Below are 72,089 nucleotides of genomic sequence, written 5' to 3'. Positions count from 1 at the left end.
TAAACATGAAACAGATAAAAAGACTCACTCTCACCTCTTTTTAATTTTTTTTTTTTGGTCAAATTTCAGCATGAAGCAGATCAAAGTATAGGGGATAAATCCCAATAGTGTAGGGGAAAAATAATGCCCTTTCTGCACATGCAATAAATGAGATTCTGAACACAATTACTTTGTAAGGTAAACCATGTAATAAACAGAAGTTAGTAGCAGGCTAATGCCCAACAACGTAACAGGGCAATTTAACATGCCTTGTGATACCCTCAGTGTACAGCAAAGAATATTTCCTTTCTCCAGCTATTTTCATCTCAACTCAAAAAGTGCAGAGTTAATGGAATGGAAAATTCAGGCAACCTCACCCTCCTGATTTATGCATGACAAGAGAAACACTTCCCATACATTTCTATGATAAAACACTCTCTTTTTATTACAATCAAGTTCTCTGCAGTCTGTTTGCTTTTCGTGGGCACGGATGTTACCCGTCACAAGTTAGACAGGACACAAGTACTTTTGAGATACACCAGAGTTCTGCTGGCATTGGCATGTAGGTCATGGTGGCTAATCCCCTAACATAAATGCAGTTTTACTAGCCTAATTTCACTCTTTTCTTTGGTCACAGTACCTAATCCCCTAACATAGATTCAATTTTACTAGCCCAATTTTGTGGGGTTTTAACCTCTAAATTCTGTGGAAAGCAATCCCGTGTTTGTATGGTGGGCATTCACAGCTGTAGGACTGTACTGGTACGTCACACCACTCTCCCTATTTTGGTAGCAATTTCCTAGTATAGTCATGACAAAAATATCCACCCTAGCACTGCCAGTGCAAGTGCAAGCAGCTCGAGTATAAGTCAGGCGTTGTGTGGAACTATTTGTACATGCAAACCCTGACCCACAGTGTTATTTGCAGCCCTCCACCAGATATCTACATTTGACCCTTCAATGTCAACAGAAGTGTCTGACTACCAGAACCTGGTTGCCATCTCCTTTCATTATCACAGGATTTTCTTGGGCCTTTTTTCTGTTCTTCATATTCACAATGCTAAGCTTCCATATTAATTAAATGTCAACATTCACTAGTCTGAGACTATGTTATCCAATAAATACCTGCCTGAAGCCAACTACAGGAAGGGTGGAACTCGCACAATTTTTAATACGAATTATTTGTTCACAATGTTTGATCAAATTAATCAGTAGCAGAACAAATGGGAGTCGCAACCATGTCTGAAAAGGATGTCAAAAAAAGTATTAATGCTGCTGTTGTAGCTCATCTCTCCACTTTGCCTCCAATGGCCCTCATTTGGGGGATCTTCACCTTCCTCCGCACCAGAGCTCTGTTGTTGTCTGAATACACAAGAGAATAGTTAAAGATCGTAGGAAGGCTTACACAAACAGTCTTATTTAGATTCCATGGGGTTCTTTTTCTTTTCCAGGTGTCTCATTTTCAATTCACATAGGTTTTTTTTTTACCAATAAAAGGGGAGGGGGTGGTGAATCTTGGTGGGAAACCTAACAAGGCACGGCCCTTTTCTCTCACTTGGTTTGACAATTTTAGCCACTGGCTGTAAGTGATGAAGCTCCCACGGGCAGATATTATTATCCAGATTCCCGAGGTGAGGAAGCTGAGCCAGGGGAGGGGAGGGGCTGCCTGGCCGCCCGAGCCCCGCGGAGAGGCTGCAGGGGAGCCCCGCGCTCGGGCTGCCCTTAATCTGCAGAGATAAGCAGCGCTTTTGGGCAGGTCAGAAATAGCGTGTGGTGACACAGACCTGCCGGGAGGCCCAGGCCCGCTCTCCGCAGCACCTTCTTCCAGGCAAAGCGTTGGACTCTGCCCCATGCCGGATCACTCTCCCGCAGCTGGGAATTAATGGCTTCCGCGCAGGAGGAATGATACTTTCCTCATCAGTGCTGCAGATGGAGCTCCAAGCAACAGCCAAGGCAGGGGACTTCCACCTCCTCCTAACCGGAGGCAGATCGAAGCCGCTGCCCCTACACGCAGAGGGCTCGGCAGCGATTTCCCAGCCTCTGTGCCAGCTAGCCGCGCGGCCAGCTCCCGGCAATCTTCGCAGCCATCCAGGTGGAGAGAGGAATGGTGAGCTCAGGGTGTGCTGCAGGGCTGGAGGTCTTACCCCCGTGTCAGGCTCTTTGGGATTTCCCGCCCTCCACATGCTGTGTGCCTTCCTTTGGATGGGGTTTGCTGGGATTCCTGGGAGAAGCAGCCTCAACAACCGCCTGCTGCCCCTGCAGCCCCCCAAAGCACGAGGTGAGCGGCTTCTGCCACGTTGGGACCTTGCAGCCCTGAGCCTCCGCCGCATCCCAGCTGGGAGAAACTCATGTGATTGTTTGTTGCTACCTTTTCTTCAGGGAAAGACAAGGCAGCTCCGAGGCAGAGTCGGGAATGAGCTCAGTGCCGTCCGTGAGTCCGGCTGACACCTCCCTTGTCCCCCGCACCGTCCCCAGCCTGCCTCACCGCTGCCGTGCCCCAGCTGTGGCAGAGCTGAAAGCAGGGGCTGGTAGCGCCTCATACACCGCGCTCCAAAAACCCTCGGAAACGACCTGGGATTTCAAAACAAAATGCTATCACTGCCAGCACCGCAGCATTCTCATTACAATTCCACAATATCTGTATCACAAAACCTGGCAATTTTAATGACAAAGTACCGCGATGCCACCAAGTATTTTTAGAACTAATAAAACCTCTGCAGAATATTTCCATGGAATGTATTAGGATCCAATTTCTGCATTCATTAGTAATATCAACTAGAATGTGGTGGATGGTTATTTGGAAAAAATGCATTCAATGTAAATTGATTTTGTATTATCAGGAATAATGTGGAGAGAGGTTTCTCCAGCCTCTTGAAGCTTCAGCCATTCCACTGCCTGCTGCAGTTTATGCCCTAATCTTGCGAGATTTACAAAGCATTTTAATTTTCAGTCTTGCCTGAATTTGCCAGCTGAGGGATTCTTATTATACTTTAAATTAATTCCAAATTCACACCACAACAATAGCAAAAAAATTGAGTACTGGCAAAGCAAGAGGCCAAACATGACTCAATTAAAATAATATGTATCACTATTAATCACCTCTGCCTGTCCGTCTACATTCCCGTGGTGGTGCCTCCCTCTGCAGCAGCAGCAGCAGCATCTGTGGGTAAAGCCAGCTCAGCTCTCATCCATCCCTCTCTCTGCTCCTCCCTCCTCTCGCCGCCTTCCTGAGGGATGACGAGGAGCCCGGGAGTGTGGGAAGGAGCACAAGGGGCAGTGCTGGGAGAAGCCCGGGCTGAAGAGGATCCAGGCCAGTGCTGAGCCCTGTGCCGCCAAGTGCTGGGCTGTCCCCCTCGCCTTCCCTGCTGCCTTGCCAGGACGTCGGGAAGCGCCCGGTGCTGTCGGTCGCCAAACCGAGCGCTCCGTGGGTCCGGCGGCCCGCCGTGGCGGCGAGCAGCCTTGTGCCAGCGGCCGTGTTGTCCTCGGATTTGTGCAGAGCTCAGCTGGTTGCCAAAGCTTAACGCTTCACATTATTATTAACAGTTAATGCATATAAAAATAAGGCAGGACTGATGACAAAGAACAAAAGCAGAGCAGTAATAACCACGCTCCGCAAAACAAACCCCCCTGGCTAAGCGAGCCAAAGAGGGCAGGGCTCCCTCCCGCACAATTTGCCACCAGACAGCCATCAAGTTAATCTGAGAGCAGGCAGGGGATGCCAGTGACAAAGGGGACATTGGAGGCTTCGGCAGGAGGGCTGGCCTTGGCTGTCACTTCCTCAGTCCCTGCTATGGTCCACGGTACAGCAAGTCAGCTGAGGTCCAGAAACAGGGTGAGCTCTGGGGATGGGGGCCCACAGGGCAGCTGCTGGCAGCTGGAAAACAGGGTGATGAGCTAGGGGCTGTTTCCCTTGGAAGCAGCCAAATGACTGATGAGCCCCAAATCTGCTCAGTGCAAAGCCCCGCCTGGCCCTGGTGGTCTTGGAGGCCAGGTTTAACAGAGACCACTTGGATCAGTCTCTCCACTTTTCTGTGCTTTATGCAATCACTGGCATATGCTCCAGATGGGAACATGAGACTGCTGGCTCCAGCCAACAGAGCCCTGTGCCTACACGGGCAGTGGGAGCCTTGCTGCAGGGAAAGGCCAAGCACAGCAATGGGGAGCAGGGCCAGCATGTCTCTACGTGACAGAAAAACAGAGCCCCACACACTGAAGACATGCACTAATGTGATTTTGAAAGCCATAATATGAGGCTAGTATTGCAATGCCCGTCCATGAAATTATGGGATTTTAGAAGAACAATCTTATTGCTCTCCTGCATCTGTCTAACCAACAGCAGGTTCTGTTGCCCCCAAAATCATTTAAATGTGACCCGGGAAGCTTCCCTTGGAAAGAGCTTCAGTGAGGTCTCAAACTTTGATAGAAATGGCCAGGCCTGTGTGTGCAGGAAGTGATGCTGTCTTGTTCTTCCCCCTCTTTTTCCAGATAAGTCCTCTATGTGTCAGCATTAGCCAGAGCCTCTAGCACAGAGACAGCAGTCACCAGAAACCACAGACAGCTTGGTTCAAAGGAGAGCAAGGAAAACCACGCACCAGTTTACAGCAAGCATACATGTTTGATCTGGCTGTGCTAGCTGCTCACAAAGCGCCCAGCCCAGTGCGTATGGGCTCCATTTCATTTGAATAAAAACACTTTGGGTAGCCATGGAGGAAAAGAAACAACTTGCAAGAAGCACTTGCTAGTTTCACAACAGTAATCACTCATCCGAAACTGGTAACAAAAAAATGGCCCTGTAGCCAGGCACATCAAACTTCAGCTTGACTAATTTGTGACTGGTTATCTCTTTGTGAACAGTATGTTGAATCTAATCTGGGGAAAAGTGGGTAATTAATGAATCAGTCAATGACATCAGCTCAGTTAGGGACAAAGCTCAGTATCTCTTCTAGCTTGGGACTGTCATTTGTTGCAAATGATCAAACACCTAAAGAAAGAACATATTTGCTGAAAAATGTACTGAGCCAGGCAGATCCAGAAGCATTTGCAACACAGCTGGGTTTGGCTGCTTCCCTGGGTTGCTGCTATACCACAGCTTTCCTCTACTGAAGCAGCAACACAAGATGACGCATCAGGCAGGTTTGTACTAAAAGAGATTATTTTTCTCTCCTTTCTCATTGCTGAAACTGCTGGAAGAGGCATTTCCGATTTCCTTCTGCAGTAGCAACTCTGGCCATCATGTAGTTTATCTGACCTTTGGCTAGCCACACCATGAAATCAGACACCGCTAGGAGGGGGGCCAGAACAAAGCCTGGAGAGATTAATAAGAGCATTATTTGCGATGTGGCACAGGGCCATGAGTCACCGTGCAGCCGGGCTGCTGCACCTTCTGGCTACAGGAACAGCCCCAGATCTGCATCAAGCTTTCTGCTTACAAAAAAAAAAAAAACCAAACCCAAAAAACCAAAATCAAAACAAAACCACACCAACAAAAATCTCACAAAAACAAACAAACAAACAAACAATCCCCCCACCAATTTCAGCTCCTTTACACAAAAATCTGATCAAATGAAAGAATGGGAAAAGAAAAAAAAAATAAAAACAATAACAAAAAACCCCCTCTGGTGTGGGAGAAAATATAAAACATAAAGTTAATGTGTGACTTTCATTCAAAAGAGTCTATTCTTTTTGTGATTGTTTGGGGCTTTGGGGTATTAACCAGCAAAGAAAAAAATTCTGCTTGTTCAGCCTGATGTTAATGTTGGTGCAGTACTTTCATTGGCACAAAGATTTGCTCACATGCCCCTCTAACAACTTCTACCTTCACAGCTGTAGCATTCTAGGGTGCAAATGCAGTTCTCTGTGGCAAACAGAACTTCATCTTCTGATGTCATCATGTGCAGGTGGCTTGACTTGGAGAACACTAAATTCTGTGAAGGTCAGGATCAAAGAGCTTGAGGATGAAGAAATACATGTAATTATTATTATTACAGTTCTATAGCAGGCCCAGATAATAAGAAAAGGAATTAGATTTCTTATCTTTGACTGTAAGGTTAGAGATCAGTGACATCTTGATTAAGAAACAAGAATGATATGAATCAAGAGATTCAAAATTAATCAAGAAGATGTGAATCCCATTGAATCAAACATGAACAGTGTGAGTTGTGTGTGCCCTGTGTTAAGGAGTTCCCTGACTGTACCAAGCTCCAGCAGGAAAGCTGAGATTGGAAGGAACCTCCGAGTGCAGAGCAGAGGGGACAGACCGGCTGGAAACAGGGCAGCCCCTCACATCATCTCACAGCATCTCTCTCTCAACGAGGAGGAGCCTGGGAACAGGGCTTCCTACAGAAAACTGGCAGAAGTGTCCTCCTAGTCTCTGATTCTTGCAGAGCATTTCAAACCAGGCATCTGCTGGAGGAGTAACATGGCAATGACCAGGGAATCCAGGCGCTCCTTATACGGCACAAGTGATAATTCCATCATGTGAATGCTGGAGGGGACAGCTAGGGATTACACTCGACTTCCAGTGGTGAACATGGTCACAGTATCAGCCTGGATTTATCTTCTGTCAGCATTATTAAATTCAGGATCCAGAACAAGGTTGGGAAGGTAAGCGACAGAATAATTACTCTCGATTTCAGAAGACGAAACTTCAGTTTGCTCACAGAGCTGCTAAATAAAATCCCTTGAGATGTAACCATGGGGTGGAAATGTGCCCAGAAGTTCCGAATTATTTTTAAAGACAACTTACTGAGTGGCTTAGCAAAAAAATTATCCTGTTGTGCAGGAAGAAGGAATTTCAGCAGAATATTTAATTGGCTACAGAAGCATCTTCTTGACGAAACGAGATGCAAAAAGGGAACATACAAGAGATGGGCATGAGGCACAGTACCCATTTCCTGAAAGAACTGGCCAGTGGGATTTTAACACTGTTGTCTGTGACAGGTGTCTAGACTGGGGAAGTCCCCAATGTCTGGAAAAAGTCTAACACCTCATCTGAAAGGCAAGAAAGGAAACTGGGAAACTATCTGCTGAACACCATCATCATCATCTGACCACCATAACCAGTCACTGGACCCTCTTGGGGTCCACTTCCAAGGCCACGAAAGACAAAAACTTACTTGGGAACAAGTAGTATGGACTTGCTGATGGCAAACCAAATTTGACTGATCAGCCTGCTTTCTAAGATGAAATTACTGTATGTGTGAAGATGAAAGAGCTGGCTCTAATGTGCCCTGTAAGGTTTTGACACCATTCCACCTAATACCATTTGGAAGCTTAGAAGAGCGTGGGCTAAAAAAAGTTGAAAGGGGGACTGAAAACCGTCTGGTCATGCCTGACAGGTCACCAGCAACCAGAGGTGCACGCAAGGGGTCAGCACCAAAATCCACACTATTCAGGATCTTCATCAGATACCTTGATGGTGACACAATCAGATTTGTTGGTGACTTAAGCTGTCTGCACTGACAAACAGCAAAGCTTCCATGCAGAGGCTTCTTTATATACTTGAGATCCGGGCCAACAGACACCTCACGATGTTCAACAAGGAAACATGATCTGTTCCAGGCTGGGAAGCACCTCGCTGAGGAGCCATCCTGGTTAAAAGGAGTTGGGGATTACAGAGGGCACAAGGCCAAATGTGTCAGTTTGGAAAGGGTCCAGTAATGGGCTGCTGAGATCATCAGAGGCCTGGAGCAACATGAGCCTGTTTAGTCTGATCAAGGGAAGGCTAAGGGCTGCTGGAACAGGGTGGCTACACAGAAGAGAGTCAGACTTGTCTTCTTAGTACTAAAGGGTGAAGGAGTGGACACGTGCTGAGGTCTGGACAGGACGTGTTCACTGGGAGGGCAGGGTAGCCCTCAAACAGGTTGCCCAGAGAGCCTGTGGAATTTCTGCTCCTGAAGGTGTTTCAAGATTTAGCTGTGGTGTGGCTGACCTCATCCACTATAGGTCACAGCCCCATTTCAAGCAGGATGTTGACCTAGATGAAATCCTTGACTCTAGGAGTAACTAAATAAAATGATAATGCCATGAAATGATAGAAAAATACTATTATAAATAAGATTAAGTAAATTCATTTCCAATTTGCAAGAAGGTAGCTGAACATGCACGATTTTGTATTTCTGCACTGCACAAAATATGTGACACAGTGATTCCTGAGTAATAATTTAAAAAACTCCAAAATCAGTGCAACAGCATGCAACAAGGAGGAAAGATTGTAACCCAAAGAGTCAACTTGATAATTTGCATGAGCACACTGAAACCATAAGCTTTCCAATGTGGCCAAAAGCAAGCTCAGACACATAGGAGGATGAAAGAGTCACAGCAGAAGAGAGCCCACGCTGGTGCGCAAAGGTTAGTGAAAAGACATGGATATAGGCCAAGTATGATGCAGGAAGTTGTGTCACCTCTGACATCGGCCTTCATGGGCTGTTCTGTTCAGGCCACCTCCTGAGTGGGACACAAATGAACAGGAGAGAGTCCTAGAGGCTTCAAAACATCTTACAGTGAGAGACGGAAACATTTCAGTATGGTGTCTTCGCAGAGGTGGAACACAGTGGAGATTGCTGCACTGGTCTGAAGAGACGATCCCACATTTCTCAACGACACGGGAAAAACTGAGTTTTGCTGCTTCTTAGTTGAAAAGAGCTTTTATGGGCACCTGGATGTGTTTTCCTCCACCTCCTACACAAAGCCAGAGCCCTGCAAGCCCATGTCAAAGCCACGAAGGCTGTGCCAAGCCCTGCAAGCCCCTGTTCCTTCTCTGCCCCAGCACTGGGTAGCAAACTCAGTGGGCTGTGGGCATGGGCAGCAGGGACAGGGTTTTATCTCTGCAGAACTCTTTCCCTGCTTCCAGGAATTTGCTTTCCTGGGGCATCTGCCTGTTCTATCCTCACCCAACACAGAGTTTGGCCTCCACACATTCAGACAAGGAACACAGACTCAGCATTTCTTAAAGCTTTTCCAGAGGCTGGAAGTTGAAACTAGATCAGCTGAAACAGGAAACAAGCCACGGTTATGTACGCAACATATATACAAAATAAATAACGGTAGTTAACTATTGAATCAGTGGCAATTGGTGAGTAAATACTATTAAATTTAGTGTATGTTTGTCCCAAAAGCTGGTGTTTTCTGCAGCTATTAGGCTTGAGACTTGATTTACCTCCGGGGTGGCTAGATAGGAGGTCAGCTGGATGAGCACTCTGCGTCTTTCCAGCCTCAAATTCGGTGGCTCTGTGGAAATTATGTGTCAGAGGGTTTTTCTCATCGTAGCCAGACTGAGAGCTTGAAATCCACATGGTTACTGACAACTCCCAACTGTCAGTAAAGCTGTTTTACAGAAAGTGTTACATGACTGATGTCTCTACAACTGCACTTTTCCAAACAGATGGGGGAAAAAAAAAGGCACCGGTCTCAAATCAAATTAGTCTTGATGGATTACGCAAAAAAAAACTTAACACATGCTCCACATTTTGAGAAACTTCTAAATATAACATCTCCATTGAAAACACAGTATATGACAGTGCTAAAAATACGCAAATACACATCTATAAAACTATTTTCACGTTACAGAATGAGGATCACTATAAGAGGCTAAAAAAATAACATTTTCTTGATGCAGGAACCCCATGTCAGGGTTGCCACACCTTGTTTAACCTCACAGATAAGCTCAGTTTTGAAAGCGTACTGTTTGACTTCTCAAGGTTTGTCTCTACGGGACACAGGGCAAAGATAAAAATGTTTCCATTGTAACTGATGTTGTAATTGCATTCAGAAATAATAAATCCATGACATTATGGAAAAAAATTAAAATAGCCCACAAGAGAAAATATGGTATTTAAGTTCTGTTGCAGCTGGAAATGCACTGTAATAAAGAATTAACAGGTGAGTCGGGTATTTTCATTATAATTAGACTGGGCATAATTTTATTTTACCAGAGTAGTTATATTGGTAAAACAATTACTGTACATGCAGTTTCACTCGCATAAAGGTACGATGCATCGCCATTTCAGGAAAGAGATACAGCAATGTAAGAATAACACACTAGTAGACCTCCTAGTACACACTAGTATGTACCTCCAAGTAATTGTACTGGTTTAAATGGAGACATGCGGTCAAGGGAACATGGTGTGTACTTTCAGATAGGTTCTTGGAAAGTTAGAGTTTGCAATTACTTGCAAATTAATGAAAAAGCAGTCTCAGAGACAGGATCAGGTGAATAAAAAATGCAGACTCTATACCTGCATAAACAAAAAAGACAGGGATTTCTTCTAAATACTTTCAAATTACACCGGTAAAACAGGCCCTGAAATGTATAGCAAAAAGGGCCCGTATAACAGAGGAATTATTTTCCCAGGAAAATTACATTTACAGCCATTTTGGTACCCCAAGTGATAAAAAGCAAGTCACATCTCTAGTTTCTTTACCTCATGTAGAACCTGCTTTGAAACAATGAACAAGAACAGCTTCCTAATTACTATTTTGAAAGCAATTTTTTAAATAAGAAAAGGAGTCTCCCATGCAATTATCAAAAAGAATTCATATTGTTTCAGAAACAACAGCAAAAAAGTTTGACTGTAGCTTCCTACCTGGTACAGGGCCAGGGAGCTTTCTTTGGTAAGACTGTGGCAGCCAGAAGAGGCATAAAAGCCATCGCAGCAGTAGATGTTAAGAACACTAGCACGAGGGACAATTTTGTTCCTCTTGTCAGTGAACACATGCCAGGCCATCTTACTTGGCTCAGTAAAGACCAATGCAGCCCTGTGAGAGTGACAGAAGAACGTCCATTTCTCCACTGGGAACACCCAGAGTTACCACTGCAGGGAAAGGCACCTGCAGTTCTTACAACAACATAATTGTAACTGAGGGCACTAAAACAACATTAGCTAGTGCCTGAGTAGTGGGGTTTTGGGGTTTTTTTGTCTTCAGTATGTTTTACACACATTAATTTGATTCAGCAGTGGCTCATGGCAGCTTGCAGCAGCAGCCAGATGGGGCTGGCTGCCCCACCAGGCACCTACAGGACTTTGCAGGGACGTTTGTAGGGTGGGAGGCGCTGCCTGGGAGAGGACCTTGTTCAGGTATGTGCTGAGTCAATGTATTTCTCTGGCAGCCTGTACTGGCAGAACAATTATAGTGACCAAAGAGTTATTTATAACCGTCCTCCCGCAACAGGATTCTTGAGGGAGGATGCTGGTATGAGCACTGCTATTCCCTGTGCACACACAGCTCCACACACCACAGCGGTGTCACTATTCTCTGCATGTGGAACACTCTTCTGACATAAGTCCTGGGGTTTATTTTCCAAGGAGGTCACTTGTACAGGGGGAAGAAAGAATGCAGCTCCAACCACAGCCAGCCCACACCTCATGCAAAAGCCTGGAGGACTACCCACAAATTGGCACAAATTCTTCATGAACTCATCAGGACTAACAGCATGGTTAAGCCTCTGACCATACAAACAAACCCTAATGCTAATGTGGCTTCACTCACTTTGGCTCGCTTTAGACTCACCTCCTCTCAGCCCTCATGCAGCTTCTGAGGACTGTATAGGAGTGGGGAGAAGGAAACTTATTCTTGAAAAACTCAGGGCTCAAACTCGTCACCCCGCAGGAAAGCCACCCCCACCGCATGCAGCCAAGCCTCGCTCCCTGCTGGCTGCAGCCCCTCCGCTTGCTCATGTGGAACAACCTACAAAACCAGACCAGTGCTCAACCAGTTTAACTAGTAATCTACCACAGGTTAACATTTACTTCCACAGTATTCTTACTTTCTTACACTCTAGAATATGGATGAACCAGGCAGAAAAATAATGGCAAATGCCCCGTCTGCAAAATGTGGTGGCGTGTATGGGGCCTCCTGCAACAGCATGCCTTCGTTACTGTCCCAGCTGGGAGCAGGTTGGCAGGAACAGAAATAGTCCTTAGGCACACCAGAACGTGTGCCTGTGAGTTTCTCTTCTTTGTTTTGCAGTTTCCAATGTGAACATGCAGCCTGCCTGTCTGCTGTGAGAAGGCTCTGCAGCGGAGGAGACGCTGCTTCTTGCACTGAGGTTTTGCACATTTTCTTTTCCTAGCATTTCCCTGTGTGGGGGGGAAAATGTGCATTTTGCTCTTCGTGCACAAAAAATACAAAGAAACGGGGAAAACACAATAGGGTTTTTTACTAACTCTCTCAACAAGCCAACATATTGGTAAAGAAAGACCAAAAGCAAAATCTCCATGAGAGAGAAAACAAAGCCTGTCTCTCTTCCGTCTTGAATCTCAGGGTCCTGCCAGGCAGGCATGATGCTTCACACATTTAAAGATGCAAAGCACATAATAGGAGCTATATCATAGGGGAAATAAATATGTCTGCATGCATTTCAAACAAGCTAGGCCAAGCACAAACCTTTCTCCACCGTTTTCCTTCGATACACAGATCTGGTTTTCTATGAACTACCACAATGGCAGAAGGAGGAGCTGCAAAAGGGAGACAGGTGACTGATTCAAAAATTGGGATTCAAAACCTCTTGCACACAGATCAGAGATGTAATCTTTGGTATTGATGGCACTGAATTCAGAAGGTTTCATTCATGGTGATTCTCTATTTATTTCAGCTACACAAATACTGCTTTGCTTTGGGGGGTTCAGAGAAGCTGGAAAGATTTCATAACTCCACTGTGTCAGAGTTTGATGGCTGGTTTTCATTCCAGACAACATAAGGGATGTACTGCAGCTACCAAGGTGCCAGTATCAAAGAACCAGCAGAGATGATGCCCTTCAAAATTATTTTTATTCTATATTTTGTGTGCTTTGTTATATTTCCTTTAAAAAAAAAAAAAGGAAAAAAAAAAAAAGGGGGGGGGGGGAATCCATATCCTTAGTGACACTAAAATTAGCAATGCCTAGAATAGATACCAAAATTGTCTTCTTCCCCATTTATTTAGCTCAGATGTGAATTCTGTCACTGCATCAAGCACAGAAAAGAAGCATATTAGTATCATTCTACTGGAAAAACAAGCACATTGCGTTGCTGAAATGTCGAGTTTCCACCATGCATTTGATAATAGACTGTGCCCTCAGTTTCTTGCATCCATTGTAGCAGCTCACTGAAGACATGCTCTGCCCCTGCCAGCAGCAGTTGCCCTTTGGACTGAACCACTTCAGCCAACCAGGGTTTTACCAGTCACCCTTTCAGGAGTGGCCTGGCCTGTTAGATGGCTGGGTATTTCAAAAAAAGTTAATACTTTTTTTAACAACAGATTTCTACACCTGACTGATCTTTTTTATTTTACTATCCCACCATTTTCCATCATGCACTCTTCCCACAAAGATCTTTGACTACTGTAGCAGGTGAAAGGTCACACCTGGACATCATCCATCACTGCAGCATTTTCTCTGCACTGAGATTGCATGGGTGGCTGTTTGTTCTGCAGACTGTGGTAAGCAGGTAGGAACAACTCCACTGACAAGGGCGGTACACTGCCAATGCAGGTCCCCAGATGACGTCCATCATAATTTTAAGGCTCTGCATGTCATGAAATGCCCTAACGTTAAGTTTCAGTCTGTTTCAAATTATACCAAATGCACATAAATCTCATTCAAATTGGTCCTCCTCAGACACAGGCTGTCACAAGCTCTGAGTGAGGAGAGCTACATAACTAGGAAGGATTATATCCTAGTTATATCCCAGTTATCATTTGGGGGAACAAAAAGAAGAAACACACCTAAAGCACCTTTCTTCAACTCCTTTACCAAAAACCAAGGCTGGAAAGTATCAGTGATCATACACATCTTCTCTGAAAACTCTGGAGAGGAACTGCCTTCTAGAAATACTTTCCCTTAAGCTGCAACCTTGTGAAACCTGCTTGTCTTCAAAATCTAACAGCAGTAGTTGAACTCTCAAGCTGTGCTGTCAGCTGCTTGGGTATAGATGCACTGCTGCTGCAGGCTAGAAAATAAACGTGAGGTCAGAACCCGAGGGATGAGTGTGTAAGAGGAGAGGAAGGAACCTGTATCTATGAGAAGTGATCCACTTAAAGAGCCCCAGTCACTGCCTGTTTCTCTTCTCCCACCTTGCCCCCTCCTCAAGCAGCATGGGATGCCACACTGTGCAGAAAAATCAGTGAAGGAGGAAGACTAACACACGTCCAGGCACTGGAAAGTAGTCAGCATCTCCAGGAACAGGAAGGGCTTAAAGCAGCAGTGAGCACAGAGATGTTACCAGCTTGAGGGAGGAAAGAAGCACTGTAAGAAAACAAGAAAGGAAAGTGGACAAATTAGCTGAATAAATTTTCTGGTGAAAACAGCTGGATGAGCATCTCTGGAGACTAAGAAAAACTAGAAACAGAATGGAGAGATCATCATCATCTGTCCATATTTATAATGATGACAGATATGACAACCCATCCAATGCAAGCATTCCCATCCTGCTGTGGCACTTTCTCTTTCCAGAACAAAGCTGCTAGGCAGTCACATCGAGGACAACAGAAAAACTGACATTTTACTTCTGCCTCCTATGTTTTTATTTACTGTTTGCTATTTCTTTTTTGCTTTAGTATTTTCATTTCTTCCTGTGTTGGTGATGATCAGTAAAGAGCATTACCTGCAAAACTGCATTGCTGCCTTACAGTCTCTTTCACAAGCTGAATCCTCTCAGAGGCTCCATAGCAGCATTTGTCCCTCATTAGGTGTCCTATAAGATACCTGCTTTAATACTTGAGCCAAAAAATTTTCACTGTGGTGTTTCTGCAGTCCAAAGGGTTTATATCTAGCTATGTTATTCAGTTTTGTGCTCATGCCTTCTGTTAATCCTGATCTGGATGATTTGAAAGTATAGTCTCTCCCTTCCCCCTTCACTCCAATACACTGCCAATACAGATATTTCCATCACACCGTAGGGAATATCCCACCGAGTACCAATTATATATCAACAGCAGGTAGGAGACCCATGACAGTTGTATTCCACCTAATCTCTACATATCTCTGTATTTTGCTGACCATTGTATGAGGAGCCATGTAAAATGCCTCGTCCCTCTGGAGGGAAGAGGGGGAATAATAACTGGTACCTAAGTACTCCCTTCAGAAGTTCAGCAAATGTGTTTTGAAGTTAAAATAAATTAGTTGCTGACACTTCTCTGGATGGTGGTTTCCACTCCCGAGTAGAGGCCCACTTTGTCCCTTTGTACCATTCATCCACACCCCTCAGTCTCAGGCTGCACGGGATGGGGAGGGGAGCCCGGGCTGTCAGTGGGCTGGCAACCTGCCATCGCAACTCACAGCCAATAAAAGGACTTCAGAAAGGGCCCTGGGAATTGCAGACCAGGAAGTTTGCCATCCATCCTTACTAATGGCAGTAGAGTCTGAAAAATTAAGTCACTGTGGACAAGGATAAACAGGGTCTCTTGGGAACGAGGCAGTGTGGCTTCTGCAGAGAGCAACCTTGACTCACCAACCCACTACAGCCCTCAGTGTGTACCAGAAAAAAGAGAGTGGGTGCAGCAGACACAGAACTGATCAATTCTGAAAAAATTTGTGATTAGATTCTATACCAAAGCTTAGCAGACAAACTTACGACATGATAAGAAGACTCTTTACAGATAGAAAATTGGAGGCAGGACATGAAGCAAAAGATAAGGCTTAAAAGCCAGTTTTCAGGGTGGGAAACAGGCATCAACAGCATCTCCACACTGTGGGATTGATGGTGGGACTGGCTTTACTCGACATTTTCAGTGAGTACCTGAACAGGGAGTGTACAGTAAAGTACATAAGTTTGTACGTCACAAAGTTCTTTCAGGCAAGTAACTCTAGAAGAGCTTCATAAAACTGAGTGAGTTGGCAATGGCTCTATGAGCAGTCACCAGAAGGCTTAGGCAGAGATGAGCCTCTAACACCAAAGCCAGAGATGAGCCTCAAACACCACTGGGGGTGCTGGGCGAGTGCCCAGAGGACAGGCTCTCCCGCTCTCTGGAGGCAGCACCGTCAGACTCAAGGCTGGATGGACCACTGATCTGATGCAGTCGTTGACGTCTTACATTCTTAAATGTGCTTCTGTACACCAGTCCCAGACACTTCCCAGTTTCTGTGCATGTTGTGATGGAGCAAATTCCCAGCCTGGCACTAAGACTGAGGAGTAAAAACCCATGCAGTCCAATTGCTGCAGTCCCCAAAGCCAGTACTGCCCGTTCCGTCCATGTCTTCCTAGCAGCTGCCCAGCTGGCAGACTGACCTGCCAGGCACACTAAATATAAACCCCTTCAAGGACCACAGAACAGTTAAAGAGAGAAGGAAACAGATCATGCAGATGTGCTTCTGCACACGTGCATTCTCTCACTTCCTCCTTCCCCATTATCAAACCTTGCAGAGTAAAGGTCTGTTCAAAACCGACAAACACTTGACTGGAGATCTCAGCTTTCACCTCCTCACAGTTCTCTGGATCTATCCGGGGTTTGATGAGCATACTTTTAAGGCCCAGGATCACTCCCACCCCATTTTTCTTCTTCAGCCTGCCGGGGCAGGAATGCCCGTCCCTGGGCCGGGGAAGGGCGGTGCTCTTCGTGGGCAGAGCTCTGCCCGCGCCTCCACAGCCCGGCCGCGGAGCTGGTAGGAGTGGGCGGCTCAACCAGTTCCATAGCCACACTTTTGGCAGCTAAACTCGGCCTGATTCAATTCCAAAGCCCAGTCTGCCTTCTACCACGCCGGTGGTCTCTGACCCCAGGCAGCAGGTGCCTGTCCGAAGCACCGAAACAAGGGAAGGAGCCGAGCCGCGGGGCAGCCGCGCTCCGGCTGCGCGCTGAGCTCCGCGCCCGGCGCGGAACCCGGGGCTGGGGAAGCGACATCAGGGGAGCAAGATGTAGCAGCTTGTGTACTCTGCCAGCCCTCCGCGCTGGGTGCCTCCTGCACGGATAGGTAAAGGGTGAATTCTCTGTCTCTCCCTGTTCCTCCTGCTTCTCCGGTTGTTTGGGCTGTACTCTGAAGCCTTCCCTACATTGCGTCCCCTTTTCCAATGCCCAGTTCCATGATCTCGGAGATTCTTGAGCTCACTTTACCGAGGGAGGACTGATGAGCCCAGCCCGAAGAGAGACCTCTGCTACCACTTAGAGGAGCTGCATCCCGGCTCCCCTCCCCCAGCCCCATCAACACCACCCACACAGCAATCCATCAGCATCACCCTTGGAGCATCTGGGGGCAACATGTAATTAGGAATGATGCTGTCTGCCATTTATAGACATACTACTGCAAGGAAAGGCTGGTGAAAGTAATACCCACCGACAGACATACCTTAGAGCGTGCACTGAACATTAATGGGGAAAAGCAATGGGAAGGTGGAGGAAAGATACAGAGAAGAGAGGAGAGAGAAGGATGAAAGCAGCAGTGTACTCCCCACAGCTTTAAACCAAAGCAGTCATTAAAATATCCTCTCAGTGTGACCGTGACGTAGTTGTCTGATAAAAGTTTATTTGAAGAAATAAATCAATTCTGTAAAATAGGAACATCCTGGGTAAGAAGAGCTGCATTTTCTCTGTGATCCCTTTACTCAGATACAATCCAGCAGAAACTGCAGGCATCCACATGCTGCATTGCCTATGCACAGAACATCATGGGGCCCACACTGGTTTTCTCTCAAAGTCTTTTACTGCAACAGATCTTATTTGAGATTTACCTGACAGCTGATACTGTGTGTCTCATCTCAAGCATGCTTGCTCCTCAGTTTGGGATTGTTTCTTTTCAATTATTTCCTATTTTGAACCTCCACCTTAATTTTTTTTTCACTGTTTAAAAACTAGGTTGTGCTTGTCACGACACTGTAAGTACTTAATATGCAGTCTGTGTGTTCGCTCTGGAGCATACATGGGCCTATTGTCACAGCAAAAAACAGCTGTTTGTGAGATGCTGTAACAATTCTGCCAACACTCAGTAACTCGCTTTGGATAAAGCAAAGTCAAACAAAAGGAGTGTGAACTATGACAAGCAATGTGTGGAGTGGTAATTCAGAAGGGCTGAAGGAGATGTGAAGAGTAATTAGCCAAATAAACAAAAACAGGGGACAAATTATTTAAGTGCATCATGACTTGGAATCAAGGAACAGAAGGAATACATGAGGACTGGGAGAACATTGGAGGGAGCTAAAGCTCAGGTTCCTGCATTTCTTCCACAGTAAAAGAAAAATCATGTAGGAGATACCTGCATCAGTGAATTTCAGTTAAAGAAACGAAAAGAAAAAAAAATAGAGACAGAGAAGAGGTGAAGGAAATCCAGAAGACAGTGACTGAACCACTATTTTGCTGAATAGGAGAAAGGGAAGGATACAAATGGACCAACTGCCCACTTAGGGCACAGCAACAGACAGCAAAGACCTGAGTTCTGTGCTTTTGGGGCTATGGCAAATGCTGTTCTAATGGAGAATTTTTCAATTGCAGTATGTAGCCAGATCAATTCCCTCCATTGCTTTGTTCTTGCACTTGGTTTGCTCATCTGCAGCAGTAGAACTGGTGGCAGTTAAACAGGATGGAATTTATATCAGGCTTAGAAATTGTCCTTGCTGCCTACGGTTTCCCTGCAGAACAGCTTCAAATTACACCCTACTTTGTGTGAAGTTGCAGAGTTTTGTCATCTACCCATCCCACCAGCCCAGAGCACATCATGGGAGCTGCACCATTGTCATCTGACTGCCATATGCCCCAGCCCGGAATATTCCCTCAGAGCAGTCACCCTCAGATCAACAAAAGCTTTTGCCCAGCTGAGGGTTTTCAGGACCAGCTCCCCAGACAAGTAGGATGGTCTGTCTGCACCATTAGCTAACTAACAACCATCTTTTATCTATTCTTCATGTGTCTATCACCACAGGATTCCAACACCACTAGCACCACATTTCATTCATCTGCTACAGATTGGAATGAACATTCAGCTGAAGTTTTATTAACTCACTTGTAGATTTTCATGAATTACCTTTTAGTTTTGTGGATTTTTGCAATTCCTTCAATAGCTGTTGCTTAAGGGTTTTCACACTATGATCCTGATAGGTGACTTAACTCTGTACAAAATATGTCTAGTTCTGTTCATTTGGACTGCTCACATTGAGGGGAAGGAAGAGGTATATCCTTCTTTCAAGATTCAAATAATATTCATTGAGATTATAGAAAATTACTTGTGGCCTCGGAGAAGAAGGAAAAAATCCAGATTTTAGATTGCTTTTATAGTTCAGTGTGCTTCCTCTAGGTGTGCAATGATGTAGCTCTGTCAATTTTCACACAGAAGGAATCCAGCTGAGAGGATGTTTTATTATAACTCCAGATGATGTTCAAGGGGATGAAAAACTCATTTTTCTCAGGTGGTCAGAGAACAATTCCCAGTAAACTGACATTCTTTCCTCTCTAATCTGAATTCTGCAGAGGAATTCAAGTTGTTTATAAGCCATTTGAAATATGTTTAAAAAAAAAAAAAAGGATGGTCCTGGACTTTCTTACATTTTCAATTACTTTTCAATCTCTTAAGAACAGTCATTTAGGTCAGAGTAGTTAAACTGCTATAAAACAGCTGCTAAAGCAGTCTTCTATTGTAAATTAAATGGCAATTTTACCAAACATTCACATTGCACGACTACATTAGAATAAACACAAATCTGGATTTTAAAAAACACTTAAGAGGGGAGGGGCTAGGCCTAAAGTAGTGATTCATGACCTTGTGATAGTTCGAGTTCATGGCAAAAAATTTAACAGATTTTGTTTCTAGTAGGTCATGTCTGAAATTAAAAAAAGTACAAAAATAAGGGGAGGTGGTCCAAACTGGAGCTCCACACTTCAGAGGGAAAGCCAAGTTTCTGCTCTTGCTGTCAGTCAGGGCGATACATCACAGGCATAGCTAGAGCTTCTGAAATGGCAGCTTCTTAAAACATTGTCATCAAAACAGTTCGTTTTCTTCAGTTTAACCAAGGGAATTACTGCAGCAAAATGAGTTATGGTCAGTCACACATTGATGGCACTAATGAACAGAAACAGCACATGGCACCTATAGCAGTTTTCAACTTCAAAGCATTGTGAACGTCACCCCTGGGAGATCCTGAGAAGGTGGAAGTCCTCACTGTGCCAGAACCAGCTAGGTAAGTTTGGTGCACTGATGCCAGATGGAAGTGGATGGAGGCAGGGAGAGGAATCTGTAATCTCTCAACCCTGTAGGCATATGCTCGGGGTGTGGATATTCTCTGTCCAAAGTAGGGTGGAGTCCTGATCATGCAATTAAGGACAGACCAATTTCAGTTCCACCCACTAGCTGTGACAGCATACAAGCAGCACCGCCACAAGGCCCACTCTCCTTGAACCGTCTTCAGCCTCCCACTGCCAAATTTCTCTGTCTCTTGTGAGCTCCAAGACCTTGTAGCCTTCATAGATATGCTGGTATAGGATTTGCTCTTGAGTGACTGAAAGCAAGAAAGTTTTGTATTGTTAAACTGCTTACGAATTGCTTATAAATTATCCTCATTTCCATAAAATAAAAATGTCTGTAGGAATCACAATCTAATGCTTGGCTGGTACGAGCAGCACTGCCATGGTGTCACTGATGCAGTCACCTGTCCCCAGAGCAGGAGGCAGAGCCCCATGACCAAACTCAGGGACAGCTACAGCAAGGAGGTGTTACCCATGACAGGAGACAAGAAATTTGAAGCTTCCTTAACATCCATTTCCCAAAGCAGGTAAGAGCTGCAACACCAGCATGTTACTGATTCTTCAAACCTCCCATTCTGTCTCATGCTCTGCATGGCTGCAGGTTATGTTTCCAAACACAGAGCATGAGTCATTCCCCAATTCTAGAAAGATTTTACTACCATTCCCTCATTTGAATCACTGTTGGAGAAGAAGGCAGGGAAGTAATTTTCTTCCTTCTGTTTTGCTTCCCGTAAAAAGCAGAGCTGTTCAGAGCACAGGTGATGCAGATCTAGTGCCCAATTCTCACTGCAATGGAAATCAGATGTTTGGTGCTGGCCTTGATGGAGATTAGTACCATAAAGCTGGCATTAGCAAGCAGAGGAGCTGCCCACAACCTGCTCTCCACCAGCCCCTATAGATGCTTTACAGAGGCAAGTCTTGTGAAAGCAGACAGATATAATTTTGATTACATTTAGGCTGACTATGCTTGTAAGTGTGTATGTATGTGTATACAGGGAGGAGTTATATAAAGACCAGGGCAGACTACAAATGGGAGCTGTTCTTTCCAAATTTTACACATTACTTGAGTCACAAAATATTAACTGCACCCAACCCAGTGAACTCCCTTCCCTCTTTGTTCATAGTCACTCTAGTATATCCATCATCTTTGATTCTCTGCTGATTTCCATTGTTGGGGCTTATTTTCTGTGACTTGAGAACCTGAAATTGCACTATATATCTTTGTAGTTCATTGAACTAACCAGCATTTATTTTAATTTAGTAAGGAAACATTTGGTTGGGTGTGACCAAATAAATACTGTGTCTAAACCAACACAAATATAGCTTGCACAAGGCTATAAACCTGTCTCAGAGCTCTAATGATATTGCAAGTCAATGAAGCTTCAGTGTTCTCATTAACATGATTCCATCAGACCTCTATGTTGCATATTATTAATTCTTAACAATAGATTGAAATATAATTTATAGCACTGTGGGGCAACAAAGGCTGGGTCCTGATAGTAATCCAACCTTTTAGGTTGATAATGGCTCTAACACTGACCTAATATTGAAAGGTGAATGTGTTCAGAGGGCATCAGACCTAATTATAGATAGGAGAACAGGGATAAAACACATCACCAGTCTGCATCAGTGAAGACAAAACTTTCCTTGAGAGCAAAGGGCACAGATCTTGTCCTAAGATTATAAAGAGTTTTGCTGCTAAATTTGAAACCAAAAAAAGTAATCAAGAGCTGTATTTTAAAGAAATACATTAACATACTTTTCTCACCTCTTGAAGTTTAATTTTTGTTACAAAAGGTATAAAATACAGAACAGCTGATGTTGATCTGGGTACCTATAATTTAACTCAATTTGGAAGTCAGAACAAGCATATATTTATGAACAAAAAGCAAGTCTTCAAAATCTCAGTGGAAATATGCTAAACAGATGACATTAGCAGCCTTGCATTGTTCTTCTCCATGGCTTGCTGATGCATGAGAGTGAACACAACCGGTCTGTGCTACGGGCAGCAGCTCCCAGGCCCTCAGCACCTCATGATCCAACTCCGGGCGGGAGGGACACAGCCAAGAAATGTGTTTAACCCAAGCAGGAGTCACTGCTCCTGAAAGGCAGCACAAAACTATCTCCCGGTTTAAAAGGCATTCTCATCATCAAAATATGCATTAGTATTGCTTATACAATTTCTATTTTGTAACTCGGTCTTTTGTGCCATATCTAGAAATACAGTACAGCGGTAATAACATAATTAGTATTTTCACTAGCTAAATTACAGAGCTGGCTGCAGAATAAAGCACAGTAGCATCAATATTATCAGTTAAGTATTATACAAAAATAACATCAATAATTTTAGTATAGTCACAAGATATTATAATTTCCTCTTTTTCTCTGATCCCTTTAAATTGTGCCAGATGAGGAAACACAAAATCCACTGACTCTTAGTTCAATTCTAAAAATCAGCATCTCCAAGACTTCCTAGGTAAATCTTTGTAGGTTCTTGAACAATATTTCTTTCTGAATATGGTATTAGTTATAAAGAACTTAAGTTCTGCTGCATCAATCTCTCATATGAATTTAATTTTCCCAGCACTTCTGTAAGTTAACAAAGAAGTAGAACAGATAGTTCACAGATGAAGATGATGAATCATAGGGATTTGTAATAATTATCCAAGACCATAAAAGCAATCCTATGTCAGTGTGAGAAGTGGAACCACTGGCTTTGCAGTCTAGTCCTACTCCACATTTCCTCCCCCCCCCCCCCCCGGTCACAAAAGGAGATCTAAAATTCCAACAACTAAGATACTGGAAACCAAGCAGACATTAAGGAAGAAAATGAGGCAAGCATGCTTTCACAGATTCCTCACATGGTGAGACAATTGTCTGCAACCCCTACATACCCAGAAATCAGAGGACTCCAATTTATAACCAAGTTGAAAGCATCCCATGGCATTTTCCATGCTTAAAACTCCCCTTCAGCCAGGCTAATTCACAACCCCTTAGACCCAATCAAGAACACTTGAAGATCTACTCACACTCCATCCACTTCCTAATTACAGTAACTTTAAGCTTTACTTCACAAAATGAAATTCATTTCCTCCACCAGTTCCATTCAACTGCTTCAACATTTTGTTCATTTGTTTGTTAAGATGCAGATCTCCAGCAGCTTGATCACTTCAGATGAGACAAAGCAATCCCTTGGTAAATCCCTCTGGACATGCAGAACATATTATATGCACAAGAGTTGAACTCCTTGAATTTCCCCTTTTCAGATCCTCTAGGTTTCCAGTCATTCAGATAAAGAAAGGAGCTTTTGTAGGCCAGTTAATCCATCTGCTGAATGAAATATGGTAAAAGTTCTGCACATCTACATGTTCTGTCAAGGCCCTGGTTTACATCTGTGGATGTAATAATAACTGTAGTAATGCAGACAAAAATCATGGCTCAGGCCCCCAGAGAAGATCTTTAGAGACTTCAGTTGAAAAGTCCCAATGCTGCAAAGGAACAGGCAAAATGATTTAAGGGCTTACATTTATTTCTGCCAAAGCACTGGCTTAATTTTCTTTGTGTGTCTTAATAAGCCACCTCTGTGAGAGAGACTCTTACTTGAAATGCCTGTATGTCCTAAGCTCCGAAGTAGGCACCATTGAGTGGTAAGCTGAGACAAACTTCCAAAGGCAGTGTAAGGGCCAAGCTGCAAAATGAGCCTGTTGTTCATCTTCTCTAGCACCACCGTCACCCACTCACATGAAAAGAGCATTTGAATGAATTAAAATGCAAATCTACATTTATTATATGAAATTGAGACAAATGACACACACTTGAAGCCTGCCAGAGTAGCTATCACAAACATTTATATAGTTTTAGATGACGACTTAAACCAAATGAGAGGATGGAATAGAAACACTGAAGAAACACCTTGTGAAACACTACAGGAAAAAAGCAACTCTTGCCATAGTTACATTAGTAAAATACAAATTAGGAATTAGCAAATTAGCAATTAATTCTGCTGTAAAGAGCTAGTCTTGTGTAGACATGTACCTCCAGGGAAGCCTCCAGCCACAAGGTGTTAGTGCAAGGCAGAGAAGCAGCCTGACTTCAAAGAACAACTGCAGGGGTCTCAAACTACGTGGGAGAGGACTTTGCACTGCCACAGCCTAATGGGATGTGGCATCGTCCAGGAATCCTGCAACAAGAGGCCAAACAGCCACTGGCCCAGGCCAGAGTTGCCCAGAGGATGTAAAGATGTATTTATGCTAGGTCTGATTTAGATTGTGCTCTACACAATCAGAACTCTTTGAAGGTTTGCCTTGTGCAATCATTTCCTTTGTCAGGAATCAGAAAAAGACTGTGAAAAGACTGTGAACAAATTGTTTAGGCATTGAAATTTAACCCTGTGGAATCCTTACAGTGTAGCACAGTGTGACACAGCAGGAGCACATTTGTCAGGGGACTGAAGCCTCTTTGCTCTCTCTGCACAAAACATATACATTAGCATTGTGTGGGGTGGGGGTGCTCCCGAGCGCACGAGGCAGCTATGGGGACACACAGCTCCATGCCTCTGCTGCCTCCCATCTGCACGCAGCCCCCTGCACCACTTCTGCGCTGTTAGGGAAAATAGAGCCTTCCGATCCTTCGAGACTGTCTTGAAGCCCTTCCATGGCATTTTGTTTCAGAGATTGTACAAGGTTTGATTTTTAAATATCCATAATGCAAATGAGAAAATTCTCGAGCATTACTCTTAACAGCAGTCTTGTTAAGAGTCTCAAAGTCTTTTCACCAGCATTAATAGTGCCAGAATATCCTAGCATTAATGTCAGAATATAAACACTAAAACCAAAAAGGCGTTTGGTAGAAGCTAGTCAGTTCCAAGGCTTTTCATGTAGCTGTGGGCTAAGGAAAGAACCCATCTGGTGTGGATTCTACACCAACATTCATGACACCAACAGTTTCTGTCTCACTCTCCATACAGTAAGGTACTGTGCATCCCCTGCTCCTCCTGAAAAGCAGAGTCTGAGAGCACCAAGTACCTCACAGCAGGAGCACAGCCCTCTGTAGAAATAAATTTTAACACAAGATAGCCCACCAATGTTCCTGTGAACTGTTGAAAAATATGCTGACAAGAATAAAAAATAATCATTTGGAATTTCACAAAGAAAAGCCACTCTAAATAATTTCCAACCGCAATCAGTCTTTGCTCCTGCTTTACAAGTTTTAGATGAGACTATCCTTCTTTTATAAACCCATTCAGTTATATGCTTAAGAAAGTAGGTAAATTTCTCTCCAGTGGAGGTATTCAAATATTATCTTTCCTTGTGGCTGCCAGTATTTTGATATCCCATTTCAGAACCTCTGTTTAGTAGTCTTTGGGGAAAAAATAAAAACAGAAACAAAACAAAACAAAAAAAACCAACCAAACAAAAAAACACCACCACAACAGAAAAAAAAAACAACCAACCCACCACCACCAAAAAACCACACCCCCCAAACTGCTGCAAATGAGAAAAAAAAACGGTTAGAAACAAAAAATGGTAAATGACAGTTAGTTATTTATTAGGGAAGACTAGACGGTTGTTTGCTATGTGATACACCAGAGGAGTAAGCAGAATGTAAAAGCCTTTTCACTCTCCAAAGGAAGGTAAAAATTGTTTCAGGATGTTCTACAGATGGGAAAGAGCTCATACCTCTACATCGATGTAATCTGCAGCTTCAAGACTTAAGTTCGAAATGTGTTTTAACTCAACTCTCCAGCTATTTCAGCTCTTGAAGGACAAATCCTAAACCACCTTAGTCCCATCAGTCCAAACAGTGCGACCTAAGTGTCCTCAGATTTCCTCTGAATGTGCTCAGAACTTCGCAAACGGTGTTCCTGCAGCCAAGCAAGTCTCCTCTCTTCAGCGCTACACAAATGTGCTGCTGACCCTTGCAGAACCAAAGCTCCCAGGGTCCTTCCCTTTGTGTCCATGGAAGTTCTGAGTTCACTCTGTCCTTCTCAAGAGGAAAACAATGCACAGGCCAAACAATGGAGGGCTCCTTTCCTCCACAGCGAATCCTGCCTTAATTAGGAGGACTTTTGCACAAGATGTATTATCTACTAGGCCAGGATCACCACACTATCATATCATGCAGAATTCAGCTCTTGTATTATCTTCAGATCTGATTATTTCTTTGTTTAGCTCCTACTAACATGTTTGGACATGCAAAATCACAACACTTTACTTCCTCAAAGGTAGCAGTAGGAGATATCTCAGTGCAGAAAGAATTCCATTATTAGAAAAAGCACAGGGGCCAGCTTTTTTCCTTTCATCAAGCTTGGGAAGCTTTAAACAATATGCAAAGGCAAAAGGGGAAAAATGGTAATAGTACTGAGAAGGCCAAAATTTGAATGAGATAACAAACTTTTCTTGTGGAAGGAAAAGGAAATGACTGATTCTAAAAAAGCTTCTGTGATAAATCATCACCCCTGCATGAAATTCCATTCATATATGTGGCAATATCTGGTAGTGATGTTAAAGAAAACCAAAAAGGAACAAAAACTTAGCAACAAACAAGTCTATAAAGAACAAAATATAGCTTGCTAGAATTGCTGAGCTTTTTCAGTAGTTCAAACAGTAGAAGGAGATTTGAGAATCAAACAAGGCTTTCAACAGCTGTATTTGTATTACAGTCATAAAGGCATAAATGTGAAATGCAGCTCTAGTAAAACACTGAAGTTTATAAAACTGGTTGGTAATTTTCCACTCTTTCCAGAAGTATCTCAGAATATCCAGGGGTATAATACCTGAAAGAGAAACATTTTGTTTGTCTGTTAGACTACAAGACATGCTGTGTGCAAAGCAATGGAACACTATGCATATTTCTACTGATCAGGAAGAAACCTCAGCATTAAACACTGGTCAAGGAATTCTACAGTTACTCCAAACAACTTTTTAACAACCTGCTTTTCAACTTACATTATCATTTATACTTGTAAGTCAGGTTTTTAAAAGTATATTTAGCTACTTTTAGAGCAAGTAGGTAAGCAGATACATTTTAGATAGGTTCAGCTTCAGCTGCCATAAGCATTGTCTTTACTAAGAAATGTAGGTGTTGGCTTCTTTTGAAATTGTGGCCTTTAATAAAAAAGTGTGAGTTTACACAGAACTGTCGGCTGCAAATAGTCTACCGCTGTTTGTCAGACATAAGCACACACCCCGAAACTCACACGAAGTCTACATCCATGAGAGGGGCACTGGTTCTGGAACAAAAAAAAAAATGTTGCAGTGACCTTCTCTCTCTAATGCTACTCAAGGATGGACATTATCCAGTAGGTTTTCTTTAGAGTAGGACTCTGTGGTGCTGTTATTGTCCTGCTGTCATTCAACTGGTTTTCCACAATGGACCAACTACATGGATTCAATATGCAAGCATCAAAGCTGCATTTAGTTCTTGTTTTCCAGGTTGAGACTATCTGAAATTTAATACTGTATTATTCTAAAACCATACATCTCAGTATATTTCTAGTTTTGCATGTGAATTGCCATCTCTGAGCCCTGAAAGCTTTAACTGTAAAGAGAGAGGAACACACCTCCACGTAATGTAGGCCTAAAATATACTCAAAAAAACCCTCCCCTTTTCTTTAAAGGAAAATCTGTTCACCCTGTTAATTTTCATTTTCTGGATAATTTCTGCATAATTTAATTCTTTTTAAACCTCATATTACTTCTGTGATTGTAAAGCCAACTTTCCAATACATTACTGTATTCAGTCTGCAAACACCCTAAAATAACAGGTCTCCAGGACAAACCCAGAGCTGGATTCTATCACAGCTGCTGTGCCTCAGGCAGCACAACCGACATCAGGCAGTAGCACAGACAGGCAAGCAGGAGATGCTGGAAGGGGCCTTTTTCTTTATTACATCCCAGGCTAGATGGGTAACCTTTTTTCATTTACAGGGAGAAAAAAATAGCTATAACAAAGAAACATTATTAATACCCAGAAGAGCATAAACAAATTCCTCTTTCCCTCTGAAGTACTAGCTGCAGAATAAAATTTCTTTATGACTTTGCTTTTACCCATTTGACAGCCACTGGCTTTTCTTTGTGGGGACAAACAGGGCTTCATTTTGTGAGACTTAGTTTCTAGCTACTATTAGCTGAAGAACTCCGCTGCTCTAATTAAAATTGATGATGCAGATTTTCAGAGCCTGTAGAGGGAGTACACGAGTACAACATCCTTCTGATGTGTTGATGGAGTGAAGGACTGGTAAATGGATATCTAGAATCTAGGAGGGCATTTCTCTCATTATTACAATTTAGGATGGTGACATTTTGACTGTAAGCTATTTAATAGTGTTTCTGTATTCATTAAGGGCAAAGTTCAACTTGGTGCAGACAGCTGGTGTATGGTCCTTTTATATAACACTTAAGCCTCATGATGAGGCTCAGGGAGGAAGGGCAGCTGTGGGCAGACCAACTGTGCAGGAGAGTCTCTGGACCCTCTGTACATCAGAGGAAGTTTCAAAGGAACCTCTGAATACACCAGTTCAGACACACTATTATGAAAGTCAAGGATGCAACCAAGATTCAGCAATACCTGTATTTTGGAGCCTAAGTAATCCACAAATAAGTTACCAAAATAAATTTCCCACAGACATTCATAAATATGAGTGGTTGTACTGAAGACTCAGAGTCCATCTGGGCAGTGCAGACTGACTTTTCGGCACACTTTCCTGCAAGAGCCTGATTATTTGGGCTTTGTTGACAGACAAAGAAATTTGATTCCAAAGACAAAAAGAGAAAGCGCTCTAATGTATGTTTCCAGAGGTTGTGTTACCGCTGGGGGAATTAACCAAATGTTAAGCTTTGGTTTTATTAAAACTAAAATTCACACAGGAGTTAAATTACTATTTTAAATCCTTCCTTTGTGTTGTTCCTGTGAAAAACATCTAACAATGTTACAATATGAATTCTTTAAATTTCATTTTCCTTACCTTACTATTTCCTCTGGATAGCAATTGTTAATAGAGTTGATATATTCCTGAAGAAGTGACCCAGGTTCTGCATTTATTTCTTGAACCTTTTTAAGTCCACCAGTTGTTACAAAGAGACGACGTGCTTTACTGTCATGTGGTAACACCTACACACAGAATAGTACATTAAAAAAATTATTTTGAATTAATCTGTATGCCACTAGGCTCAAATATTGCTTATTTGTTTTTAATTTAGAGAACAGATAAAATGGAAAATCAGAGAAACATCTGTAATGACTACTGTATTATAACACCCACTTGTATAGGGAAAAAACCCCATAAGCCCTTTATGATTACAACAAAATTCATCATGTACTTTAATACATAACATATATAAAATAATGAATTTAATATTTATCCTTAAATAAATAATATTTCTTGAATTACTCCTACAAAGAGAATAAGATTGTAGAGAATAAATAGATAATAAAAACAGAACACTAACATGGAATAACAACAGCATCTGTTCCACTCAAACCAAGTTATTCAGGTCTTTTATGTCAATTCCCACAGTTTAATTGTAGAGCTGAATTTTATATCATTATAATGATCTAGTATAGATTAGTGCATGAAAACAATACTGAGAATTGTTGCAAGTGAACAATACAGCCTTGAAGCATTACATGCTACTATTAAATTCCTAGATATTAAAATCCTTTAACACACTGTGTAGCCATGGAAGCCTTTTACAAACACACACACAAAGCAAAAACGTGAAGTTTCTGCAGCCAAAGGGGATGAGAAGCAGAAATGATCAGACAATAACATTCTGTGCTCCCTGAGTGATGCCAATACGCAGCTCTGTCCAGAGGACGGCAGGGAGGGAGGGAGGGAGGGAGGAATGAAGAGAGGGAGGTGGGGGCTGGGCCAGGCGAGGGAGAATGACAGCATGTAGTCCATAGGCCCATAGGGCTGCAATATTATTAAAAAAAAAAAAAAAAAAAAAAAAAGAGAGAGAGAAAAAGACAGAAAGATAATGCAAGATGTCAGCTGCATCTACAGCAAAACCAGATGCGTTTAAAACCAACTCTGAGAGTTAGAGATTACGAGGGCAAAAGCATTTTCCACACTGGTCAGACATTAAGCCATAAATTAGACTGTATTTCAGTGTAAAACAAGAGCCTCAAACGAGGAAGGGAATGCCCAAAAGGATGAAGAAAAAGAACAAGATTTCTTCCATGCATACAGGCAAACCACCTTCATTTCTGTGGTTCCTCTAGGCTGTACAAAATCAACAGACAGGTAAAGAAAAAGCAGGAGAGCACAGAGACTTCTCTCTATTATATGCTCCACAGAAGTGTCAGGAACAACTGTGATTTTTTCGTTGTGGGAACTGAACAGACGTCTGTTTTCACATATCTCCCACAACAAGAACTGCCAAGGAGCAACTAGCAAGGAGACAGGATATGGCCCTTTCCCTGCCTTCCTCCTCCACACTGTGACTTCCAGGATGGATAAGACAGCAGAAAACTCTCTTGGAAGGGGTCCTAAAGAGAGAGAGCACCTCTGAGACACAGTCCCTTCCCCCAGTCCAACCTGAGACAGCACAGAATTGCACAAACCCTGAAAATGCTAATGCTAAAATGCACAGTCCAGCACAAAAAACAAATAGCACCCCATTTTGAAGCACAGCTTGGAAATAAGGCTTTTACTGTGCCATGAATAAGCCCACAGAAGTAACAGACCACAGCTCTAAGAATAGGAAATTCCCAAGCTATGGTACAGGAGAGAAAAATGCTTTTACTACAGAGAACTTAATTTTAAGGGTATACCTCAGAAGAGCAAATGCCAGACAAGTATAGTTTAATAACATGTAGGCAAAGGAGAAAATCAAAACAAAACAAAGTATCAGCTGATATGAAGGGCACAAAACCATTTCAATAGCAAGCAACATTCAAATATACACTTGATAACCAGTTGCTATGCACTTGACTCATTAATAGCTCCAGTCAGAACAGAGAAGCAAAAGGGACTGGATTCTGTGCAAATCTCCAGTCTTTGAACAGCCTTAGCAAGAAGACAGGACAAATTAAACTGGGGCAACATAATCAGGAATCTGCACTACCAACAACAGTGCTTCCAGATCTGTCATAATTAGAACTGAGTATCAAGAGTGTTTTACTTGGCCATTTCCAGAAAGAACCAATAGAGTTTGATGTACCCTGCTAACAGGTTACATTGCAGAGTATTGCACAAAACATAGTCTATAGTTGAACAGGATTCCCAACACGAGCTAAACATGATAGACACTGCAAGTCTCCCAGTTGTTTAGCAATTACTTACAAATGTTAAATATTTTGAATAAATTGTATCACTTTTACTGCTGCATTCAAATCAACAATGTAATTAACAACTAACTTTCAAAATTTTGAGAAGGATGAGAAAAGATTTGGAATTTTTACAGTTATTTGAGACTGAAAATTAATCAGGATAAAAGGAATGAAGCCTTTACATTATGGTAAAATATCTGACTTAAGTCACTCCTGTACAGACAGCTTGTAGTTTATCTAAAACAGATGTGACTGGGATTTATGTGATACATTGGCTCAGCGAAAATATTTGCACGTGAGTTAATATTCCACTTAATCTCAAGAGGCAAGGAAGAAAAAAACACCTTGCTTATAAGAAACTGTTTTCCCAGTCTTAGGATGAATTATGGCAGATTCCAAATGAAACACTATCCAGCTGTATCAGACAAAAAAACAGGATCCAAACTGCTTTTGAAGGGAATGCTTGAGGATCCCGAGAAAACAATGAGACATTTAGAGTGACTTCTTCTTTGGAAAGATATCTTCCTTGCTAAATGGCAAACAATTAGCACTTAACATATTACTTACCAAGCAGAGCCTTTTCTTACCTTACTAAACTGACCAAGAATATGCTTTATAATACTGGGAGGGGCCTCATGAAGCAGTGGTTCAAGCGCTGGAAGATACGTGCATTTCTGAAGAATGTTCTTTAAGGCTTTCTTAGTCTATTGAAATGCAAAATAAACTTTCTCTAGTAAGATATCAGTGAAAACAACAAGAATTCATATATATCACTGAAGTCTGATAAAAAAATCAAATTGATCAGAATTTTCAATGAGCAATTTCTGAATAGAGACCATGATATCTATCAGGTCACTTAATGAAGAATCAATTCTCTACTTAGATTTATTAAACCTCAAAACCTACAGTGCATCATATTATTATTATTATGTTATCTATGTTCAAAGTAATGGCAATATTCCTTTGACTATAATGAAAGCTGGAGTAGACCCTTTAGGTAAATTGAAGTACTCTAATATAATAAGAAAGTTAAATCAAAACATGTTTTAAAAGATTGTATTTTAGAAGTGTCTTACTAGGAGAGGCTGCTGGTCTGTGATAGCAAAGTGCAGTACTGTCCAGGCAGGGGGAAAAAGAGAGAGTGAAACAATTGTGCATTGGTGCATATTTCTGAAAACAAACTCAGTGTTGACTGATACAAGCAGTAGTGACCTTCCTGAGCAGGATTACAGGTACAGCTAATTTGGCTTCAATATTTTTGGGACCACTGGAAATGACCATATCAAAGTTACTTTACAGATCTGGAATGTGGTATTTCAGTGGAATGAACGGAAGCATAGTGCAACATGGGAGATCATATCCTGACCTGTTACACTTTTCTGTTGGTTCACTTACTGTTGCTCAGAAATATACTTCACTAAACTGCAACTCTAGTAGCTCCCACACAAGGAAAGGCCCTAAACATGGGCAGTTGCATGTTTTAAGGAACAGAGCCTTGATTAGCTGTTACAGTTTTATTATAATAATAAAAATGTAAGCAAAATTATTACAAGGACAGTAATATTTTCTACAAGAGCTTATACTTGCAAAAAAAGAAGTGGATAATTAGAAGTGAGTCACAAAAAATTACAGCATTTATGGGTCTATGCAACTCTGATCTAAACTGGGAAAAAAAGAAGGGATTAGACTGTGGTGGCTGTAGCATATGATTTGGTATACACCATATGCACATGCATTAGGACCAGCCAGTCCCCTAATAAATGACACAGCCTTCAGACACTCTGCGCCCAGGAAAGCTGTGACTCAGTGAGCATCAATAAAAACACATATAATTTAGTCGTTTTTAAGCACTTAAACCTCTTAATTACAATTAATATACCATACTGCAAATACTACAAATCTACTTGCTTTCGTCTTAAGATCTTCTGAGCTCTGTGTGTCCACAAAGATATCGAGCAGTGTCGGCAGCGCGTTTGCTACTGCAACATGACGTGCATGCTCAGCAGTATGTCTCCCAATCTGTCCCAAGGCCCAAGCAGCTGCTGCCTTAATATGATCTTCATGTTCTTCTATCAAGCAGGCACATAGTGGTGGTATTCCCTATAGCATTAATCAAAAGCACAACCTTTACAAATGTAGACCAGGGAATGACAATGCGAAACAGATACAGATAGTTAGAAACTGTTTCTCTATTTACACTCTTCTTCTGAAAAAAGCTGTAAGAGAATGCATGCTAGTGGTGTCAATTTTTACAGTATCATGATTAGCAAGAATTTTTAATAAATCTTAATAAATATAGTTAAAAAGAAACAGATTGAATGTTCTAAGTCAGAAAGCAGTTTGAACAAACGTGCAAATGAAAAGAATACACAACATAATTCAGGCTGTACTGAGTAAAGGTGGCAGTTTTTCTTAGACTGAAAAAAAAAGAATTTGAGTGCTTATGATTCTGTGAAATCAGTTTAAGACCAGAAGGGCTCAATCACTGAGTCTTTCTATTTTACTATCCACAGCACTAAATTTCAACTTATCAACCTCTTCTTGAGTCCAGTAGTTCATCTTTGACTCACCCAATCACTTCTAGAAGGGTTTCAACTCTTGATTTGCAGACATCAAGAGATGGAGATCTCACATCCAGCTGTTACTGAAGTTGTTCTGGTTTGGGGTCTTTATACTTTCTCCACAACTACTTAGTAGCTGTTATTTTATGCCAAAACATTTCAACAGGAAACATTTCATGCTACTTTAGGTAAGGCAAGGCTACCAAACCTGTATCCCCAAAACCTTTTTCTCCATCCCATGAATCCTTCTTTGCTCTTTTCTGCAGAGTTTTCTGCTTTGTTGTTTTCGGTTTTTTCCCCAAGATATTTTTTCAAATACAGACAGTGGAACTATATATACTACAAATATATAAACAAAATAGATTAACTTTTCTTTTCCAATAATCCTTCATCTTCTACTTCTTCATACCACAAAGAACTAAATTGTGGGGGGTTTTGCCACTGCATTACAACAGAAGACCACAATGAAGTGTTTGTCCAGAATGATCCCAAAAATCATTGTTCAAAATTCATCCTCTCCAGGTTAGCGTACCATGGAATGGAACTATCACTTTACATCATAATATCATCTGTGTCTAACTGCATATGGTTATGCCACAGTGCATTTCTTTCAAATGGTTCCAGTTTACCAAGCCCCATCCTCAGCACTATGTACCACTCCACAAGCTTAATTTCCCCTGAAGCAGTTTTCTTTTTAAATGGGTTTTGGGTTTATTTGGGTTTATTATTATTTGTTTTGTGGGTCATTCATTAACGTATTTAATTTCATCAAAGTTTGCCCAGATCCCTACAACAGCTCTCACAGCAGATCCATTCAGTTATGATAGGAATCATAATTTTTCAAAAAATCTAACTTAGGGGCTTCCTCCAGAACTTAATCCTGGTTTCATCCCACTTAATGTCAAGCACTCAACAGCAGGAGCACATTTGCTCTAGGCATCCCTGAAAGTGGAAAGACAGACACATCCAGACACATCCAGAGAAGAAGGGCCCCCAGAGATGGCAAGAAAAAAAGCATCTATTTCTTTAGATTTAAAATACAGAAGAGCATTTTTTTTGATCACTCCTACTTTCCCTGCATACTATATTATGTTGCAGCAACTTCCATTTTTCAACTTGCATTTCTACTAGAAGAAATTTCTGTTCCTTTGTTTATATTGTTTTGGTGCTCCACTCATACATGTATTTTAAATGACTGACATAGTGTGAAAATGGATCAAAAATGTTAGAGAAATTGTTTCCTTCCTTCTGTCATTAGTTAGCATTATTCACATCAGACTACTAAGCCAGGCACTAATTTCACCTATTGCAAACATTGCAGATTCTCCCTCTTCTATATCATTGCCCAGCAGAATTTATTTAAACCTGAAAATGTTTAACTTTACTCATTTGAAATGTTACTTGCACAACTGAATCAAACCACACTGCATTAGAAACTGAGGTCTTTTCAAATCTCAAGACTGCTGTTGCAAGATACTCCAGCAGTATTAGCAGAGTCATGCTAGTACAATGAAGAACAGTCCATTAAAGATAGTTGTTTCAAAGAAGCTTTTGATGTAGCCACAAATATACATTTTAAGAGGAAGCAGACTACAGAAATTCAGTGACTTATTTTCTGTACCCATGCAATTGCAACACAGAAAAATCATACACTGTAATACCAACTAATCCAGGATGTTTTGTGAAAGGTTCAACACCATAAAGACACCCTTTAATCAGGTTACCATATAATTTCAGTCATAGAAAGCAGCAATACTAGGAGAAAGTGCATTCATCCAGGGCAAGTATATAATCCTGTCACAAAATACATTCTCTGCCTATGTTAATTTGTATCTGTACCAAAGAAAATACTGCTGAAGAACTACAGGAAGACAACAGAGATAGCTAACCTTGGAGACAATCACTGCCATTGACAGGTCCTCTGAATGAGCCGCCACATAACCGAGTGTCATGATGCCAGGCAGTCTGACAGTCCCTCTGCAGCTGCCAATACAATCAACCACGGCAGCAACTCCGCCTGAATTTACTATCAGCTGTGAAAGCTGAAAAGATAAACAGAAGAGATTAGATACTGTGAAGTATCAACAGGCATGAAGTATCCCATCAGAGAAGCCTTTTAACGTATTGCTCCTGTTTTACAAAATGAAGCTGGAATAAGAGTGATATATCACACAGACCCTTGGGAACTAAGTGCAGCATCAAGTTTTCAGGAATGAGGCTAATTTGCTACTGTGTTTTTGATTGACTTTACTACAAAGAAATCAGGGTTCTGAATCCTTGATGCTGTATAGCATGGAATGACATATTCTCAATTCCATCACACGCCAGAGAAATGTGCAAATGACAGCCTATCACGACTGATCTTGAAGATGCACATACTGAGCCAGATACTGTTTCATCCCAGTGCCCCCTCATTCACAATCTAACATCCTATGTTCTGTGCAGTGACAGAGGGAGAGGCCCATTCCTCCTCTCACCTGCATTCTATATTACCACTGTGGCATAAAATCCTTCGTGGATCCTCATGCTGAGGCGTGAAGCCAAGGACAACTGTTCTGGATGTGCAAAAACGACTTGGGCTGCACCATTCTGCCATGTTAACATGCTCTGAGGGAAGTGTCCAGGGAACACACTTGATGGGTAATGGAGTCTGCCCCAGAATGCCAAATTACATAGCCTAGCTTATAAATGATAATCAAGTTATGCAACATGGGTTTCTACCAGAAGCAAACTTCTCACATCACTTGGGGGACAAGAGTAGAATATGTATGATATCAATAATGCATAGAAATTAAAATTATTTTATATTATTATTTTCTTCCACGCTTTTAGGTATATCCCATTCTCCCTACAGATTCCAAAGCAAAAGGAACATGTTCTTAAAAGTCAAAATTAAATGAACAAAACTAAGGCACATGAATTCTCAATCCAATTGATTTCTATAAATATGAAATCCACCTTTGTCCTAGAGCCTTCAAAAAGGGACTGTTTTCTTCATGAAACAACCACATGAAATTTTCAGTCAGTACTTAGGAAAATCTGTTCACGTGATTGCGAATTACAGCCAGTGGCAACCAAGTCCTACATCTGGACACAGTCACATGCACCTGGATGTGCAGAGCTCCTGCTCTGTCCCTCAGCCCTCCCTCTAAGTCCCTCTGCTGCTGACCTTCACATGAATTTTACTGCATATGCAGAGAGTGAGCTGAGATTCAAAAGCCATGAGTCTCAAATGACACAGCCAAGTCCTCTAGAAATACCATTTGCCAGCCTGTCTCCACTGCAAGATGTGTTGCTTGGATAGAGTTCCCAGAGCTGGACAGTCATCTCTGTCACTCTGAAGTCAGACATGGATTGTGACTTCCCATTGGGAGTCACCAAGATACTTCCTACTGCTCCTTTGGAGAGCTGCTCGCATGACCAGTTCCTCTTGCATGGAGGATCTGGTGCCAGAAGCTCTTCTGACTTTACCTGCAATCCTGAGTTTGGTCTCTGGCTTCTGACCCCAGGGCCCCCTTTTGCTAATGATAATTTCTTTACTTTTTTGAGGAAATGAAGTTGCACTGCCCATGAGGTACAGAGAGAAAGCAGAAAATATGCCAAGACAGTAAATTTTTATCACCAGCCTAAAGACTGGCAGGCTGAAGAAACTGCACAACATTCATGTCTAAACACTTCTCAGTTGTTAAGTTAGTATAATGATTTTGAAATTACTGTGCTCAGCACTAGTGTGTTCCACAAATACATGGCTTATATTTCATTCCAAAGTCATATTTAGAGCCTTTTAATTATCTCTGTGGTCTGGCAGATTAACATAGTTATAATTATACGGTTTTCCTATTTATTTTGTATTGACTTTGCCAAATATCCTCACCTTCCTATGGGCAAAAACACTGTAAATGCTCAAACTCAAATTACAAACTCAAGTCACCATCAGGTTAATAATAAATAAGAGAATTTCTGACCTTCGCTGCCATTGGAAAAATAATTAAAATGTGATTCCAGCACCCCTGAAGATTTTTAAAAAGACACACAGCATCTATTATTGTTAAAGGATGATCTCGCAATTTATTAGCTGGTATCATGACTTCTGTGAGGCTTTTCTCATAATATTTTTAATATCTAGGACTGACAGTACTGTCAGCCAAGACCTCTCTCTCTGTGCTGATATCTCATAGAATGAAGTACCTAGGTATACATTTTATGATTCCCAGTTTCCTAACCCAATTCATATTCAATACACATCTCATAATATCAGCAAGCATTTCCATATTTTCCAATGAACATGCCAAACAGCCATTTGCCCTCCCTTTCAAAAAGCAAATGACAGAATAATCCTGTATTTTATTTAAAGTGTAAAATCTAATGATATGACCTTGTATTTGCATTTTCAAGGTTTTACCTCAGGCGTATGCTTTGCTATCTCTCTAATTAAAGTTGCACCATTTTTCTTGACATATTCATCTGAGTCCTTCAGGCATGTGAGCACAACTGGGAAAATTTCTGCTTCAACCACCAACTCTGCAAGATCCACTGAATGCTTTGCTATTTGGCTTAGAGCTGACAGCACCTGACGCTAGTAAATAAAAATTGTTATAAAATCAATAGTACACAAACATCCCACAACACACACACCCCCTGCACACAAAAATCTATTGCATCAAGGAAAACAAAGCGGGATAGGGAAAACAATTGCAGCTATTTTACAATTCACTGAGTCAATTCACGCACAAATATAATGGCACAGAACATTCGCTGGTGCCTGAATAAAAGTTTCTCTTTTGTTTTATCCCATTCAAGCTTGTATGCATTAAAAAAGAAAATATATACATGCACCATTTAAAACTGTAATTAAAAATTTTGTAAAATCTATAGAAAGTATTTTTATTTACATAAATTGGATCTGTCAGATCTTATATTAAGAAATTTTTGTGGAATTTTTATTTTGTCTTCCGTTTGGTAGAGTAAGACAGAAAATTCATAACAAGAAACAATTTTTTTTTGTCAATTAAACTCTAGTGATTAAGCCTTTGACAACAGATAGTTAAATTAAACATCCGACAACAGATCTGATGCTATTCACATCAGCTAGTATATTCCAAAGTACAATAAGTTCACAATTAACTGGTTTATCACATAATCTTTAGTACGCAAAACCTTTTTTGTAACTGAAATGTGCAAATTTTATCTATTAAAAGTATCTGTTGCATTCTTCATATATTGTATCTTTCCAAAAAAACCCCACACTACTCACTTGAAAGATTAGTTTAGCTGTTCCTCACAGAGCTGCAGTTTATATCCTGTAGCTAAATTTGTAAATATGTGGAGAACTCTTTGTCACTAACTACATAGTTACATTTTGTTAACACCCAAACCAAGAGCTTCTAAATAAATATGCACATCCGTGTCTTTGATTCAATCTCAAGTAATGACTGGTATAATGGAGATTTAAAAAAAAAAATTAAATGTACCTTCAGTTTAGCATCAGGGTTCGGGATCATCTGAGCTAAGTAAGCGATAGCTCCTGCATCCACTACTGTCTGTGCTAACTCTGGAGAATGCTTTGAAATATCACTGAGAGTTGAAGCAGCAATCCTTTTCACAGCAATTTCTGGCTCCTGGATACAGAGCACTAAAAGAGGAACAGCGCCTGCATCCACCACAGCTTGTGACAGTTCTGTAGGTCCAAGGAAAGTAATTAAGTGAGTATGGGTGACTGACCCTTGTGCAAGCCATTTTTCACCCTGACAGATACAGCAAAGGAAAAAGGGGAGGGTGTAGTTCACTGTCTCGACATCTGCATTTCAAATCAGCCCTCCTGGTTTCATAAACCGTGTGGACCAATCCACAACTGAAAAGAATGCAGGTCAATAGATGGACCTCCATTTACATGCACACATTTGAGGTAGATTAGGCTGAAATGGTTTGTTATTCTGTTTTCTTTTTCTTTTTTTAAAGTAAGCAGATGTCAGCTGTTTAAACCCTGGCTATTCTACACTGATCAATAGGAAAGCATTTTATGCATGGCTAACAACAACACAGAAAGCCAAAGTACCAAAATTTTATCAACCAGCTAATTAGAGAGCATTTTACCCTCTTTAAATGATAAGCAGATATTAGCATAGATCAAATGCCAAAAACAAAAATACAAAAAAAAGATATAAAAGATTTATCTTACATAAATAAAAGATTGCAAAAATGGAACTTGCTGATCAAAACTAGTCTTTGCTACCATACATGGGGTAAGACAGAATTTATACCTTAATGACAAGAAAATGTTATCATACACAATTAGACAAATGAGAAATATCATGAGTGATACTGTGTGTCTGAGATTAGCACAATATCCTTAACTAACTGCACCTTAAAAAAAAAAAATCTGAGCATGTGATTAGCTGACATGGACAAAAATTACACTATTAGAAATTCATTAGCTCTCTCTGTGTATGCAGCATTAATCACAGTCCTAAAATGAGAATTACTGGGTATCAGAAGCAAAATTTATATTATAACCAAGCTGTGCTATTTTAAAATAGTGTTGAAAAAGTGCTAAAAACCACAGGGGATTTAATAATCTATTAGGTTCTTCGTTCAGTTTTGCTACACCTTATTATGCATATCCATTATTATCTTTAACATTTATCTTGACTTACAGTACCATGGCAACATATGGCTGTTGTATTTCAAGACTCTAACTTAGCTTTTGATTTATAGTCCATCCATAAAGAGATTTTCATACTAAGAAAAATACAGCATACTTCATTAAATATACATAGCCTAATACAGTTTTTCATGAAATCTGTAAGTCATGTCATCATTACGTTAATATCCAAATAATGTTCCAGACCAGATTTGTTTTCAATTAGTGAGTTATAGCCACACACTGCAATACATGTGATAAGTCAAATATTTACTGTATGTTATTTTGTGATACAATTTTTTTTTCCAAATAAAAATTTTACATTAAAAAAATAAATCATGCAGTAATTTTTAAACTAATACAACACCCTAAAATTAGCTTAGTTGGCTAGAGCATAGTGCTGATTATGGCAAAGTTGTGGGTTCAACCCCTGTACAGGCCATTTACTTAAGAGTTGAACTTGATGATCCTTGTGAGTCCCTTCCAATTCAGAACATTCTGTGAATCTGTAAAATTAACTCTACAAAGTTAGTTTTTCAAAGAAATAGTTGACTGAAAATGTAGTGCATGCATCCTCAAAATATACAAATCATAAGATTTCACAAAACTCAAATGCTGTATCTTCAGTTTAAAAAATCTGAAGTGAAATGTACCTGAAATGTATGTAAAAACAAATCTGAAAAGGAGCTAATCAATATAAGTGGTATAAGCTACACTCAGCTTTTCACGGAAAAAGCCATGCTCAGTTTCTTCAGATTGTGTTTTGCTGCTGTACACTGACCAAGTGGATCCATGGTGATCTACTGACCAACAGTCCAGATTAGCCCCTCGGGCTGCGCCTCAGAACTTCAGACCAACCAGCTCCATTGCCCACAGTCTCCTGGGAAATGCTAATATCAAGAATTTGATGTCAAGAGGGACATGGTGCTAGAAGAATGGGTTTCTTTGATATCTTATGAGCTAAAATGATGAAGCTCAAGCAGGCAGAGAAAAAGCGGTAATTTCAGGTGACATCTATACTCAGGCATGCAAAAGTAACTGTAAAAGTTATTTCAAAAGAGCAAACTAAATCTGATTCAATTTAGATCAGCTCTTGCTGTTAGAAGTGTGATATCATTTAAATACTGATGGTTACTGTTGGTCATGGGTAATTAAATGGTTTTTCTTCCAGTGGTGTTTACAAGGTTCATGGCTAATAACTTACCACATGGAGGGCTGGACCATGTGTCAAGACAGACAAGTCATAAATGGACGGTCAGAAAAACAGAAAAGCTGAGGCAGGGAAGAAAGGAAATACAGTATTTCCCATCATGTTTCCAAATACAGCAAATTCATGTGGGCAAATTCAGCTCAAAATTACAATTCCAAGTATTAATGATTCTATCATAAATTGTAATTCTTTTTTTTTTCTTTTCATCAAGAAAAGGCTCAATTTATCTTCCTGCTTGTAAAACATCTTTAATGAGGATTATACACCAAAGGATTCATGAAACTCTGCCATCCAATTAGAAACACATACAGAGGTGGGAAAAAATTTAGACTGAGAAGGAGTTAGAGGTGAAAACAAACTTGGCAATAAGAAATTTTTAAAACCAAATATTCAGTCAGAAAAAATTAAACTGAAAAAAATTACAAAAATACTCTTCCAAATACTATGCCAAGGCTGTATTATAAGGGCAAAGACAAGACCCATAGCTGCAGAGGAGAAAGACAGCAGAGAAAAGTTAATGTATGAACCTCATTTAATTCCACAGAAGATTATGAAAACCACAGGCTTGGAATTCACATTGGGGTTCATCTTAAGGAACCTGTCTGTCGTAATGGAACACAAAAGAAAGATGCTGGACTCCAGTCAGAAGGAAGTAGAAATCAGAAGGCTTTATTTACAATTCATTCAGCCCTTTCATAATGTGCTGTGCTAAAAGGCACGTTACTGGTCCATAGGAACTGAGACCTCTCCCATTGGCTAAGTAACAGATATAGCAAACAACACCTGTTGTTATGGGAAAGGAATATTGTTTACACAAGGTTGTTTTGGGAAAAGAAAAACTGTTGAAAAGTTTCCCTTGAGGAGAGCTAGCTCTTCCCAAGCTCAGAAAAGATCGAGTCCACACTTGTCCAAGTATATGATGATGATAAAGTTGAACTCCCTATGTGAGGGGAAATAGGAAATTGAACTCCATATGTTCAGACACAAGAGAACTATGGCTCAAAAGTGACCATAAATTAATCACTTTCACCCAGATCTACATGAGGAAGATTTTAGCAAGTGGAGATACTGCAGACAAGATTCAAATGGATATAGAAGAAAGACCAATAAAGACAGATTTTGGAGTCTGAGATGTCACCAGTTCTAGTACAACTAGAAGTTGTACTAGAGTTGCACCAGTTTGTCTCAATACCAAAGTACTCATCAGGGATGAAGAAATTAATACAAAGTAAGTTGAAGACTCATCCTGAGTTTATGTGATCAAGAAGAGGGGAAAGCCAACAAAGCGGAGTCAAGATCCTACCTAGATACCCACTGAAAACAATGGGAAGTGTTACAGGATTATTCTGAACTAGTTTAAGGTGTTTAAAAAAAACCAAAAAAACCTACTAATATTACCACATTGGCAATAATAGCATGGATTAAAAAAAACACAGGAGGATAAAAAACATGAAGCTGAGAAAGTGAATGTCCAGGTTGTCCCCAGAGAAAGAAAACCAGCTGAATATTATACTGTCAATACACAATATTATATCCCCATAGTAGAGCACCAGCAAAACCCCTGGTTGGAAGGAAATGCAAGTTTCAGTTCAGACCAGGGTTCTCAAACAGACCCTGCTGTGGTAGCAGGTGCATCCACAGGAAACAACAGGTTTTGACCAAAACAACCACCAATACTGTATTTTTCTGAGGACTCTGTGATCACATTATGGCCACATAGAAAGACTCTAAATCCCACAGGTAGCCCAAAGGCTGCACTTCAAAATCAGAGGTTTATGCAGGCCACTACAACCACAGTGCTAAAGATTCCACTGGAACCAGTGGGAAAACCTTTCATCACGAGGATGGAGGTTAGACTCAAATCACTGAAGAGCTGAAGAACCAGTTCTTGTAGCTGACGCTGCTTGGAGCAGGAAGCTGGACTAGAGATCTCCCAAGATCCTTTCTAAGCTGAGCTATGATCCACTGTATGACAGAAAATGAGCAAAACTCTGCTCTTAGCAATACGCTTCAGTATAAACAGTGTTGTTTATTTTTGTCTTCCTACCAATTCACAATATACTGAAGCAGGTAAGAAACAATTAATAAATTACACCTTTAATGCAGACAAAAATGGAAAGCCAAAATATTTGCATACTTCAAAGAAATCAATTTTGCACTTTAACTGAATATGGTATACTTAAAATGTTACAAAATATTTTTCATGGACTTGATGGTATTTATGGTATTTGAAACACTTTCCATTCTTTTTAAACACAGATAGTAGAAATAACATCTGGCAAACTCACAGCACATTGATTTGTACACTTGAGAGTAAGATCAGTATCTGAAATTCAGCTCAAAGGGAAAGAAAGAGCAGAACTGCAAGAACAGTTTCTAAATTTTGGAATCTGACCGGACAAGATTTCTAGCATCTTGAAATCTCATGAGACAATTATCTTGACCTAAAATCTCACAGGCCTTCTGGAGACATCTGTTCACAGAAGAACTGCATTTTAAGAGATTTTTGTATGAAATCAGTATAGAATTTGCTAAGCAGAGAGTGTTTTCAACGGGGTGGGGGTGGGAAGGCTCAATTTCTCAAAATGGAAGTCTTTTCATGGGAACATACACTGCAGTCCTTAGTAGCTTTACTGGGTCATGGATGCAATTTCTGATTAAAAGCAGAGAGACCCTCACCATTGCAAACAGTTATCAGTGAATGCTGGGAGCCTTTGACTGCACTCATGAAGACAGAGGTTCACATCCTGCCTAAAACAGATCAGGACTTTAGTCCCAGAGATATGCCCTAATTATTGAACTTTTCTTGCTGGGGCAAACAAATCTCCCTACCCCCCAATCTTTCCAGAGGAGAGAAAAAGTCTTGTCTTAAAATTGTCCCAGTTCCGAACTGTAACAATTTTTGAAACTGAAAGACCTTTTGTGGCTGGGGGAAACCATTTCACACCCAGCTCTATTTTTAAACTTAAAGCTGCTTTATGTGTCCACAGAAAGTCAATAACAGTTGACAAGTTTTGTCAACAAGTTTTGTCAACAGGAGCATCCCAGTCTAATCCAGAGTTTCTTGAACAGTAACAGCTATTGATAAGAAAAAGTCCCAGTATCTCATTTTTCTGTCTCTGTATCCTATCTCCAACAATACCGTGTTGCAAAGGCATGCTTGTAGAAGTGTAAGAAACACATGATGCACAGAGCAATCTTTTTTCAGTATAACTCCTCTATTTTCAAAAATCACTTTAGAGACATCCTGTGATTGCGTTATAGAGGCAGGTAAATCCCCTAAATTGGCTATAGCTGGGCAATTTTTCCAGGGATCTTTTGGTGGGCTTTTGTGGGCATTTGGGGTTTTTTTTTACAGATTACATCTAGTGATCTGTCTATGTCCTGATGCTCGCAGCTTGGTGGCACTCAAAATTTCAACCTAATTCCTGAGGATGCTGTTCTTATTGTTGTTGTAAATTGACATAAGGTATGCATCCATTCACCATCAGCGAATACATTACTCATAACCATGGAATAAAAATTTGTACAAGGAATTTGTTGCCATCAATACCCCCACATCATCTCCATCTTTGCAGACAATGCTGTCACAGAGTGAACTGGATCACCCTAAAGCTCAGCCAGCATTCATGCAGCGAATAGCATGAAGGGCAATTGAAGTGAGTCAATATTGATTTAGTGACATAACAAAACTGCAGAAATGTTTATGTTGAGAGTAACACGGACACACACACACACACTACACACGTTTACACAAATGAACGCCTTTGATATTTGAATAAACATCTTTCAGATGGAAGGAACAATTATTTTCCACCAAGGGTGGAATTCAATCCTGATGACCAAACGATAAAAAATCATTACCAGAGAGGTGTCCCAAGAATTAATTTGTTCCCCAGAAAATGCAGTCTGTTAGAAAGGTGCTAACAACTTTGGAGACTGTCCCAGTAAGCTAACCCTCTAAGTGGGAAGGGGAATCCTTCTGCAGTCCAACATTCTGTATTGATTAAAAAACAAAGAAAATCACTTCCAAAATCAGCCAAATATAAAACCAGGAGTTAATGTTATGATGCTAAAATTAGTTTAACTTCAAACAATACGAACACTAACCATTTCTCCCACCCCTTCCAGCTAGCAGTTTCTTCTCTCGGTTCTTTCATTCACAGTCTAAACTTTTACTTGAACTATATAAATAGCTGGTAAAAGAACTATCAACCACGTGGATCAGCTTTTAAATAGGAACATGACACCACCAGTGAGTTATACAACTGCCTGTGAGACAGCAGTGAACTGCTCAATATTGGATTCCTAGGATCTATTCCTGACTCTCAGAGAGTAGTGTGGTCCACTGGCTAATGATAAAATAATGCAATAAATTTGGCCTATTTATCCTGCAAGCACTACTGTAAGCTGAATGAAACTTGCTTCTCCCTAGGCTTCTCCATTCAACTATGTATATAAAAGAAGAACTAATGTCAAGCGAAAGAAATCTGGTTCTGCAGTAACACCAACACAATATATAAAGATTCAGAAGTCTCTTCATGAAGAGGAATAAAGCACTGTCCTTTTCTGGTCACGGGCCAAACACATCTCTTAAAGCACCTCTCATAATTGGGCACTGCTGGTGTCAAGTATGCCAGTTTCCCACAAAAAGGTACAGCATTGTTGGAATGGTACAGTAACACTAGGGTTTTATCCCCAGTTTAAAATTTGTAACGGTGGAGAAGAAAAAGCATCTTGTTCTATTTACCAAAATAACACTATTTATTATTCTTATCACATGACATTAAGCTAAAAGATAACACAAATGAAACTTGTTACCTGGATTGTGTCGGGCAATATACCCCAATGCCCAAGATGCACCTTCTTTGACTCCAGGGTCAAAATCTTCCAAGCAAATCACCAGCATTTCCAGTCCACCACACTGAACTATTGCCTGAGCTAGTTGTGGAGAATGCTTAGAAATTGCTCTTAGCACAAATGCAGCTGTTTTCTTGTAGTAACGCTAGACAAATCAGAAACAAACAAACGTTCACTAACATTAGAAGTTCAAAGCATAATATAGTACAGACATGCCTAAATTAGACTTTTTTTTTTAATAGCAATTTTCCATACAGATCCCAATCAGGACCACTACAAATCACACAAACAATGAACCTACAGTTCTTTGGGACAGCTCATGACATAAAATCTACAGCAAGTGCATAAACAAACAAAAAAAATTAAAGAGAGCAAAGAGGATATGGGAAAGAAGACAGTAGTCTAGGCGGGTCTGTTTGTTTAAGGGAATAGGGAACAAGAAGCAAAAAACAATAACTCTTAACATATTTAATCAGATTACACAGGTTATGCAGGGCAAGCTCCTTAAATAATTCTACCCATCTGTAACACTTGCCAGGTTTTACACTTTCTAAAATAGATATCCTCACAACATCTCTATGAGAAAACACTACTTACATTTGCAAACAGGAAACTGAGACAGAGAGAATTAGATCCAATAAAAGAGTTTAGGATCTGAATCCCGAAATGCCTAAATACTGCCTAAAACCCACAGCGAGGATATTGAAAACCTATCCCACCAACACCCAATACTGAATAATCCTCAATTTTGACCAAGCAGCCTGCAATTTTACTCCAGAAAAAGCTCACTTTGAACAGGACTAAGCACTCTGACCATTTTGTCATAAGAACAAGCAAAGTCTAAGCTCTTGTCTCAATTCTGCCCACCTCCCTCAGTGCTGGACCAAATAATGTTTTCATTATGTATATATAATACATGACACTGCACACAGCATGGGGTTCCCATGTAAACTGCAGCAGTGATTTCTTCAAAAGGCAGAGTCTTCCCTCAAAAAGTCACATTTCAGTCTCCTCCTGCAGTTTTATAACTGCCATTAGGGTATAGAAGCTGAAGATTAAGTTTCTTCTACTGCCTTACATTTTCAAAATCCAGAGCCCAGTTAAAGTACTCTGGCCAGAGAAAACCACATTGTGAGAAAGAAAGTTCCCTTCTCTCATGAAGGGCAAGATTCATGGGAACACAAGTAACTTGCTGTTACGACTATGTGCCTGGAGGATGGCCTCCAGCCTGGGCATTGACAGATGATCCCTATGGACAAGCTCCAGAGGGCTCTCTCTCTGTATCCCAGCTGGCTTTGATCTCATCCCAAGATGCTCGATTCTCCCCTGCTCTGCACAGGGAGCCTGGGCACTACGCAGCGCTAGTCCTACTGTCAAGGTACTCACGATTTAAACAATGTGAAGCCCACATCCCTTCTGGATCAAGTCCAGAAAAACAAAGAACCACGTGAGTGCTTTTGTGCATCCTGTAAGGTACCCAAACACCTTCAAAAGCCTGATCTAAAGCACTAAGATATAGCAAGAAAACAGTATCTGCAATGGCTCCCCAGGAAATAAAATGTACCCAGGCCCACTCCCTGGCCCTAAAGGAAGGTGACACAGCATTACACATCCGTCCACCTAAACTCCTCTTTCCTCAAAGCACAATGGCCTCATCTATGCTACTGGAAATTGTTCCTGCCTTGTGCTATCCCTTAAACTATGTCCAAGTATTGTTGAGTAGTTTGATGGCTGGTATTACTAAAACCACATCAGAGAGCATGGTACTGATTAACGAGCACAGTTATCTTTCAGTGCTGCAACACATGCCCTTACCTTTCTTAGTTTACCAGTATTGATTTAATTCCTTTATGTCAAAAATCCGGTTTTCTAAGTTAAGGTCTGCAAGCAGGTACATTGAACATAATTTACACGCAAAGCATTAAACCTCATTTAGGGGAAACAGAAGCTAAGGGAAACAGTAGAGACAAATGGTCAGATTCATAGATAATGTAAGTTACTGAAAGTTTTGCTGAACTCAATGGAGCCGTATTTGTTTACATAAGCCTATGTCTGTACAAATATGGGTATGCTGTTTCTGTTAATTAATTATGCTCCTGGCAAAGAAAAACACTTCTTTGTTTTCATTATTCAAACCACATTCTTTACAAACAAACTGTACTCACAGGCCTAGCTGTAAAACTGAATTCTACTCCATTTAATTGATAAAACATTGATCTGGGATGTTACCCTGTAACTGTTCCCCATAAATCAGTAGAAACAGTATTCATTGTGTGCTCAAAGAATCTCATCCTTAAACACAGATGTTGATACGCTAAAAGTGAGTGGAACGGAAAAAGGGGTTTTGCCTGTGGGAAGTGACAAACTGTCTGCTTGCTAAACTCTGCATGAACAGGATGAGTTTCCTTCACTTGCCCACAGTCACCAAGGCATAGCAGGCTTTCCATGACCTCACACAAGTCTTGCTCTTCTTCCCCTAATTACTCTATCTCAGGGTACTTGTGCTAATTTAGTGAGGGTTTCAAGTTGTAGCAGGGGGTAGTTTCCAAACCAACAGTGGGTAGAGTTTTGTTCTGCATCTTCCCTTAAAAATAGAAATAAAATAACCAAAATGCTTATAACCTTGTCTAATTAAAATCTTTACGTTTTTTTCATACTATACCAGCATCTTGACATCAAAGTTTTTCTTTAGCATTTTCTTTTCCAGTGTTAATTGTATAGGCAATGATTCGATATGCACAAAAAAGTATGCAATGGGTACATTTACATCTTTGTTTTCCTCAAAAGATTGAAAATGAAAATACATGGTTTTCCAAAATATATTTCCATTGAAAACCTACTTTTCTTAAATCAAAGCTGCAACATAAGTAAGGTTGTGATATCAATGCACTTAACCCTTCAGCTGTCAGTTTCCAGTTCTTAGGAACCTTACTTGAAAATATTTCTTTTAATCTAGGTTAGCATCATTCAAAAAATCAAAGTTGAAAGAGACAGGAAGAAAATTGTGAGGAAGGGAGTGGAAGAGACCAACTGATTTATTTGTATTGCAATTATGACTGTACTTTTTTGGTTTTGAAAAATATGAAGATGAAAACCTTTCCATATATTTTCCTGTGTCAGAGGTTTGTTATTTCTCATTCTACAGATTTTCAAAGGCCTTTGTTTGGAGATACAAAGTATTTCATTATAGAAGTTCGGGGTTTTGTGTGTGTTTTACACATGTCTGGTATTACGGACAAAACCTAGTCAATTATCACCACAGCTTCCATACTGTCTCCTTTTTGAAGAGGGACCTTTTACAAAGCATCACTCAACATTTTAAAAACGTTACAGTGCAATGAATGTATTTCCTACAGTGCATTAAATGGTAACACAATATTTTAAAGTCAAGCTTATTTGAAGTCAGACTTAGGTATATAGTACACAGTGATCTCTCAGGGGTTCAAACATACATGCTGCTCTGACTTCAATACATTTAACGTCCTATTAGAATAACAGCAGATGCTGATACAGAAAGATTCCTCTTTCCCTGTATAATAGTTAAAGAAAATATTATTTAAGAGAACAATCATGCCTTACATTCTCCTCAGGCAATGAACATATGAGCTGTGGAAGAATGCCTGCCTTCACGACTGCCTCTGCCAGCTCCACATCATAATCAGAAAGTCTCCCAAGAGCCAAGGCAGTGGTCTGTCGAATACTTGGGACGACATCCAGCAGAAGAGGTCTCAGCAAACACACAACACCTGAGTTGCAGCAAGAAGACAAAAGCCAATTTGGTAAGCAGAAGTGTTTCTAAACATTTACCTTTACTCATAAAAACCTATTAAATTACTCTTCCAGGTAATAAGAACATGTAGGAAATCAAGGTGTTCCGATGAAATGAAGTTGGCACTTGGATAGCACTGCTGATGTATAGCAACATTTCTGCCCACTTTTCATAGGTACGAAACAATTCTGAAATATGAAAAAGTCACATGTAGAAATAAGGTGAATTTAAATATCTATAAAATACATATCAAAGTTTACACAAGAAAATTAGTTATATTCAAACATATATAAAATGCATGTGTTACTGTGTGCACGGGAAACTCCATCTGGAAATCCTGGTGAGAAGATATTGGCATGTCCCTCATTCATCATGCCAGCAGAACCTCTACATTGAATTACACCAAATTACATTTCATCTGTTTTAAGCAATGACTGATTTGAAGACCAATATCCATAATACATTACACTCCAGATAGAAGAGTTGTAGATTTTCTTACCATGTTATTAGCTATGATGTGTTTTCACTGATGAGTTCACAGTGTATCAGCTAAGCATAAAAAATATGAAAGCAGCAGTAAGGGAAACTCTAAGAAACCAGAGACTGAATGACTGGATAACAAATGGCAAGTGAAATGAAGTTCAAGCAGGGAACCCAATTCCAACCTCACATACATAGTGATGGACCCCAAACAGGTTACTACCAATGAGGAGAAAAATCTTGATGTTATAACAGACAGTTTGATAGAGATCCCAGCTCTTGCTCAGTAGTAGAGAAAAAAAATTACCTGCAGAAGTATACAGAGTGCTCAGGATTATTTGAAAAGGGGTAGAGGCTAAAGCAAGGGTCATTCACTATCCTTCATTTATTACTCTCCACTAGAATAGAATTGAAAAATACTCAGTGAAAGGGAGAAAGGGTGATCAAAGATGACCAATCTGTATGTGGAAGGTCTTCCTGTTAAACTAAGACTCTTCAGTAGGGATAGACATGAGATCCAAATGGTTATATAAAGAATGTGATTCGTAAGGTCTGGGATGAGAAAATTACTTGTATTGTGATCCTTCAAATGTGCTGTCTCCGTAGCAGCCAGCTCCATGAATTAACATTTTGAAGCTTTATACCTTAGCCAGAAGCAGAGGTCTTTGAAAATGGAGAGGTGTTACAACAGAACAACAAACACTGAGAGCAACAGGGATTGTCATATCAGCTCTCTCAGTCCTTTCCATTAATTTTTTTTTTTTACAAATATAAAGATTTGATGGAGCAACAGTGAAAGAAAGCAAGACTTGCCTTCTCAAGGGCTCATATGGTTGTTAGCACTGAACAAACACCTTTTGGTGTGACAGTGCCACAACAGGGGGATCGCTGCCTAACGGCAAGCAACAAACACCCATGTACTCCATGACAAGGAAAAGGTGAGGACCTCAAAGCAAGGAATACGCCCAAGGGATGGAGGCTATAACAAGTTATACCTGTAGCATACTTCTTGCCCTAAAAAGAAAAAATAGTAAGTAGAGCAGCAGTAAAATTCTCACCTTTATTTTACACCAAAACCAAATTACTCCCAGCAAGAAGAAAATAGCCAAATCATGGCTCTGAAGGGGCTGGGAAGGAGGACACAAAAAACTAACCATGGAGGCCATGCTGTCCCCTAACAAATTTCTAGGAAGATCAATAGTCTAGACAAAAGCTGCACTGTCATAAGAAGTACAGCTTCCCAGCATGTTCACAAGACAAAAATAACACAGGTTTCAGGGGGACACATAACAAAAGCAGAAAAGTAAACTGAACCTATGAAAACAGGTGTGTAATATAGCTGGGGCCTGCTCACCCTTCTGTTAAAGCCACTGGGAGCTGAAAGAGGCCTCCTGTGTACCAAATGACAAAAGATAGATCCTCCAGTATTGTAAGATCAGTGTGAATTAATTTAGCACTTTGCAGAAATCACTACTTCAGAATGTGGTCATCATACTGACATCATCTCATGGACTCTCCATAGTGGGCATAGTGTCATTAGCAAGTCATATCAAAAACCACTAAATACTTTCTATGACAAATTAGAAGTAAAAACAAACATTTGAGTTGGGGCCAATGCCATATATCATCTGTGATCTTCTAGCCAGTCATCTATACCCTCTGTGGGAGGGTATTTTCTTGTCCTTCCCTCTAACATCAGTTGCATGGTCAACAGCTGCTGAAATCACTAAGGGGACCTCAAACTGTTGTTATGATCTACACCAAAGGTGTTTTGGTGAAGCAGGAACAGCTAAAAGTAGTTCACTTGCATTCACTGTACAGATATTACTTGACTTGACGTAATATGAAAACAAGATGATTTAATAAATAGAAAAGCAAAAAAGAAACGGGGAAAAATAGTTTTGCTGATGCAAAAGAGTCTGTCAAAAGTGGCTGGGGGAGAGGGAAAGGAACACTTCAGCATGCAGTGCCCTGACCCTAAAGAAGCCAAGAGCCTGATGACTGGGACATTAAACCAGGATGTGTCAGACAGTTCAATTCTGATGATCTCAAATCCAGTGAAATTTAGAGAGACTAGAATCACTTTACCCAGGAGGTAGGTCCAGACCACATGACACATTTCTGACCTTTATGACATACCTAGGCACTGTAAAATGTAAAACCACATTTAATAAGGTTTACATACATATATGCTTTGAGTTGTTCCAAGTGTGAGATTTATATATTTTGTATTTTCAAGATCAGCTGATACAGCTTTCACTTTTGGAGCAGCCTAAAAAGCCTTCAACCTGAAAATGCTTCCAAGCAGCATGCCTCCCCACGACCAATGCCTTTCATTTCATGAAAGTATAAACCATGGAAAGTTTGGTGATGACATTCAAGAACCAGCACAAAATGTTCTACTGTGAATTACTTTAGCTGGTACAACTTACAGTGAGGAAAGAAAGGAAAAATGAAATGGGAGTTGAAGAAAGGACACAAAATGTTACAAAAGGGTTAGGAATAAAAAGCAGGTTTAGAAATAATAGCAACTGTGCTGGTCCTCAAGGAGATTGTATTTTCTTAAAGTGTTTAAGTGTAAGAAGAGAGTGGACAAAAAATTATGATGAAATGAATTTTGGAGAAACAAGACAAAGAAAAAACAATTCCTGGTGCTATACAAGCCTTATATCCACATCAAATTACTGAGAATTGAGAAGTATATATATGTTCTATGCCTAGACCAGGCCTGTGCATAGAACATAATTAAAAGCTTTTACCTCTACTTTCCACCTTCTCTTAAAACCACTTTTTTGCTCTGTGTCTACGTGCTTTCCATCACCTCCAATTACTCTGCAAGACCAACTGCTTGAGGAGTTTTCACCATTGTCACCATTTTTGTATCTTCATTTTTGTATCTTCAGCAAACCTAGTATTTCTTTCTTTACAGCACTTAGAAAAAAAATACTTCTGAGAGTGTGAAAACAGCTACACAGAGATTCTACAGTCTCCACTAAAACACCTATAGGAAAGCCCAGATACCCAACTTTTTCTTCTATGACATTTGAACATAGTGCTGTAAAGGACAGACGTGCCTGACACAGGATGAGGCTTTCCTGCACTGGGCCCAACCCAGCTCTTTGTTCCAGAGACAGCTGTATTTGGTGACCTCCTCTATTTGATCTCTTCCTTTCATCTATCCTGTTTACAGCAGTCTACTCCTCCAAGGAGGTCCAAGCCAGGATTCCTATCAGCATTTTTAATTAAATTCAAATGCATTTAACATTATTTAGAGTAGTAAAATAGGCAAGAACCTTCCAACAACTTCCTTTTATCTTGACCATTCACTCAAGTGAACAGGGCCAGACAGACCATGGAGCAGCCGCATCTTGTTGCTGAAAACTTTAGAACCCTTTGGTCTTCTTCTAAATAAGTCTGTTGTGACAGAAGTAGGAAATTAATTAACTCTAATTCAAAAGCAACCACACAGAAAGTAAACTACAAAATAAGGCGTTTAGACTATTGGACTAGATTTATTTTGGAAGAGTTCCCACTAGCACTCAGAAACTGAGTAACAGAGAATTACTGCCAAATATTCTCTCTTGCATCACAGAACCTTGACTGACATTGAGCAAGGAATGATTCCCCTTTCTATCCTCAGTTTCCCACTCAAATTTGCTTCAAAGAATGACACACTTTAGAAGCTGAATCACTCTTAACACACACTTCTCAAGTGGAGCTGTTTCATACAGGCCTGATGCACTTTCTTTTAGCAAGCAAGTGCTGGCTGCTGCCTATCTGGAAAACAAAAAAAAAAAAAAAAAAATCACTCGGGGAAGCAGCAGGTTCCAATTTTTTTCATTCCAAGTTTCTGTAGCAAAGAAGCGGTTGCTGTCCTGGACACAGCAATCTTTGCTTGGCCGTTTCGATTTTTTGGGGAAAACAACCTGGAATTCATGCCAAGTATTTCTACCCTCCTCCCATATCCATCAAATCCTTGTCAAACTTGACTAGTCACAAATCAGAGAAACATCACTACACTGGAAATTCTTTCCATTTCTGCACCTGAAGATGACTAGTCCTACCTTATCTTCCTTCCTTAAAGGAAAAAGAATTTCTATTTTAAAATGTGAAAGAAGTCATTCTACACTGCTGTTGTCTCTGGACACACTCTTGTCTTGAAGATTCTGTCCTTCTAATTTATGCTTTGGACCAAGATAATGTCTTCTCATTTATGTGCAATTCCTGTTACATTTAGAACATTCACAGAGCTAACGTTAGCACTCAAACATTCATCATATCAGCTTGATTTTTCAGAGCCCCTCATGTCAAATTCATCTGACTTAACAAGGAAATAAAATGGAAATTTAATTCGGCCTCACCCCAATACCCTATCTTCAACTACCCTTTTCTAGGAGCTGCATTGCAGTAGGTTTTAAATCCCCTACTTGAAACAAATTTTCCAGAAGAGCAGTGAGAGCGAATTTTCACACTCACTCGTCTTGACACAGCCTCTTCCAGAGACAGCAGAGTATGCAAGTCTCAAGTATATACTCCTCAAGTGTGACTCGTCACGAGGAAGGGCTCCTCACTGTGACACTTCCATGCCCAGCACAACTGCCATCCTTCAGAGATCAAAGGGAACATAAATACAGTTTGCTAACAGAGACTCTGGCTGATCAAGTAATTCATACAGCAACTACCAGATGGTGTGGGACATAATGCAGATTCAGTTTGACAGTATCGCTGAAGATTCCTAAAGGATCGAGGAACAGTAAGTTTCTTCTCCTTAGATGCCAGACCCTGTTTCTGCATTAATGAAGCAGAACTAATCCTGTTACAAGAGGACAAATTTCTGAAAATACCCCTTACAGGGCTGTTAGTGGCCACCATGCAATTGTGCATAGACGCACCAAAACCAAGGTGGTCACAAGGAGCTGCTTCTTTTTAATGTCCACTTGTTGAGATTAAAATTCCTAAAAAATTCTAGTTTTGATATCTTACTTGCAAATCTCCAGACAGGCCAGGAGACTGAGAAGAGAAGGTATGCTGGAACAATCGAGCTTTCACTTGATTGAGTTACAGAAAAAAGTCAATCCTTCAGCTTCAGCTGCATTTATTTTCTCCTTCTCTGTCATTTCTCTTGTACTTCCCTTAAAGCAGCCTCTTTCTTCCCTTCATCAGGCACCACAATGTCATCAAGCCTTTGGAAAAGCCACTCTCCACACCTGATCTACTACAACTGCAAAGACAACCTTTTGTCTTTTATGCCACATTGCATAATCCTCTCCCACTTCTCCTGCTGCTAAAGCTCAGTAAAGCTTTTAACTCAAAATAAAAATATTTTTTTAGAAAACACAAAACCAAACCAACCAATCAACAACAACAAAACAACCAACCAAAAAAACCCACAAAAACCCAAAGCTGTGTGCATCCTTTACAAAAGGTACATAAATTCCAGTGTTTAAACTGGCTACTTGGGGGCACTGGAGTCTGTCCATCCACATCCACTTGCAGGATCCAAATGCTCCCAGGCTTTCTATTAAGCACAGTGCTATCAAATCATATTCTTTAATAGTATATAAAATATGGAACCATATCCTAAAATTTTTTCCTAGGGTCTGGTTCTGATTACACAGGGCCAAGTGTCCAACTGTCACGTTCAAAAATTGTTCATTTAAAATACATGGATCAGAAGGAAAAGTTGATAAAAGCATGGACAAAAAGATTCAGTGTAATTGGAGGAGGGAAATCAATTTGAACAACGTTTTCTTAAAAATAAAGGCTCCTAAAACCAATCCAGAGATTCAGAAATACAGTTTTTCAAACCTGTCACCAGTGGAATAGGTCTGGGGCCAGGAAAGAACAGTGATGACATCACCCTTTACCTACAGAAAAACAGACCACTAAATAGGGGAAAGTCTGCCACACCACAAGGGCTGCTGGTGGAGCCCTAGTCTGATTCAGGTAAGCCCTGCTCCCAGGCTTCAGCCTCTTGCCAACATGGGTTGTGTGGAACAAGTGCAGAAGAAAAAGCACAGAGATAAAAGCAGAGGAGAGGGCTCAGGACTGGAGTATAAGGCCTGAGAAGCAGCTTGATACCAGGCGCAATGGAAGGGAGACCTGGGCTCAGGGTTGTGGGCTGATGGAGTGGGAGGACAGTTGGAAGAGATCCACTGGGAGAGGATCTTCTTTTACAGCGACATTTTGGAACTTTCCTGGAACCGTGCAGACTGGCCAGCAAGGCAGCAAGGCAGAGGAACAGCAGTTGAAGTTAGCTGCCCAAGATGATAAAAATACCCCAGCAGCAATGTGAAAGGAAGCCCAGTGTGCAGGACCCCAGCACCACACAGATCTGCTTTTCCATGTTTCATACTCAGTAGTATGTCATACTCCATGACTTCCGTAGCCATTATGCTTAAGAATGTGATTAGCTCGAAGAAAGGGGTTAAAGAGCTGATCTTGTAATATCTTTAAAGTCAAAGCAGCAAGACTTAACTGTTTCTTAATCACAGTGATAGCCTTAAATAACTCACATGTTAAAAGCAACATTCTCATCGCCACATGTTCTAATGCAAGATAAATAAATAAAAACTAATCAAATAATCAATCAAAAACAAATAGGCAGAAGTAATTATTCTGATACATGTAATAATCCTGAATTGTAAATGCCTCCAAAAAATCAAAACAAAATGCAATTTCCAAGGGGCTGCTTATTTACAGAGCACTGCATTTCACAAGGAAAAAAACCCGAAGAATTAGAACTTCAGTGACAGCCATTATTATAAACATACTAGAAGCTCTTCAGATTTTCACCTAGCTCTTCTAAAAGACAGACAGTTGCCTAAATCTCAGCGCAAGAATGAGTGCTCAAGTTCATCTGCCATCACAACTGAAAATAGCCTGTTTCTGGGATTTTAAATTCTGGAAGGATGAGGGGGTGTGGAGTTGAATAAAGCACTCCAGTACCAAACTTCATGAGAAGTAGCTGCCAAATGAATAGATTTATTTTTAAATAGTATATTTAAAGTTGTTACTATCGAAGTAGCTTCTCCCATTAGTCAGCAGCCCTCAAGAAACAAGATTTGATAAAATGTCTGTAATTGTTTCACATGTATATTTACTAAATGGAACAGGTTTAGAAGTCTTGCAGCAGACTTTTCTCCCCAGGTTTCAACTAATAAAACATTCAAATGACAAATTCTGCAATTATTCATGGTAGCATTTAATCATAAGGAACAACTTTATCAAAGCAAATCAGAGAGTTAGAAAACACACAGGAATGAATTCCAACAAAAAAACCTCTCCGATCATTCCTTGCACTTTCTTGCCACCAGAAAGTTGCTAAGCTCCCAGGCACTAACTCCCCAGGACATTCTTGACCAGGAAAGAACCAGTGCCATGCAAATGTGGCCAGATTCCAGTTCCCTGGTTACAACATCTTTGAGATTTCTGCCCAGTGGGAAAAGCAGCTCCAGAACGTGATGAGATACAGAAGTTTCAGAAGGCAGATGCCCTAAGGAAAGGTGGGCTTCATGTTGGCCCTCTCTGACCTTCTTTTCACCTTCCCAACAGTTTTCCTTCCAGGTCATACATAGGAGTCTCCAAAATAATGGTACCTTAAGGTTTCTCAACAGTCAAGCCAGCATAAGGAACTCGTGCCTCTGATCCTGGCTGCTTGCTCCCCTCCAGACTGCAGGCTCCGAATGTGCAACAATACCACTGCCTGTACCAATACTACCACCGGTTTAACAACAATACCACTGGTTTAACACCACAGAAGCAGGGCTTAGAAGGTAGAACAGTACTTTTTCCACACTTCCATCTTTCATGATGTTAGCATGGTGTCCAGAGACACCTGCACAAAGAATAAGGTCTCAAACTAGTATTTATTTTCCTTATAAGATATTAAGTATTTATCAAAAGGACTTTAAAACGGGATCAGATGCTTTATTCCTTAAGCACTCATCTTTCATTCTTATTCCAGGAATATAAACTGAGGCCATTAACACAAGAGTACATGAAAGTACATTTTAAGGATTTCATTTTGTTCAAAGTCACTGTAATCTTGCCTTCTGCTTTTGCCAGGAAGATACTAAACCCTGACAACTTTTGAGATCCAACAAAAGAAGAACGCTGTAAGGTGCCCCTGACTCATATAGCTAATGTGAAATGACAGCAGGCAAAGACTATTCTCATCTTTTTAAAAAGCAATCTCCATAAGGGATGGCTAGAATTCTTATTCACCAGAATAAGAAACAAGCCCCAAACCCTTTTAAATACAGATTTATACAGAGATACACATATAGACAGGCATCTTCCTTAAATCATTGCTCCAGCACTCACTAGATTAAGACCATAAAAGGCACGTCAGTTATATGCTAGACAGCAATGTCCCAAAATATTTGTTTTAATAAAAGGACCAATAATTTTTGGTGGGAGGTTTTAAAGAAAAACCTCCCACTTAATCACATATAATTTAGGAGGAGGTTTTAAAACTTGTATCTAGCACATCCAGAAAAGGCCAAAATGAACAGCAGTCATTGCAATTATACAACTACAAAGTATTTTTAAAGATGCACGTGGGAAAGATGGTAAAATATTTGTGGGCCATACAAATAAATTGTAACAGCCATATTTGCAGACATTCCCCTCTTGTCCAGCATCTGAAAAACTAAAGTTTGTGGAAAAGCAGCTCATGACCAGAAACAGCCATGTAGGATAATCTACACAAATGCACATTGCCACATTACCACCCAGAGCTTGATCCTTGCAAATTTAACTTTCAGACCAACACCAGCTGTCTGCAGAAGAAAGTTTCAGGCCTCTGAACCTATTATTTGTTCAGCATAAGCAACAAATCAAATTTCTGAGGTAAAGTTACCAACCAGATTACATCAAAATAGTTATTTTAAAAAGAAATACAATGCAGTTAAAGTTAGCTTAGCACTTTGATTGCTTTCTTAAAATAGAAACTTTCTGCATTTTTAAAATGCTGAGCTGTGAGAAGCCTGCCTATGTGGGATCTCTCTATGGGAGCTGCTAAAACCAGGACTGTAAAAGGACACACAGAGACCTCTTCACGCAGATAAGGCATAAATTATTCCTATAGCCAAGATGTCCCTTTGGCAAACAGAGATCACTTGCATAAACTACAGCAGCGGCATTAACTCACCTAAAGACAGAAAACAAAACAAAAGAAATCAAGAGCCGCAGCAAGGTAATACAAAAGGCCTGGTGTCAACATGTCACTCCCATAATGAAAGGAAATGTTTCCTCAGCAAGAATTTAAGTGATAGATTTTTTAATAAAACAATTGTAATAAAGTCTTGTAAATTCAATAACTGAAAGTTGTAAATATTAACACCATTGGTTTTCTTTTCCATTTGCTCGTTAGACATCATTGTATTTGAGAAAAGACTGATAGCTTTATTAGATCTGGGAAACACGTACTAAAAACAAAATCTAGACACACCAAAACATAATCAGTTCATGAATACCACATGGCAAACCTACCACTGATCTATAGCACATTTTCAAACTGTCATTCAGGTAATCAATTACCAGGCACTTCTTTTTCCTCTTTTAAGCTCAGGAACTTCGGCCGAGCGGAGTGGGTCTGCCAGATGCCAGCAGCACAACAGCTGGTCGAAGTGCTCCCGCAGCTCCTCTTTCTAAAAATGTTCAATTTGGTTCACGACATCCCATGACAGCAATATAACAAAAGCAAATCCCTCCTAAACTGAGCCAATCTGCCGACAGAAAGAAGAATTTAGGAACAACTTGTAAAGCCAGTATAAAAATTTGTTTATTCTAAAAGAAGAATTTCCTTGGCAAATCAGTGCTGGCTTCATCGGGAATTCCAATTTCTGTACTTTACATAAAGCTCTATCGAAACCAGGAGAAGGTAAATTTTAAAAAGGATTATAGTGAGAAATTTTCCTTGAAATAAACCGGAGGTCTCAGCCAGAGACATCCACCCCCGCATAGGCATGCGGGGCCCCCGCCCGCAGCTGCCCAGAGCGGTTTACTTTCCCGCCGCAACGAGGGAGATTCGGCAAGCAGGGTGGGGGCCAAATCCTACTGGCAAAAAATCTCCGGAAACTGAGCGGCCAACGGGGGAGGAGGGAGATTTAAAAAAAAAAAAAAAAAAAAAAACAACCAGGGAAAGGCCGCGACGGCCCCGCGCTGCCCCCGCCCCGGGGCGCGCAAAACCCCACGGGTGCGCACAGCCCGGCCCCGCCGGCTCCCTCGTACCTGCACTTCGGAGAGTGTCGATGCTCTGCGGGCGGGCGGCGAGGTCGGCTACCGCCTGCGCGAACTGCGACCGGGAGCGCTGGTACTGCTCGAACACTGCGGGCGGCAACGCCGGGGCGCCGGGTCAGCGGGCGGGCGAGCGCCGCGCCAGCCCCGCTCCCCCAACCCCGGCCCCCGGCCCAGCCTACCTTGCAGGACCTGCCGCTGGCTCATGGCGGCGCCGGGCGGGCTCCGCGCCCGCGGGGATTTCCGCGCCGTGGACGCGTCTCCCCGGCAACCGGACGGAAGCCGAGCCGCGGGGGCGGAGCCTCGATCGTGACGTCAGCGCGCCCGCCCGCCGCGCCCGGTCTCGCTCCGCCCCCGCGGGGCTCCGCGCGGCGCGCCGAGCCCGCGGGGACGGGACGGGACGGGACGGGACGCGGCCCGGAGGGCTGTGCCCGGCTGGCGGCGGGTCACACACGTGTGTCACATGTTCCCTGCCAGTACAGGTGCGGGTATCGGCACCTACAGAGGTTGGCGGGGGCGTGCGGACCGGCAGCTCCGCGGTGGGGGGACCCCGCTGTGTCACGTCTGTAGCACACACACAGCACGGCACCTGTGGGGGTGTATCTACACGACGTGACATGAAAACGTGTACAGCGACTGGCCGCACTCATCTCTCACCGGCAGGCAGCTGCTGCTCTGGGAGCGCCGGGGAAGGATGGGGACGGGCAGGGAACGCGCAGCGCCCGCGGGACGGTGCCGAGCTCAGAGCAGGGACGTGTCCGGGCCACAGCCGCGGCGCGCCGCCGAGTTCCACGCAGCGGAGGCTGGCGGGGAGATATCGGACGGCCGGGCCGGAGCCTGCCCGTCCCTGCTGGCACTTGGGAACGACTCCGCGGCCGCCCCGCCGGTGCGCGTCGGTGGGACGCACTGCTGCCCCGGGGGCGCGTCCCTAGTCTCGCTCTGCTGCTGCGCAACTTGCCAAAGGGCTCGGTGGGCAGACAGGGAGAGCCTCGCCGCTCTGGCGAAATCTAGCGCATCTCCCGGCAGGTCCTCTGGGGTCCACCTGCCTGGCTCCCGCTTCCCTCCATACCCAGGCAGCGGAGAGGAAAAAAAAATTAAAAAAAAATAAGGGCAGTCGAAGCTGCTCGCCCCCCGCCGAGCCTTTATTCTTCGGGAAGTGGGTCCTTTGATTTTAGTTTTTTCTTTCCTCTCTCACCACCGACGCAATTCCTCCTCGGGGATCTCCGCTTTTGCCTTACGCCGCCGCGACGACCCACGCAGGGGGGTTTTGCGCCTCACGGGGAATAAACTTGCCCCTGTGCCTCACGGGGAATAAACTTGCCCCGCGCAGGGCCCCGGAGGCCCCCTCCACCCACGGCCACGGAGCGCGGCGGCGCCGGGGCAGTGCGGGCAGCGCGGGCGCGCAGGGGCGAGCCTGTGGGTTAGAGCCACAGCCTCCGCCGGGAGCCACGGGGGAAGAGCGGCAGAAGAAGCGCCGTGCCCCGCTGGAAGGGAAGGCTTTTCTCAGACGATACACAGCGTAGTTAATGATCTGCCGAACGCACCCATCCGCGCAGATGACGCGCAGCAGCACCTCCCCTCCCCGCTCGGCCGCAGGTGGCCGGGAGTAGCATCCGCTCTCTCGGTGCGGGGCGGAGAAGCGCGGGAAGGGGCACGGCGGGGAAGGGTGGTCTGGCAGCAGCCCTCTGGCTCTGCCTGGCACAGACACAAGTTATTCCTTGTGCACCATAATTGGGCGGGGGCAGAGTGGGGTTTTTTGGGGTTTTGTTTTGTTTTTGTTTTTTTTCCAGCAGCTATCATTGTGGTAGATAAGATGCGCGCTGCCTTCCACTTTTTCTCGTCTTGGTGTCCGGCCATTAGGACTAATTACGGATAATCCCCTTCATAACTGGTTGGCAAAGACATGGTTGCATCTACGAGTAAACACAACCTTGGAAGTCTGTATAGCAACTAATGCAAACGGTGGGACTGGAAAATAAAATCAGTGTTATCAGGGTTTGAAGAGAAATAGACTCTACATCTCCCCCAGTATCTTTTGAGGGCGATTCCCAAGACGCATGATACTTGCGAATGAAGGTAATAGTTAGCTCTGCTATCGATCAGGCTGCTCCAAGTGAAATTGTCATCCACAACAGAAAACCAGAGTTAATAGTCAATAAAGAGTGTCGCTTTCTGTAGCCACACATTATTGCACTGTGGCTTCAAGTTTTCATAGGCTGGTAATCTGTCCTGCAAAGCTGTAAATGTACAAAATCAGACGACTGACACTATATAAACATATTATCTGACAGGTAATATAAAGTTTTGTCTCCTATCCTGAAGATGGAATGCTGAAGGTATTTCAGCTGCCTTTTAAAAGTTTAGAAAAGTATAAGAGAGACGTCTAAATTTTTAAAAACTCGTGTCTGTGTTTGCTCAGCTGAAAAGAGAGGGGCTAACATACACAATATCATGGTCCAAAATGAGCTATGTGTTTCCAAGAGTATTTAGTGCGGAAAAAAAATCTCTTTCAGCAAACAAATTAAACAGGCGGTGTGCGATTCTTTACAAATAAAGGAGACAAATAAAATCAGATTGGTGAGAAGGTCGTTTGCCACAGAAAATATTTTGGGAAATTATCACCATGTGTACTTGAGAAGGGAACAGCTGTTAAACACATTTCTTTATACTTATTTCTGTTTTTAAGTTAAATAAAAAATAAACAAATGGTGATTAATTACTTCCAGAGGTTAAAAAAAAAAAAGAAGCAGATGTGTCGATTACAGATAAATTGATTTATCTGTCTAATTAAGTCTAATGTTTGGATAAGGAACAACAAAACGCACCCTGAGTACCACGAAGACTTACTGTTACGCTTCATTGCTTGATTCTAAGTCTGTTCACATGGTTAATAATAATAATAATGAGGAATAAACACCATACAAATGCAGTCTACGGAAATGTCACCGGTTGTCACAAAAGTACTGAAGACGGAAAATCATTTATGGAAATGACGTAGTTGTGAGACTTCATTGCCTACTGCTGGGGTGCTTATTAGTAGGAAACCTGTATCCTTAAGCGGGTGGTGTTAGTAATGACTGCGTTACCGGACACGTCAGCTTAAGAAATAAACCGGAGACCAGGGGAATAGACAACAGTTATCCAGATGAATAATGTGCCTTCGGTTTCTGGTGGATGTTCTTTAATACCGGACTTTGATTCACTCGGAAATACGCCCGGAACGGGGCGGGGATGCATAATTTTCCCCAAGACGGGGAAGGGCGAAGTTACTCCTGGGGTTTTTTGGGGGGTGAGGCGTGCCGAGGGCGTGGGTTTTCCCGGCTCGGTCTCGTCCCCGCGGGTGCGAGGCAACAGGTGACTCAGCTCCAGGAGCTGCCGGGTTCCCCCCGCAAGACCCCCCGACTGGAAGGGCAGCGGGTGGCCGGTCCAGGACCCGGCTCTCTGCCCCTCGACGGCTCACGCCCCTCTGTGCCTCGGCTGGTTAAACCGTGGATGCCCACTACGGCTTAAAACTGCACGACACCCATTAAAAGGTGAGGTCTTCCCGTGCCTTGGTGCCGCGGCTTCCCCAGCGGTTCGGGAGGCCGCCAGGGCTGAGGGTCACCGGGGCTGGAGCCAGACCGCCCCCGGCCGCCCCCCGCGCCCGTCGGTCACCCCATCTGCCTCTGGAGGGTCTGCTCCTCCTGCCACGCCTGACAAATTGTTCAAGGCGTTGGGGAGATATTCATAGGGTTACAGAAAGTAGGGCTTTTAATCCTGTATTTGCACGACTCAGCTCATTTGGTGGGAAGAGTAACGCCAAATTCTCCCACGGATCAGAGTTGGAAGAGCTGGGATTTTAAAAGCCAGGAGTTCGAACGTGGAAAGGTTAGTAGGAGTGAATGGGATGTAGGCAACTGAAGTGTTCTCTCGAAAAGAGAATACTGAGTGAAGAATTTCCAACTCCAAGTATAGCCTCTAATTAAATTAATTTGAAACCTTTAATAGTTTATTTTTAAATTTTAAGTTGAGATGTGCCATTACCTGATTTTAGCAAAAACTCAGAGACACTGTAGGAATGGAGAGGTCTCTCATTTTTCTCTTTGAGCTTTGGCTCGGGGCTGCAGGGACTCTCACCATTCTGGGGTCCCCTCTCCGGATTTTCGGTGGCGAGTTTAGTTTGTAAGACCTTCCAACAGAGTAAATTGTTTCTGTGAGGCGAAGACACAAACGTCGAGGCACTTCAGACGCACTAGAAAGAGGACTTCTCCTTTTTCTTCACTCAAGAGGACGACGCTGGCATTTGAGCAGATATTTGTAACTGTAAACGTGTAAACGGTACAGATTTGGCTAGTGGAGATTGGTGCGTCACCCTTACACTAGGAAAGGCTGAATAAAAAATTTAAGGGATAAATAAACCGGAAAAGGGCAAAACATGTCAGGTTGACTTGCAGGATGGGACCAGGAAATATTAGCTGGTAGGGCTGAGCCCTTTTTACCGCGTGCATATGGTTACACCTCTGGTTTCCTGCGGAACCGTCAGCGCCTGTGCAGTGCCATTAAAAAAAAATACATATTTTTGGGACGTTCCAAAACTGAAAGCCGGAGCTTAATTTATTCTGAGGACTTGAAAGGAACGAGGTCTTCCTTTGTGTCTGGTGCTCCGGGGGAGGGTGTGTGTTGGCTTGGCTCTGAACGCTGCCCGCATCTACATATGTAAACCCAGCAGCGCTTCTCCCCCCCGCCCCTCCCGCCCCGGTCGGATTGCAGCTCTCAACAATGCTACCACACAATGCGAAATGCGCGGAGCCTGCGCGGCTGCGGCTGAAAGCCAGTATTTAGCTCTTGATGTGGAAGGACCAAATCCGCGCGGTGCTCAGCGGAGCCCGCAGCTCGCCCCGAGGCCGTCCCGTCCTCCTGCACCGTTATTGTCCTTGGCTGCTGCGGTTAGAGGGGTGGGGACAGGCAGCAGCCAGACGACCGTATCCCGGTTTGCAGAAGAAGGTGTAACGGGAGGCGCTGGCAGCAGCAAAGGCTGCAAATCGCTGTCGTGTGGTTGCTATTAGCAACAAATCAGCTGAACAGCCTGCAAACCCCGAGCACCTAGGGCGGAGGTGGCAGGGAGAGCGCCGGGGCTGGGAAGGCTGAGGTGGATGGGCGCTTTCCCGAGGGGACCTCCCGTGCCGCCCCGAGCTTCCTCCCGGCAGGACGGCCGAGAAGGGGCAGAGCAAGGGGAGATGCTGCCACCGCCGCGCACTGCGCTCCAGGAGAGGGGAAAGCCAACCCTCCTAAAAGAGACAAAATGGCAGCTCATGGCTTGTAGGCATCCTTCCCAGCGCTGAGTCCCTGTCTCCCCTCCGCCAGTCCCCTCTGCTGCCAGCTCCTCCGTGCCCGGGGGCTCTCCTCGCCTGTCCGGCAGCAGAGCCCCAGCTCGGGGAGCAGCAGCGCGGTGTCCCCCGGGGCTCCAACCGCAGCCCTTCGCCCTTCGCAGCCAGCCTAGAAATCGAAGTGCAATCCCTTCGAATGGGACACGTCCCGACCGGACACATGGAAGCACCCGTTGGTCGGGCAGAGCTGCGGCTCCGCGCTACGCGCACCCCAGCTCGGCTTGCGCACTGCCGGAGTCAGGAACCTACGAGGGATGTGCGCAGGCTCCGCACCCCGCGCAATGAGAGCTGCCTCGCAGGGGCACCACTCACTCAGCATCCCTGCACTTTGGCCATGCCAACAGCGCCCTGGTAGCATAGCTGGCTATCTTGATTTCAGTAGTTTGGGCTTTCTTCTGATTTGTTTTGTTGTTGTTGTTGTTGTTGTTGTTGTTGTTGTTGTTGTTTGTTTTGTTGGAGGGTTTTATTCCTCATTTCTCCTTCAAAGTTTTAGGATTGTGTATGTGGAGGTTTTTGGGGGTTCTTTGGTGGAATGTGGGGGTTTTTTTCTAATTTTGTTAGTTTTTTTTCCTGATTTTTGTGTTTGAGTTTTGGGGAAAATTTTTTGTTTGGTTTATTTGGTTTGGTTTTTTTTTTTTTGGGGGGGGGGGGGCGCTAGGGTTTTTTTTGGTGGGTTTTTTCTTCTTTTTTTTTTTTTTTCTTTTTTTTTTTTTCTGTAGACTCAGTCCACCTCGGAGGCCTCCATCAGCTGCACGATGTTATCTCACAGATCAGAAAGTGCCTCGTTGAAAAGGCAACTATCGAGCATCCTCAGCTCATGGAGGAGTAAGAAATGCCACCGCTGGCAGCAGTGCCTGAAAGCTCTGCGCTCGGCGGGGGCCCCAGGATGCGAGGCGGCTTCTCCTGGCCTCGGCCTTCTCCACCGGGGCTGCGGCGGCCGAGAGGCATCGGGGACGCGGAGCCCGGCGGCGGGCGCTGAGGAGGAAGGGCTGCTGCCTGCCTCTACTATTGGAAAGTGCCTCCCTGCCACTGGGGAGTTCTCACCCGGCCGATCCTGGAAAATGTACCCCCTCCACACCGTTGAGAGCATCGGTGTTCGAAACGGGGAAGGCATCTGCCTGTCCCCGGCGATAGGAACATAAAGCCCTTTGTCTCTCTAGACGAGGTGCGATATTCAGCTGCGGGCCATGAAAATAGATACGCCAAATGGCTACCGCGACCTCCTCCTATCTCTCGGGGAGGTGGACTCGCCCCGAGGCCCCACCGTGCCCCGGGAAGGGCTGGTGCCGGCCGGCCTCAGCGGGAGGCCGTGCGCTTGCGGCAGGGCGGACGGAGATGCAGGACCGCGACGCTCCGCAGCTGGAAAACCCGGAATGCTCCTGTCCCGCTGCGCGCATCCCCAAATGTCCGGGCCGGCTGGAGCACACTAAAGGCCAGGAGGCGGGAGAAGGCAGACCGGACGCAGGACGGTGCGGAGCTTACGGCGGCGCCGCTCCACCTCAGCGGAGGGCGGCTGCGGCCGGGGGTGCTGCCTGCCAGGCGTGCCCGCCGCCCCCCGGCCGGACCCGGCACGGCCCGAGAGCTGCCGAAGGCGCGACGGCGCACCCGCCGCGGCCGCCGGCGGAGGCCGATGGGGCGGCGCTGGCGGCGCCCGTGGGCGGCGGGCGCGGCGCGGAGCGGCCGGCGGGTCCCCCCGCGGGTCCCGCTCCGCGCAGCCCCGTTCGAATCTGGCGGCGCGGGGGAAGTTCCGCGGGCGCGAGAGGTGCGCAGGCGCAAGATGGCCTCTGCCCGGGCGCGGGGGGCGCGGAGCGGGGCGGCCCGCCCGTGGAGGGGCAGCCGGCGGGGGCCCGGCCGCGCCCGCGGCACCGGCGGCGCCGAGCGCCACGTTTCCACGCCGGCCCGAGAAGCCGCGTTCCCGCCGGCGGAGGCAAAGCGGAGAGAAACGCGGCAGAACCGCAGCTCCCGGCTGGGCTGGCGGGGCGGGCAGCGGCCGCCCGCCCGGCGGCGGGGAGGCCCGCGGGCTCCTCGCACCCCTGGGGCAGCGCCCGCCTCCGGCACTGCCACTCGCGGCCTTTCCGTGACGGCCGCTGTCTTGCCCGTCGCGGCCGCGGCTTCGTGGCAGCGGACGAGGATGGAAGTCCCTCTCCCTGCCCAGCCCCGGCAGGAAAACCTCCTTTGCCGTGGGTGTTACGTGTCCTTCGTGCTCTACCCGTTACTGACATTGATTTTTTTTTTTCCCTTTAACCCACATCATCTCTGTTAAATAAATACAAATATTCCATCCCCAAAAACGGCGAGACCGAGAATTGCCTGGTTCACACCGAGCTTTACAAGTTCTTCTGTTCTCCTGGCGGGACTCCTGTTGGTCACGGGGAAAGAGAGTGAAGGAGCCAGAGTTGGAAAAAATCCTCACTGCCAGAATCCTTGCCATCCTTGAGTTAAAACACAAATCATCCGTGGGTCGGAGCTCCAGGAACGGGGCAACGACGCTGAGCTGCGGAAAGCGGAGATCCGCAGCCCTTAGGAAGTGAGGGCAGGGTCTTCTACGGGCGTCCTCCGGGTAGGAGACGGGCAGAAAAGATGAAAAATAAACTGTTTGTAGTAAAATAAAGGAAATCCGTTTCAAGTACTCAGAGTAGGAGCAAGAACGTTAAAAATTAACAGCGGAAACAGGAAACACTTATCTGAGTAAACACTGTCTCTGAATTTCACCGTTTTAAAATTGGGAGGGCGCGAGGTGCTCGGCGGGGCCGCCGCCACCCTCCTCCCGCTGCGGTGCCTGCGGCGGGGGCCGCCGCCGACCGCCCCGTTCCGGGGCCAGAAAGCGGAGCCCGGCCCGACGAGACAATCCGATCCTCGTCAGCCACTTTGGTGGCAAAGATCGGAACTGCAGGAGTTCCTGCGTGGTGAGGGATGAACAGTCCAGAAGTGATGTTTGGAAGGCAGGAGCAGTCTGCCGCCGGGACTCAGGAACCGGCGGTTCGGGGCCGCGGCGAAGAAAAGAGGCGCAGGGTTGGCGGAGGCGGAAGGAAGGAGAGTTCACCTCGGTGCCGGCCGTGGGAAGACTTGCTTTGGCCGCGTTTTGAAAACCCCCAGCGAAACGAGCGACTCCTGGGGCAGCGGTGCGGCGGCGGAGGTGACAGCGGTGGCCCGGCGGCCGCGGCCAGAGGACCAAAGGCATCGCCTCGTCGGGAAGGGCGCCCGCCGCTGCCGCTGCCTCCGCCGTCGGGTTTCTCTGCCCCCCGTCATTCAAAAATCGTGGAGCGTCGTTTTCTCACGGCGTTTCCTGGATCTCCCCCGGTGCTGCCCGGTCTCCGGCGCCGCGGCGGTACCACCCGCCGCTTCCCTCTCCGGCCCACGGGACGTTGCCGGCGTCGGAAATTTGCCGGCGGTACCCGCCCGCCAGCGTCGGTTTTCTGGAAGTGATGGGCGCAGGTCGTCGAGAGAAATGGTCTGTGCTGGGGACAACACTCTCGGCTCAGCAAGCTCGTCATGCTCCTCTTTCTCTCCCTGCATATTTCTGCATTCCGTCTCCCTTTCCTGTCCGTCTTCTCCAGAAGCGCATGGAGCTTTTCATGCTCCCTCTCTGTTGCTTTCCTCGGGGCTGGATCCCCATTCGTGCCGGACACAAAAGCGCTGCTTGGAGATGCAGGCAGTTGAACCAGGGCGGAAAATTCGGTCGGACGAAGGCAGAAAAACATCCTTTTCCAGCCGGCACAGACCACTCCTGCCTCTGTCCTTGACCAGATTGCTTGTTGAACAAGCTCAGGAAAACGCAGCAGACTTCGCCTTTATCCCTCCATCTATATAAACGCAACGTCGGCTAATGAAAAGACTCCCCTTACATGTACCGAGCGTAGATTTCTTTCTTATCAGGGAGAATTTAGGTACATGTAGAAGGAAAACCTGTCGCTATGTAAATACAAAGGAAAATATTGTGAAACCGGGAAGGCTGACAGAGCAGCTTCACAAGTAGAACACCAAGATGCTATCTTTGATCGTCCTCCCAGTTGTGCTTAGCAGTATATACGCATCGCTGTGCCATCTGCGCAGGGCCAGCAGCAAAACAAGAGTTTCACATGGCAGCACAAACATCCTCGTCGGCTTTTGCACCTCGGCAAGAGATCTACTACAGCATTTGTTCTTGTTCAGACACGAGATGTCAAACTGGGAGATGTCGAATATACTCTAAAAGCTTAGTAAATCTCGAAGTGAAATATCCAGCTCCTGTTTCACTGCCAAGTGCTTCACGGGCACTCCACAAAGACCGAATTGATGCTAGAAGTAGTGATTATCTGCTATTTCGACTAAAATTAAGCACATTTTGATCAGTGTGCTAACGTACAAGCCTCTGCAGCAGGTTCAGTGCTGGGTTTTGGGCGAAATAATTCAACCAGTACAGTGTGATTCACTCATGTAGCTGAGGAAATCGTGCCAAGATAGACATTCAGTCGCATTGAGAGATATCTTTATATTAAAATGTATTTAGTTCTACTGAGGCTTTAAAAAGTAATCCAGGGCAGCACAGGCAGAATGTGGCACTCGCCATCACAAAAAATCAAATACTTCCCTTCTTGGACAGTGCAGTTTAACAGGGACTAAGTTTGAACAGACAGGAGGTAAAACCTGTGGCTGACTGGGATGTGAGGATGCACCATTTGCTTATTTTCAAGAATAAATCAGGGTCAAATAAAGAACAGCAAATGTTTTCAAGACATGCAACCAAAACAAATCACTACAATTTCTAGGTGAGCTTTTCCCCCTTTGTTAATTTAGTATGCTATACTGTGCTGTTCACTAAAATCTTTGGTATACACAGAAATACTTCCCATGAGAACAAGATGTTTGTCCTTTACCACCACATTATCAACAGAGGTAATTTGCTACTTTTCAATGAATTATCCCTTTTATTTGTTTATTTCTTTGATCAGCTATAAATGAAAGTTATTAGTGTATATAAAACTGAAGTTTTTACTGTTGAAATTGAACTGTACATGTTTACTACAGGAAAAAATATCAACTCTTGTTTAACAAGACATATACATCAATAAGCAGTAACCTTGTGGAGGATTTGCAATCACCTGGTCTATAAAAACAAGCAGGACAAGTAACAGCAATTTATATGCAAAAGTAATGATTTAATGACTATAAGCAAGACAAAGCAATAAGAATTGTGCTTCTTTTGCAGACTGGAGACAATGAAATGTTTAACTACAATTTTTCCGTACAAACATGAAACAATATCCATATAGAATAAACACCCTCACAAATGTATAACTGATGGGTGATGAACACACACAAAGTTCGACCAAAGCAAAGCACAAACTGAAAAGTGTTCTGGGCTGTCCATATTTTATGGTGGAAAAGTTCCTCCTACTGAAAAAACCCCACCCTTAGAAGCCTCTAATAAAATGCACCTACTTGCAGGCCATTAAAGAGAAGGCATTCTCCACAATTTATTGGAAATATTAAAGTACCAGTTAAATTTTAATGAAGTTAGTACTGTACCATATACATATATATTAAAACAAATTTAGATAAAATGCCTTCATCCAGCCACTTGCTGGTTCCT

The 72,089-nt window shown here is 42.9% G+C and overlaps 2 protein-coding genes across 2 annotated transcripts in view; both read right to left on the bottom strand.

The window, feature by feature from the left end:
- Positions 1-25,647: 25,647 nt before the first annotated feature.
- Positions 25,648-61,358, bottom strand: SPAG6 (sperm associated antigen 6). Its single transcript, XM_066190262.1, has 11 exons — positions 61,334-61,358; positions 61,146-61,241; positions 50,240-50,406; positions 46,622-46,805; positions 39,422-39,627; positions 38,353-38,526; positions 35,840-35,992; positions 33,298-33,489; positions 31,977-32,093; positions 29,081-29,226; positions 25,648-26,890 (listed from the first exon to the last, which is right to left on the bottom strand). The coding sequence occupies exons 1-11, from the start codon at positions 61,356-61,358 to the stop codon at positions 26,824-26,826; spliced, it is 1,527 nt and encodes a 508-aa protein (XP_066046359.1). The 3' UTR covers positions 25,648-26,823.
- Positions 61,359-71,594: 10,236 nt separating this feature from the next.
- Positions 71,595-72,089, bottom strand: part of BMI1 (BMI1 proto-oncogene, polycomb ring finger) — a 10,879-nt gene continuing 10,384 nt past the window's right edge. Inside the window, exon 10 of the mRNA XM_066198964.1 lies at positions 71,595-72,089. This exon is cut by the window's right edge and continues 1,476 nt beyond it. The gene's annotated coding sequence lies outside the window, so the exon portion shown is untranslated.

Source organism: Chamaea fasciata, unplaced genomic scaffold (assembly GCF_029207755.1).
Source record: "Chamaea fasciata isolate MVZ Bird 193981 ecotype frontalis unplaced genomic scaffold, bChaFas1.0.hap1 SCAF_1, whole genome shotgun sequence".
Classification (NCBI taxonomy): domain Eukaryota; kingdom Metazoa; phylum Chordata; class Aves; order Passeriformes; family Sylviidae; genus Chamaea; species Chamaea fasciata.
This window is presented reverse-complemented; position numbering and strand designations above follow the sequence as displayed.

Excerpts from the sequence above, each read along its gene's own strand:
- SPAG6 (XM_066190262.1), bottom strand. The coding sequence starts at position 61,358 with ATGAGCCAGCGGCAGGTCCTGCAAG. Across the intron at positions 29,227-31,976 it reads TTCTTGGTCAGTTTAGTAAG|GTGTTACCACATGACAGTAA; the intron begins GTAAGAAAAGGC and ends TTCTGTGTGTAG. Across the intron at positions 26,891-29,080 it reads TATCCAGAGGAAATAGTAAG|GTATTATACCCCTGGATATT; the intron begins GTAAGGAAAATG and ends TTTCTCTTTCAG.